Below are 72,089 nucleotides of genomic sequence, written 5' to 3'. Positions count from 1 at the left end.
ACTCCAGGTGGTTAAACCGAATCACACAGAACAAGGGAGCACCTCGCTCTGATACCAATTGAAAGTGCGTTATATCGACTAGAGGGGGGGTGAATAGGCGATTTTTATGAAAATCTTCAAAACGTGAGAGTTATGAAGACAAACAGTGAAGATTATGCCTATTACTGTGCAGCGGAAGTTAGATTACACTAGGCCAGCCATGGTCATGTATTCAATAGAGTGAAAGCGCAATGACAAACAGCTTCAGTGTAATAAGGATCAGGTAGGAAGAAGTTATGAAGCCAAACAGATCATACATTCATGTTGTGAAGACAAAAGATAAAGCAAGCATGCAATGGCTTCACAATGAATAACTGTAAGTAAAAGGAAGTGAAGATGAAACCAGTGACACGTTGAAGACAATGATTTGTTGGACCAGTTCCAGTTGCTGTGACAACTGTACGTCTGGTTGGAGCGGCTAGGTATTTAAACCAAAGGACACACAGTCCCGAGACACCCAGTCAAGGACACTTAGTCCAAGACACCCAATCCTCACCGTTTTGTCCTTGAGCTAAGGTCACACAGACCTCGCGCAATCACTCAGGTAAGTCTTCAAGGTAGACTCCCAAACCTTCACAGACTTCGTTCACTAGCAATCCACAATTTCTCTTGGATGCACAGAACGCGATGCCTAACCGTCTGGAGGATGCACAGTCCTCAAGTGTAATAAGTCTTCAAATCACACAGACACGAAGACTTAAGTGATGCCCAATTTACTCTGGCTCTGGGTGGTTAGGGCTTTTCTCCTCACTGGGAATTTTTCTTTCAAAGGCTTCGAGGTGGGTTTGCTCTCAAACGACAAAAGCCGTGCGCTGAAATCTGAGCAGCCCATAGTTTATGGTTGTGGGGGGTGGACTATTTATAGCCACTTGGCAACCCGACCTGATCTGTCCGAAATGACCCTGGGTCACTAAGGAACTGACACGTGTACCAACGGTCGAATTTTGAACTCACACGGCAACTTTACTTGGGCTACAAGTAAAGCTGACTTGTCTGGACTCTGGACAAGATTTTCTCTCAAAGTCTTCGCTTGAAGACATAGGATTTGAATTAGGCATCACTTTAGTCATTCTGACTGGTTCTCTTGGACCCCACTTAACAGTACGGTGATTCCTATGACACAACATAAATGAAATAAAACTACAAAGGATCTAAGTCTTCGAGTTCCATAAGCTTCATAGGGAGTCTTCTCATGTCATTGTCTTCAATATGAATATCTTCATAAACCACCATTGTCTTCAATGTCTTCATATATTTTTAGGGGTCATCTCTGGTAATAAAACCGAATCAATGAGGGACTTCTACCTGTGTTTTCCTGCAATTCTCACAAACACGTTAGTCCCTCAACTAGGTTTGTCGTCAATACTCCAAAACCAACTAGGGGTGGCACTAGATGCACTTACAGCAAGCATTTTACAGAAAGCACCATGGATAAAGTGTGAACCACCATTAGTCACTCAATATCTCGGGACTCCAAACCTTGGGAAAATAACTTCCTTAAGCATTTTAATAGAGGTGTTGTGATCAGCACCTACTACTGGGAATAGCTTCTACCCATTTAGTAACATAATCAACAACAACCAAAATATGTGTATACCCATTAGAGGAAGGAAAAGGTCCCATGTAATCAAATCCCCAAACATCAAATGGTTCAACAGCAATTGAATAATTCATAGGCATTTCTTGACGCTTATCGCCTATTCTTTGACATTCATCATAAGATAAGACGAACTTACGGGTATCCTTGAAGAGAGTAGGCCAATAAAATCCAGATTGTAATACCTTATGAGTAGTTGTATCTCTAGCATGATGCCCTCCATAAGCTTCGAAGTGACATTTCCGTAGGATTTGTCCCTGTTCCTGCTCAGGTACACAACGTCTAATAATACCATCTACTCCTTCTTTATAAAGATGTGGCTCATCCCAAAAGTAATGTCTTAAATCATAGAAGAATTTTTTTCTTTTGTTGGTATGTAAAGATAGGTGGTAAATATTTAGCAACAATGTAATTAGCATAATTAGCATACCAAGGAGTACTGTGAGAAACATTTATTGCATCTAACTGCTCATCGGGAAAACAATCGTCAATAGGTAGTGGGTCATCAAGCACATTTTCAAGCCTAGATAAATTATCAGCTACTAGGTTCTCAGCTCCTTTTCTATCAACGATATGTAAATCAAATTCTTGTAACAAGAGAACCCATCGAATAAGCCTAGGTTTAGCATATTTCTTTTCCATAAGATATTTAATAGCAGCATGGTCTGTGTGAACAGTTACTTTGGAATCAACAATATAAGGTCTAAATTTATCACAAGCAAACACCACTTCTAAGAATTCTTTTTCAGTAGTAGCATAATTTCTTTGAGCATTGTCTAGAGTTTTACTAGCATAATGAATAACATTAAGTTTCTTATCAACTCTTTGTCCTAGAACAGCACCAATAGCATAATCACTAGCATCGCACATAATTTCAAAAGGCAAGTTCCAATCAGGTGGTTGAATGATAGGTGCAGAAATTAAAGCTTTCTTAAGTGTTTCAAAGGCTTCTAGACAATCACCATCAAAAACAAAAGGAATATCCTTCTGCAAGAGACTGGTAAGAGGCCTAGAAATTTTTGAACAGTGTTTGATAAATCTCCTATAGAAATCAGCATGGCCTAAGAAGCTACGAATACCTTTTATATCTTTAGGACATGGCATTTTCTCAATTGCATCAACCTTAGCTTTGTGCACTTCAATACCTCTTTTAGAAATTTTATGACCCAAGACAATGCCTTTATTAACCATAAAGTGGCACTTCTCCCAATTCAAGACAAGATTTGTTTGTTCACATCTCTGCGAAACTCGATCAAGAGTGCTTAAACAATCATCAAAAGACTTCCCATAAACAGAAAACTCTGCCATGAAAACCTCAACAATCTTTTCACAAAAGTCAGAGAATATAGCAGTCATACATCTTTGAAAGGTAGCAGGTGCATTACATAAACCAAAAGGCATACGTCTATAAGCATAGGTTCCAAAGGGACAAGTAAAAGTGGTCTTTTCTTGATCAGGTTGAGAAACAGGTATTTGTGAAAACCCAGAATATCCATCAAGGAAGCAAAAGTGTGTGTGCTTAGATAATCTTTCAAGCATTTGATCAATAAGAGGCAAAGGGTAATGATATTTCTAGTTGCTTTGTATAATTTTCTAAAATCAATTACCATTCTATAGCTTGTAACAATTCTTTGTGGAATAAGTTTATTCTTGTCATTAGGAACAACAATTATACCTCCTTTCTCAGGAACACAATGAACAGGACTTACCCATCTACTATCAGCTATGGGATAGATTATACCTGCTTCCAGAAGTTTTAATATTTTCGTTCTTACCACTTCTTTCATCTTCGGATTTAACCGACGTTGGTGATCAACAACGGGTTTAGCATCAGGTTCCATATTAATTTTGTGCTGACATAGAGTGGGACTAATGCCCTTTAAATCATGAAGAGTATATCCAATAGCAGATTGGTGCTTCCTTAGAACTTTCAATAATCTTTCTTCTTCATGTTTTGAAAGGTTAGCACTAACAATAACAAGATATATCTTCTTTTCATCAAGATAAGCATATTTCATGGTGTCTGGCAATTGTTTTAATTCAAACACAGGATCACCTTTAGGTGGAGGAGGACCTCCTAGAGTTTCAATAGGCAAATTGTGTTTAAGCAGAGGACGTTGTTCAAAGAAAATTTTATCTATTTCATTTCTTTCATGCATATGAAAGTCATTCCCATGGTCTAGCAAATATTGTTCTAAGGGATCAGTAGGTGGTACAACAATAGAAGCAATACCAATTAATTCATCTTTACTAGGCAATTCTTTTTCATGAAGATTTCTACTAAACTTGGAAAAATTAAACTCATAAGACTCATTACCAAAACTAACACCGACAGTTTGTTTCTCACAATCTATCTTAGCATTAACAATGCTCAAGAAAGGTCTACCAAATATAATGGGACAAAAGTCATCTTGTTGGGAACCAAGAACAAGAAAATCAGTGGGGTATTTTATTTTCCCACACAAGACTTCAACATCTCTAACAATCCCAATTGGTGATATAGTGTCTCTATTAGCAAGTTTAATAGTAACATCTATGTCTTCTATCTCTGCGGGTGCTATGTCATTTATAATTTATTGATATAAGGTGTAAGGAATAGCACTCACACTAGAACCTATGTCACATAAACCATGATAACAGTCATCTCCTATTTTAACTGAGATGACAGGCATGCCAACAACAGATCTGTGTTTATCTTTCTTATCAGGTTTGGCAATTCCAGCAGCTTCTTCATAGAAGTAAATAACATGCCCATCCACATCTTCTTCCAAGAGATCTTTAACCATAAAAATACTAGGTTCTACTTTAATTCGTTCATCAGTTTTAGGTGTTCTAATGTAGCTTTTGTTAACCATAGATGAAACTTTAGCATGTTTCCTTATCCTAGGGAAAGGTGGTTTCTCAATATAAGCAGAAGGAACAACTGGATCAGCATTATAAAGTATAGTTTCTTCTTTAATTGGTACCGGTTCTTTAATTTCTTCTTTAATAGGTGGGTGATATTTAAACCACTTCTCCTTAGGGAGTTCAACATGAGTAGCAAATAATTCACAAAGGAGGCTACTATCTCAGAGTCAAGTCCATATTTAGTGCTAAACTTTTGAAAAGCATCGGTATCCATAAAATATTTAACACAATCATACTCAAGTTTAATACCTGACTCTTTACCTTTGTCGAGTTCCCAATCTTCAGAGTTGCATTTAATTCTTTCCCAAAGATCCCACCGGAATTCAATAGTCTTCTTCATAAAAGAACTAGCATAAGAAGTATCAAGCATGGTTTGATCATTACGACAAAGCCGAGCATAAAAGTTCTGAATAATAATTTCTCTTGAGAGCTCATGATTGGGGCATGAATATAACATTGACTTAAGCCTCCCCCAAGCGAGAGCGATACTTTCTCCTTCACGAGGCCAAAAATTATATATAATTCCGATCATGATGAATTAGATGCATAGGATAATTTTTTTGGTGGAACTCCAATTTCAAACGTTTCCAATTCCATGATCCAGTATCATCGCATAGCCTATACAATGCCAATGCTTTTCCCTTCAAAGATAAAGGGAAAACCTTCTTCATAACTTTATCTTCGGGTAAACCTGCAAGCTTAAACAATCCATAAATTTTTTCTACATATATCAAGTGCATACCAGGATGTTCGGTTCCATCTCCTGCATAAGGATTAGCTAGTAGTTGTTCTATCATACCCGAAGGAATTTCATATTCAATATTTTCAGTAGGTGCAGTAGGTTGAGGGGTAGCTAATTGTGGTTCCGGACGAGGTGAACATACCCCGAAAAAAACCCTCAAAGGATTGTTTTCCATAGTAACAAGTGACAATAAATTTCAGCATGCTATATAAATGTTTTCTTACCAAAGGTGCTTCACTCCCCAGCAATGGCACCAGAAAATAGCCTTGATGACCCACACGTACAGGGGATCAATTGTAGCTCTTTTCGATAAGTAAGAGTGTCAAAACCAACGAGGAGCAGAAGGAAATGACAAGTAGTTTTTAGTAAGGTAATGTCTGCAAGTGCTGAAATTGTAAGTAGTAGAGTAGTTTGATAGCAAGATAATTTGTAAGGGGCAAGTAACGATAGTAGTAGCAAAAGCGCAGCAAGGTAGCCCAATCCTTTTGAGGCAAAGGACAGGCCAAAACGGTCTCTTATAATAAGCAAAGCGTTCTTGAGGGTACACGGGAATTTCATCTAGTCACTTTCATCATGTTGGTTTAATTCATGTTCGCTACTTTGATAATTGGATATGTGGGTGGACCGGTGCTTAGGTGTTGTTCTTACTTCAACAAACCTCCTACTTATGATTAACCCTCCCGCAAGCATCCGCAACTACAAGAAAAGTATTAAGAATACGACAGTGCTATTTTCCTGCCGACTGGTGGTTTGCAACAGGCACATACAATCTGGCGACCGCTCGATCCGCTCCAATTTTTTTCCAGTCTCCCGCGCAACAATCGCTCGATCTGGTTCTTTTTCAGTCTCGCGCGTGGAAAAGAAAAAAAGGGCACTAGAAAGAATCGAACCTAGAACCTGTTGGTTGAGGCCATAGCACGCTACCAACTGAACTAACTCTCTCTTCTGGTTTTACACGCAGATTACTTCTTTTTTATACCTTATTAAATGAGTAGAAAGGAAAAACAACTCAATCTGTTTCTCTCAGGCGACAAAAACGGGAACTTGTGTGTAAATAGCATGGTATTTGACGCATGCGGACCTAGTAAATTATGATGCAAAGACCGTGATAACTTATGGGTAAATAGCACGATTATGCATCGTAGATCTGATAATTTACATACAAATACCATCGGTAATTTTGACCCGGAAAAAATATTGAAACATATCCCGATAACTTCTGTCTAAACAACAGGATAATATACAGACCAATTTTGTGTAAAAAACACAGTAATTTACGCACGAATGACAATATAACAAACAACCGTGGTCACACAATAGAGCCGGTAACTTTTGGCTGGGGAACAATTTAGTGGAAAAACAAACCCCGGTAACTTTTATGTAAATATGATAGTAATATACGCATAATAGAGCCGATAAATCACATACAAACACTATGGTAATTCTTTTAACCCCAGAATGAAAGTTGTTGAAAACAATACCCCCAGTAACTTTTGTGCAAATATCATGGTAATATAAGAAAAACAAAGATGATAACTCGCGTACAAGCACCATGGTAAACTTTCTACCCAAAAAATGTTAAATAATCTAGTCCGGTAACTTCTATGTAAATAACATGATAATATATACACAGCAAAGTTGATAACTCACATACAAACACTTTGGTAACCATTTGACCCGAGGAAAAATATTGAAAAACAACCCCTGATAAATTCTGTGTAAATAGGATGGTAGTATACACACAACAAAGCTGATAGCCCCACGTACGAACACCGTGGTAACTCCTTTGACCCTAGGATAAAAGTTGTTGGAAATCATACCCCGGTAATTTCTGTGCAAATAACATGATAATATACACACAACATAGCTGATAACTTTGACTTTGAAAATTTTATCTTTGGAAAACATTACTCTGATAACTGTTGTGTAAATGACATGATAATTTATGCACTGCAGCCCTGATAATTTAGATACAAACACGACAGTAATATTTCAACGCGAGGGGTGCTTGAAACGTACCCTGATAATTACTATGTAAATAGTATGATAATTTATGTATCGCTATCATGATAACTTATGTACAAACACCACGATAACGTTGACCTAGAAAAAAGTTTTTAAAAACATCTCTTGATAAGTTTTGTGTAAATATCATGATTTTTATAGACTGCAAAGTATAATAATTTTGTACAACACCCAGCCGTATCTCTGACCCAAGAAAAAATATTTAAAATATTCCCCGATAACTTATGTATAAAATCATGATAAGTTATGTACCAAATGGTTGATAACTTTTGTACCCTCACAAAAAAAACTTGTGTACCCTGGCATGCTTTTTACAACGAAGTAACCATGATATGTCAACAATTTTTACTACGTTAAAATTACCATGATGTTGTAAATATTAACAGAGCAGCCGGGCCATCTATATAGGATAAAAAATAAAGAAGGAAAGAAAGAAAAAATATTCATTTCCAGGTCACGCTAAGTAGCAGTATAAATACTATCTAACCTTAATGTAATCACTGGCTCAATCTAGACCGGGTGGTTGCGAACTACTATGGTCTACCAAGAGGTGGTGGGTTCGATTCCCACTTCTACCAATTCTTTTTATTGCGCTAGAAAAAAAAGATGCGGTGGATCAATTCCCACATCAAAGAAAAAAAGATGCGGTGGATCGATTCCCACATCGAGAGAAGCGGATCGTACGTGGGTGGAATCGTCCGGATCTGTCGCTAACGACCAGTCGACTGGTCATTAGCACAGTCCAAAAAGAATTGGTAGAAGTGGGAATCGAACCCACCACCTCTTGGCAGACCACAGTAGTTCGCAACCACCCAGTCTAGATTGAGCCAGTGATTACATTAAGGTTAGATAGTATTTATACTGCTACTTAGCGTGACCTGGAAATGAATATTTTTTCTTTCTTTCCTTCTTTATTTTTTATCCTATATAGATGGCCCGGCTGCTCTGTTAATATTTACAACATCATGGTAATTTTAACGTAGTAAAAATTGTTGACATATCATGGTTACTTCGTTGTAAAAAGCATGCCAGGGTACACAAGTTTTTTTTGCGAGGGTACAAAAGTTATCAACCATTTGGTACATAACTTATCATGCTTTTATACATAAGTTATTGGGGAATATTTTAAATATTTTTTCTTGGGTCAGAGATACGGCTGGGTGTTGTACAAAATTATTATACTTTGCAGTCTATAAAAATCATGATATTTACACAAAACTTATCAAGAGATGTTTTTAAAAACTTTTTTCTAGGTCAACGTTATCGTGGTGTTTGTACATAAGTTATCATGATAGCGATACATAAATTATCATACTATTTACATAGTAATTATCAGGGTACGTTTCAAGCACCCCTCGCGTTGAAATATTACTGTCGTGTTTGTATCTAAATTATCAGGGCTGCAGTGCATAAATTATCATGTCATTTACACAACAGTTATCAGAGTAATGTTTTCCAAAGATAAAATTTTCAAAGTCAAAGTTATCAGCTATGTTGTGTGTATATTATCATGTTATTTGCACAGAAATTACCGGGGTATGATTTCCAACAACTTTTATCCTAGGGTCAAAGGAGTTACCACGGTGTTCGTACGTGGGCTATCAGCTTTGTTGTGTGTATACTACCATCCTATTTACACAGAATTTATCAGGGGTTGTTTTTCAATATTTTTCCTCGGGTCAAATGGTTACCAAAGTGTTTGTATGTGAGTTATCAACTTTGCTGTGTATATATTATCATGTTATTTACATAGAAGTTACCGGACTAGATTATTTAACATTTTTTGGGTAGAAAGTTTACCATGGTGCTTGTACGCGAGTTATCATCTTTGTTTTTCTTATATTACCATGATATTTGCACAAAAGTTACTGGGGGTATTGTTTTCAACAACTTTCATTCTGGGGTTAAAAGAATTACCGTAGTGTTTGTATGTGATTTATCGGCTCTACTGTGCGTATATTACTATCATATTTACATAAAAGTTACCGGGGTTTGTTTTTCCACTAAAATTTTCCCCAGTCAAAAGTTACCGGCTCTATTGTGTGACCACGGTTGTTTGTTATATTGTCATTCGTGCATAAATTATTGTGTTTTTTACACAAAATTGGTCTGTATATTATCCTGTTGTTTAGACAGAAGTTATCGGGATATGTTTCAATATTTTTTCCGGGTCAAAATTACCGATGGTATTTGTATGTAAATTATCAGATCTACGATGCATAATCGTGCTATTTACCCATAAGTTATCACAGTCTTTGCATCATAATTTACTAGGTCCGCATGCGTCAAATACCATGCTATTTACAGACAAGTTCCCGGTTTTGTCGCCTGAGAGAAACGGGTCGAGTTGTTTTCCCTTTCCACTCATTTAATAAGGTATAAAAAAGAAGTAATCTGCGTGTAAAACCAGAAGAGAGAGTTAGTTCAGTTGTTGGTAGCGTGCTATGGCCTCAACCAACAGGTTCTAGGTTTGATTCTTGCTAGTGCCCTTTTTTTCTTTTCCACGCGCGAGACTGAAAAAGAACCAGATCGAGCATTTGTTGCGCGGGAGACTGGAAAAAAAATTGGAGCGGATCGAGCGGTCGCCAGATCATGCGTGCCTGTTGCAAACCACCAGTTGGCAGGAAAATAGCATTGTCGATTCTTTTTATTGCGCTAGAAGAAAAAAAAGATGTGGTGGATCGATTCCCACATCGAAGAAAAAAAAGATGCGGTGGATCGATTCCCACATCGAAGAAAAAAAAGATGCGGTGGATCGATTCCCACATCGAGAGAAGCGGATCGTATGTGGGTGGAATCATCCGGATCTGTCGCTAAGTGACCAGTCGACTGGTCGTTAGCACAGTCCTTAGGAATAAGTTCTAACCATAGCATTGAACTTTTGATCCAATTAGTCCCTTACGGAATAGCGCATAAACTGGGGTTTAAGTTTCTGTCACTCTCGCAACCCATCATCTAATTGCTACTCCACAATGCATTCCCTTAGGTCCAAATATGGTGAAGTGTCATGTAGTCGACATTAACATGACACCACTAAGGGAATCACAACATACATACTTTCAAAATATCGAACACATATCAAATTCACATGATTACTTGCAACATGTTTTCTCTCGTGACCTCAAGAACACAGGTAACTACTCACAAATCATAAACATGCTCTTGATCAGAGGGGTATTAAATAGCATATTGGATCTGAACATATAATCTTCCACCAAATAAACCATATAGTAATCAACTACAAGATGTAATCAACAGTACTAGTCACCCACAAGTACCAATCTATAGTTCCGGTAACAAGATTGAACACAAGAGATGAACTAGGTTTGAGAGGAGATGGTGCTGTTGAAGATGTTGATGGAGATTGCCCTCCCCAAGATGGGAGAGTTGTTGGTGATGATGATGACGATGATTTCCCCCTCTGGGAGGGAAATTCCCCTGGTGGTATCGCTCCACCAGAGGGCAAAAGTGCTCCTGCCCAAGTTCCACCTCGAGGCGGCGGCGCTTTGTCCTGAAAGTCCTCTCCTTCCTTTTCCTAGGTCAAAATGACTTATATACCAAAAGATGGGCACCGGAGGTGGGCCGAGGAGGGCACAACCCACCAGGGCGCGCCTGGGCTCCCTGGCGCGCCCAGGTGGGTTGTGCCCACCTGGTGGGCCCCCTCTGGTAGTTATTTGCTCCAATAATCCATAAAAAATCTCCATGAAGTTTCAGTTGTTTGGAGTTGTGTAGAATAGGTGGCCTGAGGTAGCTTTTTCAGGTCCAGATTTCCAGCTGCCGAAATTCTCCCTCTTTGTGTATACCTTGCATATTATGAGATAAAAGGCATTTGAGTTACTCCAAAAAGCATTATTATGGATAAAAACATTGTAAATAACAGTAAGAAAACATGATGCAAAATGGACATAGCAGTGCACAACCTCGTCGTAGCTAGGACGTTGCCTCCTCCTACGTACCCCCTATTCTTACTATCAGACTTGCTCCCACAACACGCTGCCTCTTAAGAATTGACAAATAGATCAGAAGAAACTAAAAGGAAATGTCCGGGCTTAGTTTAATGATAGCAGATCCAAACCATGTGGCCATGGTACACTAAGAAGCTGGCGGAACTAAAAATAAAATAGGAAGGAAACCAGAGACCAAAGAAACACGAAGCCCTAAGAACTATCGGAAGTCATGCAAGAATGCTAGGAGGACCACTGACTGGCACAATGCACTGGTGAGGTAAAGGCTAATAGAAATAATATAGTTATTTTAGATGAAAAGTGCAAAAATGAATGCTTGATATGAAGTTAAACATATGGCAGTATTCTATTTACTTTCAACCCTTCTTTATATTTTCTCTTCAAACCCAAGATAAAATTTAAGCATGATATCATAAAAAATAGCCCTGCAACATGAACTTACATATGAGAAAAAGTAGGATACCAGTGAGCAAGTCAATGAACAAATATAGCCTTGCTAGATACACTCTTCCACAACCAAGCATAATAGTGATGTTGCAACATCTACATATGTATCAAAGAGAAACATTTTCAGTCAGCAGCTCATGTCTACCATAAAAGCATAACTTATAACAGGTACAATGTAACAAATGAATACATTACAGGCAACTGCATGCAGTTCAGGGTTTTAAACACCCGGGACAAGAAAAACTTGAACCATCGAAAAAACAAACCAAAGAAACCCTACAAAGGTTTGTTGTCGGCTTCAAATTTTAACGCGGTTCAGGGTTCATTAAACCGGCGGATGCTGGACTGAAACCAAACCACATAATCATTATTTGGCTTTTTAGAGAGGATCTTGTTCACTCCCTAAGCACCCCTAAATGGCAATAGGTATATAACATCTTCTTTGATGTGTTAATTTTGAAACAACCAAAACTCAAAGCTTCCCTGAACTTGTTTTAGTCAAGTTAGCATGAACAGTGCATAAAAACAATGGACCATGGGAGGATATAGCTTCTAGGTAAATTTATATTCTATGAACTGAGATATATTGGACATGAACCTAAACCTGGACCAATACATCTTGGCTTCCATGGGTTTAATATAAATCAGTAAATGGTTATGTGTCGACGACTGTTATCCAAAAAAATGCATTTGCAATAATTTCTTGAACTCAACTCGCACATATGTACAAATGAAAATAAACACCTACCATGCAATTTCCAGAGAAAAATTTCTCTTGTTGTTTTTGTTGCCTTTTTCTAACTGATTAAGAACTTATGCCATTTAAGCTGCCCATGCATGGTTACATAGTAGTCAACAGAGAATGGTAATGAAATAAAGAAATGACTACAATGGCGGAGGTAGCTTGTAATTAAAAGAAAATTGCAAGAAAATTAGTACCTTAAGAAATAGGAACCACGACGTCTATATCTATCAATTACCTCCTCTTGAGTCTCTATCAATCATCTACTTCCGCAAAATCATAGCAAATCTGGCCCTGGAAGAACAGGGTACAAAACAAACATAGTCAACAGACAATGCTAACAATCTAAATGTACCACCAAACAGTTAAAACCATATAGAAACATGACCTTTGTTAGAAATAATGCCCTGGGTGACCTATGACTGAAACTAGAATCAGGATAAAGCACAAAACATAAACTATATAATAAATTAGGTGTTCACCGTATTGTTTCCGATAAAGAAATAGTGTAGGCTGATTTTCCAAATCTTTCAGCCATTGATTAGATGCAGTAGTACAGACTGATTTTCTAAATATTTACTCCCACCATTCCATATTAATTGTCGTTGATTTAGCACTAAATCAGCAACACTTAATATGGAACGGAGGGAGTAGCTTTTATAACATCTTCACCAATTTCATGGGACCATACTTATTCTATAGCACCCAGTCTGGCTTATCAAAACAGAGTATAATACTCCCTCCGTCCCAAAATATAAGAACGTTTTTTACACTAGTAATATAAGAACGTTTTTTACACTATACTAGTGTCAAAAACGTTCTTATATTTTGGGACAGAGGGAGTAATTTGGAAAGATCTACATAAAAGATAGTATTACACAATGTAACGGGCAGACCCCTCCTATAAATTAGACATACACAAACATGGGAATCCGAAAGAAACTGCAAGATTTGGGGTTCGTGTACAAACCCAAAAAAAGGAAACCTGAGACACACAACAAGATTTTAGTAAGGTAAATATCATCCCTATGACTATAGAAAATAGCAGGCACCAAAGTGAACACCTATGATGAGAACTGTACACGTACTAAATAAGGCACTACTTCCTAATAATGAAAAGAAACTGCCAATACAGAAACCAAAAAACTGATCTGTCCTCGATCTCTAATTACAACTGCGGTACACATGTAACAATATCTTTCTACCTAGAGCAATCTTTGTTTTGCATATATATAGTAATTATAAAATTGGAATGTATCAATACATCGTCGTCTATTTTTATGCATGTACATTGGTTCAGAATCTATTCGACAACAAACAATACATACAATGCATCAAACCTAAGCAAAAGAAATTGTCAATGTTGAATCACATGAAGCATCAAGAGTAAGCATTCGAGAAAACACACACTGCATGAGCCCAAACTGAACTATGGGTGTTCATCCAATACTATGGAAACAAATTAGAAGGGAGAACGATCTGTTATACCTGCAATGTGTAGAGGTGGGCGAGGCTGATGGCATCCATGCCTTCTTCTGGCCAAGCACGTCCAACTAAGATGTTAAGCAATGTCAGCTTGTGCTACAAATTAACAACAAATAATAGTGTAAGTGCTATTATTCGGATCGAAGAGTCTCTACATCCATCTTCCATGCATGAACAAAACCATTCCCTGACCACACATGCACCCACTGAAGCCATTCATTTTCCAGGGCTAATATGTAGGCACTCATACAGTTCAAAGCAGAGAATCAAACATGTATAATCCAATCTAATAAGCAGTCAGTCGTACAGTTCAAAGAAAATTATCAAACACGTACAGACAAATCATACATTTCAAAGGAAATAACACATCAAGACTCCTAAAAAGATTGTTGCTTTGGCCGCTACTTTGACAACATTGCCAATGCTTCTGCAGCATGCTCATTGATGTTGCCGCTGCTTTGACAACATGGCTGGTGCTTCCGCAGCATGCTCGTTGCTGCGGTCACTGCTTTGAGAACATGGCTCGTGCTTCGTCGGTGCTGCGGCAACATAATCGGTGCTTCCACAGCATGCTCGTTGCTACGGCTGTTGCTTCGACAACATGGCTGGTGCTGTGGCAACTTGGCCTGTGCTTCCGCAACATGCTCGTTGATGCGTCCGTTGCAGGATGCTTGGTTGTAACAGCGTTGGGGCCTGGCTAGGATGTTGAATGTGAGTTATGACAGTGCTGGGGTTGGTGGCCTGCATGTTCAGTCGAAAGGGACACTAGGTCGTGAGGTGAAGCCGTCGCTAGACACTTGATTGCGCTCGGTCCAAGAGAAATCTGTCAGATGACGCCTAGCGTCGCCCTTAATAGAAAGCCCGCCTCAAAGTGTTTGGGTAATTGGACATCCAAGAATCCTGAATTGCCATCGTACGGCTATTTCCAACACCGTTGACCTTACTGTATATTCTAAAACTACAAAGAAAGGAAAACTATAAATAGACCAGCCAAACATTATATATATACATATTGACCAACACAACATTATATATATATATATATATTGTCAGCAAAGAACCTTAATCACATCATGCAAGAATTCAAGTGAACCATATAGCCAAGACCATTTGACTATCCCTAGCATGGGAACAGAAGAAAAGTTTGTTGGCATATAGAATTCCTCAGAACAAACAAACTATATACTACACTTGACATACTACACGAAACAAAGCAGTCGCAACAGAAGGTTCTACCATGTATGAGACCTTATAAAAAACAATTAGTATTAGCACTATTATTACTGTGCCATCAAATGTTCTGAGGAATAAATGTAGTAGTACAAACATCATAGTGAATACAGTTCAAAAAACACCATAGGGAATAGTTTGAAGCTACAATAATCAGACATCAGTAAAAAAATAATGTTGTATATACCCATAAAAAGTGTCCTAGTGCAAAATCCTACCAATGAGAGTTCCCCATAACAAATAAACTCTCAGTCCATGGACCATACAAAGGTTTCCAATATGGAAATACTGCATCTAGAATTCAACAGTAGCATATGCATGGTAGTAAAGATAGTGATCAAGGTATCACCTGGCTTTGGCTTCCCAATTTAAGCTCCTACTGTTGTCACAATATCTGGCCAGCTTTTGTTCCATGTCAATGAACGGTAACACCTTCAGCTTCCTATAATCAGAAAATTCATCACATAAATAGAAAAAGAATAAATGGATCAGACCAACAGATCAGATAGGTTTCCATTACTAATGCACAATCTGGAATGGTGCTACTTGATACGTCCCCAATGTATCTATAATTTTTGATTGTTCCATGCTATTATATTATCTATTTTGGATGTTTTATATGCATTAGTATGCAATTTTGGGACTAACTTTTTAACCTAGAGCCCAGTGCCAGTTTCTGTTTTTTTCCTTGTTTTTGAGTTTCGTAGAAAAGGAATACCAAATGGGGTCCAAATGGAATGAAACTTCACGATGATTTTTCCTGGACCAGAAGACACCCAGAGAACTTGGAGTCCAAGCCATAAGAGTCACGAGGCGGCGGCAAGGGTAGAGGGTGCGCCCTAAGGGGGACACGCCCCCCTACCTTGTGGGCCCCTCGTGACCTTCCTAACCTAGCTCTTCGTCCTATATATTCACATATATTCCAAAACCCTTAGAGGAGTCCACGAAAATACTTTTCCACTGCCGCAACCTTCTATTCCCGTGAGATCCCATCTTGGGGCCTTTTCCGGCATCCTGTCGGAGGGGGATTCGGTCACAGAGGGCATCTAAATCAACCCTATTGCCCTTCCGATGAAGTGTGAGTAGTTTACCATAGACCTACAGGTCCATAGCTAGTAGCTAGATGGCTTCTTCTCTCTCTCTCTCTCTCTCTCTCTCTCTCTCTCTTTGATTCTCAATACCATGTTCTCCTCGATGTTCTTGGAGATCTATCCGATGTAATCTTCTTTTGCGGTGTGTTTGTCAAGATCCGATGAATTGTGGATTTATGATCAGCTTATCTATGAATATTATTTGAATCTTCTCTGAATTCTTATATGCATGATTTGATATCTTTGTATTTCTCTTCGAACTATCGGTTTAGTTTAGCCAACTAGATTGGTTTTTCTTGCAATGGGAGAGGTGCTTAGCTTTGGGTTCAATCTTGCGTGATTTCACCTAGTGAAAAAGTAGGGGTAGTGAGACAAGTATTGAATTGTTGCCATCGAGGATAAAAAGATGGGGTTTTCATCATATTGCTTGAGTATATTCCTCTCCATCATGTCATCTTCCTTAAGGCGTTACTCCGTTCTTTATGAACTTAATACTCTAGATGCATGCTGGATAGCGGTCGATGTGTGGAGTAATAGTAGTAGATGCAGGCAGGAGTCGGTCTACTTGACACGGACGTGATGCATATATGCATAATCATTGCCTTGGATATCATCATAACTTTGCGCTTTTCTATCAATTGCTCAACAGTAATTTGTTCAACCACCGTACCATTTGCCTTCATGAGAGAAGACTCTAGTGAAAGCTATGGACCCCGGTGATGGAGACCTGGATTCGGGGGTCCTTAGGTGTCCGGCCTATTCAAGCATGGGCCGGGCTGATGGGCCATGAAGATAGAACGAAAGATTATTCCCCGTGTTCGGATAGGACTCCTGGATGCGTGGATGGCAAGATTGGAGACCGGATGTATTGTTTCCTTCCCTTGTAAACCGCCTCTGTACCCCTCTGGTGTACATATAAACTAGAGGGTTTAGTCCATAGGGATCATCAGAATTCATATAGGCTAGACATCTAGAGTTTAGCCATTACGGTCTCGAGGTAGATAGACTCTTGTAACCCCTATACTCATCAAATACAATCAAGCAGGACATAGGGTTTTACCTCCATTAAGAGGACCCGAACCTGGGTAAACGTCGTGTTCCCTGTGTCCCTTGTTACCTTCGATCCTCAGACGCACAGTTCGGGACCCCCTACCCGAGATCGGCCGGTTTTGACACCGATATTTGTGATTTCATTGAGAGTTCCTCTGTGTTGTCGACAAAAGAATCGATGGCTCGCCTTGTCATTAACGATGATATTACTTCTGGAAGGGCCTTAGCTCCAGGATGGGTCGTCCAGCTCGGCGGTTTTACCGTGGGCACTTGCTCGGTCATCAAGCCAACGGGCGCCCTCACAATCGCCAAACATCATCCCCATGTCAGCCTCGAACACTCCGAAAAGATGGAACCAGCAAATGTCTCGTCCTTGAACGAACTCCTAGATCGCATCGCCTCCCTGGGGGTCTCAATAGACTATGATCGGATTGGGCTTAAACCCGATCAGAGGGAAATCAAGTCCCCACCGGTCACCCACCTGGTAGCAGTCATTAAGCAATGAGATGAGAACGCCTCTCCCCGTAAATTAATCACCAGCTATGTTCGGATTTCCGAGCCCTACGGGCGGATACCCATCTTCGAGAAGAGACCTCATGTCCTTTGAACACAGAATCGGGCATTAAGTCGGGAAGTCTTCAGGACCTTACTAATCCTGAACTGGTGACCTCGGAGATTCTTCAAACTCCGGATCCAATAGTGGGTCAGGGTTCGGATTTCAGCCCGCCCGCCCACCACAAGCAATATTCCCCAAGCAATTCAGGTCCTCCAGACATATGTGACCTCATGTATGTACGATAGAAACCTCTGGAAACGGTCCACCACTTCTGGGCCAGGTTCCTCCTTGTTAAAAACAAGATTAAAGATTTTTTTTGACTGAAAACAAGATTAAAGATTGTTGCGACGACGACACAGTTTTAGTTTTTTGCCGCAACTGCATGGACAAGGGACTCCTCAATGGCCTCAACCGCCACCGCATACTGCACCTTGCAGATTTGGCACACATAGTATAGAAGTATTGCGCAATGGAAAGCGCCTAGAAAGCCCAAACAGCCCAGTGGGAACCTCCTGCCTTTAAGCAGCCCACTGGACGGACAAAAAGGATGCACCCTTACGGGGCACCCGATCATCAGCCTATTGACAAGAAAATCAAGCCCTTCATGGGACATATAATTGTCCTCAACGAATTGCTCGACAAGCCATGTCAGATACAACGACGCCAAATATCGAACCAACACATAGCCTTCGGGCATGTTGGGTACTCCGGCAGGTGGCTAAGAGCGGCGAGGCCATCCTTACCAACACTACCCCAGAGAAGCACTCTTCGGAGGATGACGATTACAATGTGTTTATGGTCTTTGAGACCTTTCCTTCAAATAATCGATGCAAAAGGACGCTTTGCGACCTCGCCGAAGTTAACCAAGTAGCCATAATAAATCCTTGGAACGATACGGCAATAACTTTTACCGTCGACGATGAACCAAGGGCCCGACCAGTCCAAGCACCAGCTGCCTTGGTCTTAAACCCAATTGTGGATGGATTTCGACTCACCAAAGTGCTCATGGACGGTGGCAGCAGACTGAACCTCATCTATGAAGACATGCTAAATAAAATGCAAATGGACAAGAGTTGCATCAAGCAAAGCAGTATCACCTTTCGATGCATTATTCCTAGTCGAGAAGCACGATGTTCGGGGGAAATTAAACTTGATGTAGTATTCGGCACGCCGGAGAACTACAGGTCCGAAGATTTGCTCTTCCACGTGGCACCTTTCAATAGCTGATATCACGCCCTGTTGGGGCGAGACGCCTTCACACGCTTTCAAGCCATACCCCATACGGGTACATGCAGCTCAAAATGTCAGGGCCCAGTGGAGTTATCACTATCAACAGTGATCCGGATACAACACTCTGCGCCGAAAACAAAATTGCATCCTTGACCCTTGAGGCACTATCCAAGGCCCTTGCGGCCGAGGAGCTAACCACTCTGCGCTCCACAGTGGACAAAGATGATGTAATCCTCGACAAGAGGCCCAAGTCCACTTCATTCAAGCCAGCAGACGAAACAGTCAAATTTCAAGTGCACCCGACGGATCCTAACAAGACATCCTCCATTGGAGCACAGCTGGATCCGTCGATTGACGTCGCCTTACAAGCGTTCCTGCGTGAAAATTGGGACATCTTTGCCTGGCATCCTTCAGATATGCCAGGAATCCAACGCAGACTGGTCGAGCATAGCCTCAGCATAGTAAAGGGGTTCAAACCAGTCAAGCAAATACTGCAGCAATTTTTCGAACCCAAACGAGAAGCTATGGGAGGAGCTAGCCAAACTACTTGAAGCCGGGTTTATCAGAGAAATCAAACACCCGGACTGGCTAGCGAACTTGGTCATAGTGCCGAAGAAGGATAGATCATGGCGCATGTGTGTCGATTTCAAGGACCTCAATAAGGCTTGCCCTAAGGACCCCTTCCCGCTGCCCCGCATTGACCAAATCATTTATGCGACCGCAGGACACGACTCACTGTGTTTCCTCGACGCATACTCCGGATACCATCAAATTAAGATGAAGGAGTCCGACCAGGCCGCAACGGCATTCATTACCCCATATGGGCCTTTCTGCTTCAACACTATTCCTTTCGGACTCAAAAACACTGGCGCCACTTACCAATGCATGATTCAAACATGTCTAGAAAAGCAAATTGGCAAGACAGTGGAGGCATACGTAGATGATGTAGTCATCAAGACCAAACACGTCGAATCATTGGTGGACGATCTACACCTCACATTTGACAACCTCTGAACATATGACATACGGCTCAATCCGGAAAAATGTGTCTTCGGCGTTCCAGCCGGAAAACTACTTGGGTTCATTGTTTCCAATAGAGGAATCGAAGCGAACCCAGCCAAAATCCAAGCCCTATCACAGTTGGCAACGCCAAAAGACCTAAAGCAGGTCCAAAAACTAGTTGGGTGTGTGGCAGCCTTGAGCCGCTTTATCTCTAGATTGGGAGAAAAAGCGTTGCCACTTTATCGACTGCTCCGATGCACCGACCACTTTGAATGGACGGATGCGTCTTCAACTAGATTGGAAGAAATAAAAACCTTGTTAGCAAGCAACCCAATCCTTGCCGCACCAAGTGTTGGCGAACCTATGTTGCTCTACATATCTGCGACTCACCAGGTGGTGAGCGCGGTACTCGTCGTCGAACGAGAGGAAGAGAGACATAAATTCCCACTCCAGAAACTAGTGTACTATGTATCGGCAGTCCTTACACCATGCAAATCTCGATACCCACACTATCAAAAGATAGCGTGTGCGGTCTTCATGGAATCCCGGAAGCTGTGGCACTACTTTCAAGAGTGTTCGATCACGGTGGCGTCCAAAGTACCACTCAATGACATCATAAATAATCGGGATGCCACCGGCCGCATAGCCAAATGGGCCATCGAGCTCTTACCATTTGGAATAACATACAAGCCATGCCGAGCTATTAAATCTCAGGTGTTGGCCGACTTTGTCGCCGAATTGACGGAAGCCGAACTCCCTAAAGAGTACAGGACATACTCCAACTGGGTAATGTACTTCGACGACTCTAAAATGTTAGCCGGATTGGGGGCTAGCGTCATCTTAACATCCCCTACAGGGACACAGCCTGCTATGTATTACAAATCATGTATACGGACTCCAACAACGCGGCCGAATACGAGGCACTACTGCATGGTCTCCGAATGGCTGTTTCTATGGGCATACAATGCCTAGAGGTGCGTGGGGATTCGAACCTCACAATATCCCAAATAAATGGAGAATTCGATGCAAAAGATCCAAAGATGGCAGCATACTGAAACGCCGTACTCAAAATATCAGCTTTGTTTGAGGGGCTCGAGTTCCATCACCTTGCTCGAGACATTAATCAGGCAGCAGGCATCCTTGCTCGAATGGGCGCTAAACGCGACCCCATCCCGCCTAACACCTTTGTGTAAAGGCTCTTCAAGCCATCCGTGGTATGCCAGGACGAGAGCGGAAATACTAGTCCGGCGCTGATCATAACCCCAGATGCCGAACACAATTCTGATATCATCGAGGGCTCGGTCACCAAAATGACACCTTCCGCCCATGTAATCATGGTTGTCATTGCTCCATGGACCGAACCCTTCCTGGCTTACCTCAACAAACAGGAGCTCCCCGATGACCAGAATGAGGCATGTCGCATAGTTCGACGCTCTAAAGCCTACAAAGTTCATGAAGGCGAGCTCTACAAGAAAAGGACTATTGGAGTTCTTCAAAGATGTATCTCCAAAGAGGAGGGACGACATCTCTTGGCCGAAATACATGCTGGTCTCAGTGGCCATCACGCCACACCTCAAGCCCTCGTAAGCAAGGCCTTCCGTACAGGTTTGTTCTGGCCAACAACCCGAGCAGATGCACAGTCCCTTGTGTAGCGTTGTGTAGGATGTCAGCTTTTCACCAATCAAAGTCATATGTCGCCTACCACCCTAGGAACAATCCCCATTACTTGGCTTTTTTCGGTCTGGGGGCTAGATATGGTCGGACCTCTTAAAGGGGGCAACCACAAGAAGAAATATTTGCTGGTTATGGTGGATAAATTCACTAAGTGGATAGAGGCCAAACCAGTAAAAACGGCTGAAGCTGGGCCGGTGATCGACTTTATATCTGGCACTGTACACCATTATGGTGTCCCACACAACATCATTACTGACAATGGCTCTAACTTCACAGCTGATGAGGTGAAAAATTGGTTTCCTAACCTGGGCATCAGGCTCGATTACGCCTCCGTATATCACCCTCTAACAAACGGTCAAGTCGAATGGGCTAATGGCCTGATAATGAGCGGCATCAAACCCAAACCAGTGCGATCCCTACGGGAGTCAGATAAATACTGGGTCGAGGAACTCGATTCCGTGCCCCGGGGACTGCGGTCCACGCCCAATCGCACGACCGGATACACACCCTTTTTCATGATGTACGGCGCATAGGTTGTCTTGCCCCTGCGACATTATTCATGACTCACCTTGAGTGCACATGTATGAAGAGAGAGAAGCCGAGCTCGATCGGTAGGACGACCTAGACGACCTGGAGGAGGAGCGCGATATCGCAAAAGCCCGTTCCGCATTCTATCAACAACAAGCTCGTAGATACCAAAGCAGGGAAGTGCGGGCCAAGACTTATAATGTCGGTGAACTCGTTTTACGCCTCCCAGAGAAGAAGAAGGACAAGCTCAAACCAAAATGGGAGGGTCCCTTCATTATAGATGAAGTTCTCACAGGAGGAGCCTATCGCCTTCGTAATGCATCGGATAATCGCCTAGAGCCGAATCCATGGAACGCTGCTCGGCTCCGAAGATTCTACGCATAAGTTCGGCCATACTTCTTTCCATTCTTTTTTTATCCTCTTCATTTTTTTTTGTTTTCTTGCTTTTATACAATTTCCAGAATATGTTCGGATAAGCCAAACACTTGAGGGGTACACATCCTAAAATGTATACACACCACCATGACTGGGGGCTTCTTTAACCATAGATTACTATTATTCTGAGCCTGGATCTCACAATATATGTGTCGTTTGCTCTTATACACCCTTTTTACCATTATATGCACCTCTATGACTTAAGTTTTTGCCAAGCTGGGTTGCCTTGCTCCTATGTTTATGCCCTACGTTCCCGATTGTTTGGCTATGGCGTAAAGGGAGCACCTCTGCAATTGTTACAACCGGGTCATCCGGACATGTACCTCAGACGGGTGAAGCCGAAAGCTAGCGTTCTTAAGAGAATAATTGGTCGGCAATCAAACGACAAATTGTTACATTCTGGTATTTCTTCAAACATATAGGATAGTTTTTTCCGTATTGCAGACCAAAGCCACGGCGCGCATAATTTCAGCATGCCAACCCAAGGAAAGGAACCCTTGACGGAACTATTCTCTTTGGAAGATGTTTCTTACATATGTAATATAACATACATCCCGAACTAAATTTTTTGTCTGTTTGAGCACAATGACTGGGTTGCCTGGTTTCCGAACATAGCGAATGCCATTTTGGTTCGGAGGTTAAAGCCATTTTGGTTCAGAAACACTCCACCATTTTGGTTCGGAGGTTAAAGCCGAAAGCCTACGATGACAAGCTTCTCACATGTTCGGATAAAGGTACAGGTCGATTATAACGTACATTAAACACATTAAATCAAATAACTATTCCTTATCTATTCCATCTATAAGACTGTCTAACTTACAGTCTTCCTGCGAATACTTCGCAGGTATCATTACTTGGTCATACACCAAATTCACTGGAATTTCTTTCCCGTCTGGTCCCTGTGGTCCTACTCGTTCCATATGATTTGGATCGAGCTTGGTGAAGCATGTTTTCACCATGGCCCAGGCTTCTCGTGCTCCTTCACGGCAGGCGGATGTCTTCCATAGCTCAAACCGGTGCCGGGCACCTTTGAATAGGTTCGCCAAGCCCTCCATACTTTCTGGAGGGGTATCAGATGGCCATAACGCCTTCACCATACTCCTCGTGGCTTTTCGGGCCCGAGCATACACCACGAATAGTTCCTTCAGCACGTCGCCTTGAAATCTTGATACCTCTTCTTCCGATCACCGGTTAATAGGCCTGCAGCAACAGAGTCATGACGTTCCGCATTATGGACTAAACATGAGCCCCTAGGGTGGTTTTAAATAAGAAAGGAAGATATGTCGAACATGCCTCCCTTCAACTTATCATTTTCTTTGTGCGCGGCCGATAACTAAGCCTTTAAGGTCTTTATCTCTTCGGATTGTTTGTCTTTTTCCTCCTCATGTTTTTTCTTCCTGGACGCACTCATTGCGGCCTTTTTCATCTCCGCTAGTTCGGCGGTGACGACATTTAGCCGTGTCTGACTTACATTTAGCTCCTGGGATAGCGCAGTATTCTTCTCTCTGAGAACCTGCAGGTCACATTGATCCTTAAATCGGTTAGCCTCACCGCTTCAAGTCTCGGGGGCTACTGGTATATGACTATAAAAATTGCATAAACTTTTACCTGCATATCCTTTGAGAACAACTAAGTGACTCCGGCAAGCCCGTCTCGAGCAGTATATCCACCGAGCAGAGTGCGGTAAACTCTTGCTCGGAAAAGGCTGGAGCGCGCATGGCCTCTTTCAATCGGCGGTGATTCATCACACTCTCCACTTCAGAATTCATGATAGATACGTCGTCCGAATCCTCGTGAGGCGGCGGCGCTGGCATTGCATCAGCTCTCGTCCTAGTTGGCGAGTCCGGCACCGGATTGGCGGACATTTGGCTAACAGGGTGTTTTCCCACCGTCTGCCACATGTTTCTCCTGACATCAAGGATAAAAGGAGACTTTAAACTATCTGGACTCATGCCCAGGGATGCATTAAGCAGACATACCTTTTGGAAGACTCTGAGGTTTCTTCAGTGCTCCTGGTCCCCTTCCGTTTTAAACGATGACCTTGCATAGGGGCCCCCCTTGAGGAGGTACGGTCCGCCGAGCGCTGATCCTATTAAAGTCCGGATTACTATAATAGGATAAAGGTGCAAGTAGAGACTTCCTTTTAAGAGCCCTCCGAATACTTGCGATGGAGAAAGGATAGGGGCGGGTGTAATCGGCAGTGATAGCCACTTCCGAGCCATCAAGGCTCGGTTGATAAAATACCCCGTCATCAAGCTCTCTCTCTCTCTCTCTCTCTCTCTCTCTCTCTCTATATATATATATATATATATATATATATATATATATGGGGTTGTACATGGAATAGCCTTCCTAGCAGCTTAAACGGAGGAAATCTTCTTTTTCACCCTTATACAGACCAGCCAAGATCGTGGCTAGTTCGGTAGGGGTATCCGGACCCTTCCATCTGTAACGGGACACATCATCTTCTCCATTGTAACACCATAAGGGAGTTACTCTGGATTGGAGAGGCTGGACGCACCTCTTTATTGCAATAGCCATGACCTCGACTATCGAGAACTCAGTATGGGCTAGTAACCTGACCTTGCTAACCAACCTTTTTATTTCTGCATTGTTTTCCTCCTTGGGACTTCAGGGACGCCAGTTGAAATGCTTCTTTAAAGGAGCGCTGGAAAATTCAGGAAGGTCGCGCTGAACTGGGTCCAGCAGTGGGACGTCATCTATATAGAACCATTCTGAAGACCACGGTGGGTATACCTCTTTGGGAGTTCCTATGAGGTATCCGGATCCGACTATACGCCATACTTCGGCACCACCCACTTCAAATATGGAGCCTCCTCGATGGCGGGGAACGAGGCAAAAGAACTTCCTCCATATTTCAAAATGGGCCTCAATGCCTAAGAATAGTTCGCAGAGGGCAACGAAACCTGAGATGTGCAGAATCGAACCTGGGGTGAGGTTGTGCAGTAGGATGCCATAAAATTCCAATAGGCCCTTGAGAAAGGGATGTATTGGGAATCCTAGGCCCCACAACAATAATGGGACAAAGCACACCCTCTCCTCCTTATTGGGGGTGGGGAAGTTCTCAGCCATCACATCGTTGCCGATTGAGGCCAATCCTGCTCGAACGGGAACTAGATCTGCAAGGGGAAGATAGCCCTGCGTCTGGAGTCGACTCAGCTGAAGATGAGGCATTGGGCAACTCTACCAATCACCCTCTTGAGGGCCATGGGGGCGCGAAGAGGAGCCTGGGGCACTGGCCATGTTGGAAGGCTTTTCTCGTAGCTAGTCTTGACGGTTTTTCTTTTGCGCGATGTGAGATGGCATTTGGGGATCTAAATCTCCTTATATAGATGCCATCTGAGCATGATAAGGGGCTTATTTGCAAAAAAGTCATAGGACGTTCATATTCACCCGGCGCATGGAAATCGAAGCGACAACAGGAATGAGTCATAAAGACAGAACATAGTGTTAAGGCATATCTCTCTCGATGTAGTTTTGGTGATTGACGACAACATGTTTGCGGACTAACCGTGTGATTTGAGCCTTTCAGAGATTCATCCTTTGGCATGAGATGATTTCTTTCCCCTCGGAGTGTTTTTCAAGACGGTGTAGCTCCTTCGTTTCTTGTTTGGTGGACTAGTTTCGTAGGAGTCATCGTTCTATCAAGAGGGGGTCCACTTTGGTAAGGCTTAGGTGGAATCAACACGTACACATCCTTCACTCACCCTCTGAGCTTTTCGGCTTCAACTATAGAGCTCGTTCCCCTTGCAGTTGTGCTGATTTGTGTCCGAGCGGTAGTACCGTGGTACCCAGTGGTAGTACCGCTTGTGGTTCTCAGCCGCAGTACCGCTGCGGTACCGGGCTACTACCGCGTTGACTCGAGGGGGTTGCCTCTCGTGTCGGGTTGAGCGGCACTTTGCAGCAGTTGTAGAAGCGACAGTACCGCTCGAGGGTGGTAGTACCACCCTACCACCACGGTAGTACCGCGCTGGGCACGTTTCCTGCTCTCTCTTCTAGCCCTCCCAGGCTGGGCGGTAGTATCGCAAGGGGGAGCGGTAGTACCGCTGGGTCCAGCGGTAATACCGCTACCACCTGCGGTAGTACCGCCTGTGCGGGGCTGTTTTGGGGGGTAACAGTTGGATGGGATCCCCTTCTATAAAAGGGGGTCCTCTTCTTCTTCGTTGACTCACCTCTTCCCCCAAAAGCTCCATTAATGCTCTAAGCTCCATTTTCGCCCGATCTCTCTCCCTAGCCAATCAAACTTGTTGGTTTGCTCGGGATTGGTTGAGAAGGCCCCGATCTACACTTCCACCAAGAGAAATTTGATTCCCCCACCAATCCCTAGCAGATCTTGTTACTCTTGGGTGTTTGAGCACCCTGGACGGTTGAGGTCACCATGGAGCCATAGTCCATTGTGGTGAAGCTTCGTGGTGTTGTTGGGAGCCTCTGATTAAGTTGTGGAGATTGCCCCAACCTTGTTTGTAAAGGTCCGGTCGCCGCCTCCAAGGGCACCAATAGTGGAATCACGGCATCTCGCATTGTGTGAGGGTGTGAGGAGAATACGGTGGCCCTAGTGGCTTCTTGGGGAGCATTGTGCCTCCACACCGCTCCAACGGAGATGTACTTCCCCTCAAAAGGAAGGAACTTCGGTAACACATCCTCATCTTCACCGGCTCCACTCTTGGTTATCTCGTACCTTTACTTGTGCAAGCTTATTAGTGTTACTTCTCTTGCTTGCTTGTGTGCTCGTTGTTGTTGCATCATATAGCTTGCTCACCTAGTTGCACATCTAGACAACCTACTTTGATGCAAAGTTTAATTTGGTAAAGAAAAGCTAAAAATTGTTAGTTGCCTATTCACCCCCCCCTCTAGTCAACCATATCGATCCTTTCAATTGGTATCAGAGCCTCGTCTCTTTACTAAGGACTTTGCCGTCCGAAGAGTATGGTTGACACCGTAGACGGTGTGGAGGAGCACTCCGGTGTGAATCCGATCTCGTCTATGGGTGATGGGGGAACCTCGGTCTCCCATGAGGAACTCAATGTAGCCTTGGAGACATTGAAAACCTCAATGACGACCGAGGTTGAAAGCATGTTTACTAAAGTCATTGAAGGGCTTAAACTATCCACTGCATCATTGAAAGTGGGTGATCCCACTGACAAGGTGATGAATACTAACTCCGACAAGGGGGAAGCTAGTAGTGAAAAGGCTCCTTCTTCTAGTGGTAAAAATGACACCGCCATCTTTGCCCATGTGGAACCACCACTTGTTTATGGTGGACCAATTCCTTCCACTCATTTGAATCATGTCGGTCCTCCCCCTAAGATTGTGAAAAATGAGGACTTTGATTCTTGGGTTTATCGCTTTAAGCGTCATTTAAATCATGTGAATACTAATCTTTGGAGAATCATTGAAGAAGGTTTCTATCCGCATGACCTAAGCAACTTCACTCCTCGAGAAGCCGCGGATAATCAATTCAATGAGAATGCTCTCTTCATCATCCAAGATGCAATTCCACCCGAAGATCCACCTCATCTTCGGCCCTTTGCCTTGGCCAAAGATGCATGGCTTTGTGTTGTCTCTCTCTACCGGGGAAGCGCAAGAATTCAATGCTCCAACTATGAAGTAGTGCAAGATGAAGCCGATGAGTTTGCTATGAAAGAAGATGAAGAACCTCGTGAGCTTTATCGGAGAGTAACCAAACTCACGGTCTCACTCTGAGATCATGGGAGCAAGGACACGGATGACAATTGGATCAAGCGCAAATTCCTCAAGGCAATGATGCCTTACCACAAGGCCATGTCCTCCGTCATTCGTCAAAGGCCGGACTTCTACACCTTAACCTCAAGTGAAGTGTTGGATGAGTTTGTGGCTACGAACATCTTGGACAAGACCGCCGATAATGCGGTGCTTCGCTCTCAAAGGGCAAAGAAGCCCAACCTTGCATTGAAGGTGAAGGTTTGTGTTGAAGAAGAAGAAGAGGAAGAAGAGGAAAGCAACCCCGAAGATACAAAGTATGCCTATCATGAACACATGGCACTTGCTTCAAGGCAATTTTGGAGCAAGAAGAACTCAAGGCCAAACTTCAACAAGAACAACTCAGGTGGCACGAAGAGCAAGCAACATGTGAGGACTTGCTACAATTGTGGCAATGTGAGCCATTTTGTTGCGGAGTGTGCGTATGAGAAGAGGGAAGACAATGGTGGCAAGCTCATCCGAAAGAACAAAGCCAAGTCTTTCCCCAACAAGAGCAACTTCACCAAGAAGACCCCTCACAAGGCGTTGGTGGTTCAAGAAGAGTACCACGAGGATGATGATGAAGATGGAGATGGTGAGTCGGTTGCCATGGCCTCCATTGCCATTGCAAAAACTCCACGAGTGTCTCTCTTCGACTCACCCAATGAGAACATCACCGCCAAGTGCCTCATGGCTAAAGCCACCAACAAGGTAAGCCCCAACATCAAAACTACCATCATTAATAATCCTTCCTTGACGGATTGCATTGATGAATATGAGGGATCCAATGTGGAGGAAAATGAGTTTGAGTCCTTTATGAGTAAACTCAAGGGTAAATCCAAGAAGCATTTTGTTGCTCTCCTGGAACAACTTGGTGAAGCCAATGACATGATCGAGGCTCACGAAGATACTATCTCCAAGATGGAGGGGCATGGTCGTGACTATGCCGATGAGATTTAGGATATTTCCAATGCTCTTGAGGAAGAGCGTGGTCTTCGTTTGGCTCTTGAGGAGTCACACAGCGTTGATCACGCTAAGATAAAGAAAGATTTTGATCATGCTCTTGTTGTCTCTCGTGTGCTAAACTCCGAGAAGGCCAAGCTTGGGGTTGATCTTTCTAGACTCAAAGAGGAGTTTGATCTACTTGACAAGGCTCACAAGGTCTTGAAGGGTGCTCATGCTATCCTCAAAGAGTCTCATGATCAACTTCAAGTAAAGCTAACCAAGGAGAAAGCCACTTTTCCTCGTATGATGTTAATTGATAATGAAAATGCTACTAACCCATGTTGTGAGCATGTGCATCTTGTTGAGGAGAACGCTAAGCTAAAGGTGCAACTTGAGAAAGGTCTTGTGTCTTGCATACAAGTAGAGAAGAATCTCAACGACCTTTTGACCAACCAAAAGGGAGTTATGGCCAAGGAAGGGATTGGGTATGTGCCCAAGTCCAAGAACAAGAAGAAGAATGACAAGGTCAAACGACCTCCTCCTCTCAAGCAAACTTTTGTGAAGGAGGGAGAGGGTGCTACTAAGGAGAAGGAGAAGAACTCCGTGAGGGGTAGTGATGCCAAGAAGGGCAACACTTCCATTCCCAACAAAGCCGACAACTTTAACCCTTCTTATGTGTTGTGCCGTGCTAAAGATGGGCATGTTTATGCCAAATTTGTTGGTTCTCCTTATGAGTACATTGAATGGTCTATTTGGGTTCCTAAGACCCTTGTTACTAACATCAAAGGACCCATTAAAAATGGGTACCTAAAACCAAGCATTGATCTCTTGTAGGTGTTTGCTTCCGGTGGGGATCATGGTTGCTCGATAGTGGAGCTACTAATCATATGACCGGAAGCAAGGACTTGGTGGTGGACGTGCAAAAGATTCCATCCATGCCCACCAACATCGAGTGGGGTGACGCCTCATCCTCTAAGATATTGGGACTCGGAAAAGTTGTCATTTCTCATGATCTTACTATCGAGAAGGTCATGCTTGTTGAGTCCCTTGCATACAATTTACTTACCGTTCGTCAACTAGCACTTATGGGCTTTGCCACTTTCTTTGATATTGGTACCGTGGCCCTCTTGTGGAGCAAGACTCTTAATGTAGCCTTTTTTGGTGATACATCTATTTTGCATCATGCTTTTATATCGATATTTATTGCATTATGGGCTACTATTACACATTGTGTCACAATACTTATGCCTATTCTCTCTTATTTTACAAGGTTTACATAAAGAGGGAGAGCGTCGGCAGCTAGGATTCTAGGCTGGAAAAGGAGCAAATATTAGAGACCTATTCTGCACAGCTCCAAAAGTCCTGAAACTTCATGGAAGACGTTTTCAGAATATATAAAAAATACTGAGCGCAAGAAGTTCACTAGGGGGGCATATCCTGCCCACAAGGGTGGGGGCATGCCCCCCTACCTCGTGGGCCCCTTGGTGGCCCTCCGATGGCCATCTTCTACTATATGGAATCTTTCGATGAGGAAAAATCATAAACCATCTTTCTGGACGAGACTCCGCCGCCACGAGGCGGAACCTTGGCGGAACCAATCTAGGGCTCTGGCGGAGCTGTTCTGCCGGGGAAACTTCCCTTCGGGAGGGGGAAATCATCGCCATCGTCATCACCAACGCTCCTCCCATTGGGAGAGGGAAATCTCCATCAACATATTCACCAGCACCATCTCCTCTCAAAACCCTAGTTCATCTCTTGTATCCAATTCTTGTCTCTAATCCCGGGATTGGTACCTGTGGGTTGCTAGTAGTGTTAATTACTCCTTGTAGTTGATGCTAGTTGGTTTATTTGGTGGAAGATCATATGTTCAGATCCTATATGCATATTAATAGCCCTCTGATTATGAACATGAATATTCTTTGTGAGTAGTTACATTTGTTCCTGAGGACATGGGAGAAGTCTTGCTATTAGTAGTCATGTGAATTTGGTATTCATTCAATATTTTGATGAGATGTATGTTGTCTCTCCTCTAGTGGTGTTATGTGAACGTCGTCTACATGACACTTCACCATTATTTGGTCCTATAGGAAGGCATTGGGAAGTAATAAGTAGATGATGGGTTGCTAGAGTGACAGAAGCTTAAACCCTAGTTTATGCGTTGCTTCGTAAGGGGCTGATTTGGATCCATATGTTTCATGCTATGGTTAGGTTTACCTTAATACTTTTGTTGTAGTTGCGGATGCTTGCAATAGAGGTTAATCATAAGTGGGATGCTTGTCTAAGTAAGGGCAGTACCCAAGCACTGGTCCACCCACATACCAAATTATCAAAGTACCGAACGCGAATCATATGAACGTGATGAAAACTAGCTTGATGATATTCCCATGTGTCCTAGGGATCGCTTTACATCATATAAGAGTTTGTCCAGGCTTGTCCTTTGCTACAAAAAGGATTGGGCCACCTTGCTTCCCTTTATTTACTTTTGTTACTTGTTACTCGTTACAAATTATCCTATCACAAAACTATCTGTTACCTATTATTTCAGTGCTTGCAGAGAATACCTTGCTGAAAACCGCTTATCATTTCCTTCTGCTCCTCGTTGGGTTCGACACTCTTACTTATTGAAAGGACTACGATAGATCCCCTATACTTGTGGGTCATCAAGACTCTTTTATGGCACCATTGTCGGTGAGTGAAGCGCCTTTGGTAGGTGGAATTCGGTAAGGAAAATTTTATATAGTGTGCTGAAATTTACTGTCACTTGTTACTATGGAAAGTAATCCTCTAAGGGGCTTGTTCGGGGTATCTTCACCCCGAGCAGTAGAGCAAAGAGTTGCTCCTCAACCTACTGAACCTACTGAAAATGAAAATGTCTGCTTTGAAATTCCTTTGGGTAACTGCTAGCTAATCCTTTTGCAGGAGACGGAACAACGCATCCTGATGAGCACTTAATATATGTGGATGAAGTTTGTGGATTATTTAAGCTTGTCGGTGTACCCGGAGATGTTATTAAGAAGAAGGTCTTCCCTTTATCTTTGAAGGAAGATGCATTGACATGGTATAGGCTATGTGATGATACAGGGTCATGGAACTACAAACGATTGAAATTGGAATTTCATTAGAAGTTTTATCCTATGCATCTTGTTCATCGTGATCGCAATTATATATATATATAATTTTTGGCCTCGCGAAGGAGAAAGCATCGCTCAAGCTTGGGGGAGGCTTAAATCAATGTTATATTCATGCCCCAATCATGAGCTCTCAAGAGAAATGATTATTCAAAATTTGTATGCTCGGCTTTCTGATAACAATCGCACCATGCTCGATACTTCTTGTGCTGGATCTTTTATGACGAAGACTATTGAATTCAAATGGGATTTATTGGAAAGAATTAAACGCAACTCTGAAGATTGGGACCTCGACGAAGGTAAGGAGTCAGGTATGACACCTAAGTTTGATTGTGTTAAATCTTTTATGGATACCGATGTTTTCCGTAAAATTAGCAGTAAATATGGACTTGACTCTGAGATAGTAGCTTCTTTCTGTGAATCTTTTGCTACTCATGTTGATCTCCCTAGGGAGAAGTGGTTTAAATATCATCCTCCCATAGAAGTAAAAGTAGCTACACCTATTAAAGTTGAAGAAAATACTATCACTTATAATGATCCTATTGTTCCTACTACTTATGTTGAGAAACCACCTTTTCCTGTTAGGATAAAAGATCATGCTAAAGCTTCAACTGTGGTTCGTAAAAGCAATATTAGAACTTATACACCTGCTGAGCAAATTAAAGTTGAACCTAATATTGCTATTGTTAAAGATCTCTTGTCTGATAATATTGATGGGCATGTTATTCATTTCCGTGATGAGACCGCTAGAATTGCTAAACCTTGTGCTAAAGATAAACCTAGATCTTTGGTAGGCATGCCTGTTATTTCTGTTAAAATAGGAGATCATTATTATCATGGCTTATGTGATATGGGTGCCAGTGCTAGTGCTATACCTCATGACTTATACAAAGAAATTATGCATGATATTGCACCTGCTGAGATAGAAGATATTGATGTCACAATTAAACTTGCCAATAGAGATACTATTTCACCAATTGTAATTGTTAGAGATGTTGAAGTCTTGTGTGGGAAAACTAAATATCCTGCTGATTTTCTTGTTCTTGGTTCCCCACAAGATAGCTTTTGTCCCATTATATTTGGTAGACCCTTCTTGAACACTATTAATGCTAAGATAGATTGCAAAAAGGATGTTGTTACTATTGGTTTAGGTGATGAAAGTGCGTTATATCTACTAGAGGGGGGTGAATAGGCGATTTTTATGAATTCTTCACTGAGGAATTTGCAGATGAGGAAATTCCTTAGAGAAGAACTACTAGCAGCGGAATAAGTACTCAAAAGTAAACATAACAGAACACAAGCATAGTCATCATGATGAAATGAAGACAGGCACATAGTACAGGAAGCGTAAGCATAGGATAGCACAAGATGAAGACAAACATACTGAGGAAATTGAACTGAGGAAATTGAGAAAATCTTCAGTCAAAGTCTTCAAGAACAGATATGAACAATCACACAACACAGTTATGAGGAAATGAATGAGTTGAGGAAATAGAACCAGTAAGCTTGGTGAAGACAATGATTTGGTAGACCAGTTCCAACTGCTGGCTCAGTTGTACATCTGGTTGGAGTGGCTGAGTATTTAAACTCGAGGACACACAGTCCCGGACACCCAGTCCTGAACACACAGCTCATGACACCAAGTCCTCACTGTATTATCCTTGAACTAAGGTCACACAGACCTCGTCCAATCACTCGTGGTAAGTCTTCGGGTGACTTCCGAACCTTCACAAACTTGGTCACTCGGCGATCCACAATTCCTCTTGGATGCTCTAGACCATGACGCCTAACCGTCTGGAAGAAGCACAGTCTTCAAAGGTAACAAGCGTCAGATCCACGCAGGATCAATCTCTTCAGTGATGCTCAATCACTTGGGGTTTGTAGGTGTTTGGGTTTGGGTTTTTCCTCACTTGATGATTTTCGCTCAAAGTCCTCGGAGGATGGGTTGCTCTCAAATGACAAGTGTCAGTTTCTCTCGGAGCAGCCAACTAGCTAGTGGTTGTAGGGGCGGCTATTTATAGCCTAGGGAGCAGCCCGACATGATAAGACATAAATGCCCTTCAATGATATGACCGTTAGGTGGATAGATATTTTATGACAGCTGGCTCATAGCATAGCAACGGTCAGAATTTTGAGTAGCAAAATCCTCAGGGCTATCATGTTCCTCACTATGTAGGTAATCCGCACTGGCGAATTCCTAACTCCTCAGTCAGAACAAATTCCTCAGAGACCAGAAGAACTTCGTCTCTGTCACTAAAGAATATGACTGGACTGTATGAGAATCCCAATGGCTTCACTCGAAGGTATTGGTAGGTGTAGGATTTTGAGTTGAGCATCACATGGAAATTTTTCCTTAGTATTTCCTCGACCCCCTTTAACAGTACGGTGTTTCCTATGACTCAAGAAAGAGAAATGAAACTACGAAAACAAAAGTCTTCACGCTTCATGTTCCTCGAATGAATACCAAGTCTTCAAGGTCACACCAATTTCTTCACTTTCAAAGTCTTCAGAAAGTCTTCAGGAATCCAAAGTCTTTAGTCGAAGAACTTCATTTTTAGGGGTCGACTTTCTCTGTAAATATCAAACTCCTCATAGACTTATAGACCTGTGTACACTCACAAATGCATTAATCCCTTAACCTATAAGTCTTCAATACACCAAAATCACTAAGGGGCACTAGATGCACTTACAGGTGATATGTCTCATGAATTTAATTTCTCTAAATTTCGTAGACAACACCGTGAAGAGGAATTGCCTAGTAAAGATGAAATTATTGGTCTTGCTTCTATCGCCGTACCTCCTAGTGATCCTTTAGAACAATATTTTCTAGACCATGAAAATGATATGTTTATGAATGAAAGAAGGGAAATAGATGAAGTGTTCTTTTAACAGGAACCCATCCTGAAACACAATTTTCCTGTTGAAATCCTAGGGGATCCTCCTCCACCCTAGGGTGATCCCGTGTTTGAGCTTAAACTGTTACCTCATACTCTTAAATATGCTTATCTTGATGAGAAAAAGATATATCATGTTATTATTAGTGCTAACCTTTCAGAGCATGAAGAAGAGAGATTATTGAAAACTCTAAAGAAGCACCGTGCTGCTATTGGATATACTCTTGATGATCTTAAGGGCATTAGTCCCACTCTATGTCAACACAAAATAAATTTGGAGGAAGATGCCAAACCAGTTCGTGATCATCAACGACAACTGAATCCTAAGATGAAGGAAGTGGTAAGAAAGGAAATACTAAAGTTTCTTGAGGCAGGTATAATTTATCCCGTTGTTGATAGTCAGTCGGTAAGTCATGTCCATTGTGTCCCTAAGAAGGGAGGTATTACTGTCGTTCCTAATGATTAATATGAGTTGATTCCGCAAAGAATTATTACAGGTTATAGGATGGTAATTGATTTCTGCAAATTAAATAAAGCTACTAAAAATATCATTACCGCTTACCTTTTATCAATCAAATGCTAGAAAGATTATCCAAACATACACATTTTTGCTTTCTAGATGGTTATTCTGGTTTCTCTCAAATACCTGTGTCAGCCAATGATCAATCAAAGACTACTTTTAATTGCCCTTTTGGTACTTTTGCTTATAGACGTATGCCTTTTGGTTTATGTAATGCACCTGCCTTTCAAAGATGCATGATGGCTATATTCTCTGACTTTTGTGAAAAGATTTGTGAGGTTTTCATGGACGATTTCTCTGTCCATGGATCCTCTTTTGATGATTGCTTAAGCAACCTTGATCGAGTTTTGCAGAGATGTGAAGAAACTAACCTTGTCTTGAATTGGGAGAAGTGCCACTTCATGGTTAATGAAGGTATTGTCTTGGGGCATAAAGTTTCTGAAATAGGTATTGAAGTTGATAAAGCTAAAGTTGATGCTATTGAAAAGATGCCATGTCCCAAGGACATCAAAGGTATAAGAAGTTTCCTCGGTCACGCCGGTTTTTATAGGAGGTTCATTAAGGACTTCTCGAAAATTTCTCGGCCTCTGACGAATTTATTACAAAAAGATATACCATTTGTTTTTTATGATGATTGCGTAGAAGCATTTGAAATACTTAAGAAAGCATTAATCTCTGCACCTATTGTTCAGCCACCTGATTGGAATTTACCTTTTGAAATTATGTGTGATGCTAGTGATTATGCTGTAGGTGCTGTTCTAGGGCAAAGAGTTGATAAGAAATTAAATGTTATTCAATATGCTAGTAAAACTCTAGACAATGCTCAGAGAAATTATGCTGCTACTGAAAAGGAATTCCTAGCAATTGTATTTTCTTGTGATAAGTTTAGACCTTATATTGTTGATTCTAAAGTAACTATTCACACTGATCATGCTACTATTAAATATCTTATGGAAAAGAAAGATGCTAAACCTAGACTTATTAGATGGGTTCTCTTGCCACAAGAATTTGATTTGCATTACATTGATAGAAAGGGAGCTGAGAACCCCGTTGCAGACAACTTGTCTAGGTTAGAAAATGTTCTTGATGACCCACTACCTATTGATGATAGCTTTCCCGATGAACAATTAAATGTCATAAATGCTTCTCATACAGCTCCATGGTGCTGATTATGCTAATTACATTGTTGCTAAATTTATACCACCTAGTTTCACATACCAGCAAAAGAAAAAGTTCTTCTATGATTTGAGACATTACTTTTGGGATGACCCACATCTTTATAAAGAAGGAGTAGATGGTGTTATTAGACGTTGTGTACCTGAGCATGAACAGGAATAGATCCTACGCAAGTGTCACTCCGAAGCTTATGGAGGACACCACGCTGTAGATAGAACTGCACATAAGGTATTGCAATCCGGTTTTTATTGGCCTACTCTCTTCAAGGATGCCCATAAGTTTGTCTTATCTTGTGATGAATGCCAAAGAATTGGTAATATTAGTAGACGTCAAGAAATGCCTATGAATTATTCACTTGTTATTGAACCCTTTGATGTTTGGGGCTTTGATTATATGGGACCTTTTCCTGCCTCTAATGGTTATACACATATTTTAGTTGCTGTTGATTACGTTACTAAGTGGGTAGAAGCTATTCCAACTAGTAGTGTTGATCATAACACTTCTATTAAAATGCTTAAAGAAGTTATTTTTCCGAGGTTTAGAGTCCCTAGATATTTAATGACTGATGGTGGTTCACATTTTATTCATGGTGCTTTCCGTAAAATGCTTGCTAAATATGATGTTAATAATAGAATTGCATCTCCTTATCACCCACAGTCTAGTGGTCAAGTAGAATTGAGTAATAGAGAACTCAAATTAATTTTGCAAAAGACTGTTAATAGATCTAGAAAGAATTGGTCCAAGAAACTTGATGATGCATTATGGGCCTATAGAACTGCATATAAAAATCCTATGGGTATGTCTCCGTATAAAATGGTTTATGGAAAAGCATGTCACTTACCTCTAGAAGTAGAACATAAGGCATATTGGGCTATTAAAGAGCTCAAATTATGATTTCAAACTTGCCGGTGAGAAGAGGTTATTTGATATTAGCTCACTTAATGAATGGAGAACCCAAGCCTATGAGAATGCCAAATTATTTAAAGAAAAAGTTAAAAGATGGCATGACAAAAGGATACAAAAGCGTGAGTTTAATGTAGGTGACCATGTATTGCTATACAACTCTCGTTTAAGATTTTTTGCAGGAAAACTTCTATCTAAATGGGAAGGTCCTTACGTTATCGAGGAGGTCTATCGTTCCAGTGCCATAAAAATCAACGACTTTGAAGGCACAAATCCGAAGGTGGTGAACGGTCAAAGAATTAAACATTATATCTCAGGTAATCCTATAAATGTTGAAACCAATGTTATTGAAACCGTAACCCCGGAGGAATACATAAGGGACACTTTCCGGAATGTTTCAGACTCCGAAAAGGAATAGGTATGTGGTACGGTAAGTAAACCGACTCCAAAACAGTTCTAATGGCAATTTTCTTCCGTTTTGGAATATTTAGAAAAATAGAAAAATAAGAAGCAGTCGGGAAAGGACACGAGGCCTCCACGAGGGTGGAGGGTGCGCCCTACCCCCTGGGCGCGCCCCCTACCTCGTGGGCACCTCGTGTGCTCTCCGGACTCCGTTTTCTTACACATTACGTATTTTGGTCGGTAAGAATTCATTATATAATCTCCCGAAGGTTTTGACCACCGTATCATGCAAAAATCTCTTGTTCTTGTTTCGAGCTGTTTTCTGCCAGGGTTTTCAAAGCTAAGCATCATGTCATCTCCCTCCTCCTCCAACAATGAGGGCAACGACGCTTGGCTAATGAAGATAGAGCTGAAGAGAGAAGAACCCATGGATATCAACAAGGATGAAGGGATCAAGAAGGCCACGGAGGACCAAGTTCTGGCAACAGAAGACATCCTTCAACTTGATCACAATCTTCTTACCCCAACTGAGATCGAAGCTTTCAAGATGATTGAGCTAGCTCGTATACAAAGCAAGTATCTCACACATGAAAATATTTTGTTGAAGGAGCATATCATAGCACTCAAGGGCATTATCCGCAAGTTGGAAGACCTCCTACGCTCAATGTGCGACTACCCATCATCACCACCATCTTCTTCACCAACAAAGGAGACATAATCACATGGGTATGGGCACTCCCCTTGGCATCTGTCAAGCTTGGAGGAGTGCCCCGGTATCGTATCACCATCACTTTTATCTTTACCGTTTTCTTAGTTCGATTCTTTTGATAATATCTTGATCTAGTAGAATAAAGTTTTAGTATGATCTAGTTGTGAGTTTTGCTTTATGATCCTTCTACGTAATCGAGTCCGTGAGCTATATATAATAAAGATTAGTGTTGAGTCAAGGGCTTGATTATTTTGCCATGATCTTGAGTGAATAAAAGAAAAGAGAAAGAATAAAAAGAAAAAAAGAGATCATATGGATATTATGGAGAGTAATGAGCTCACATAGAAAACGCATGATGAATAAAAGTTGTTGAGAGTTGACAAACATAGTTTTGGTCATCGTTGCAATTAATAGGAAGTAATAAAGAAAGAGAGGTCTTCACATATAAATATACTATCTTGGACATCTTTTATGATTGCGAGCACTCATTAAAATATGACATGCTAAAGAGTTAACATCGGACAAGGAAGACAACGTAATGGGTTATGTTTTCTTACATCTGAGATAAATTATATTGTCATGGATCATCCAACATGATTGAGCTTGCCTTTCCCCCTCATGCTAGCCAAATTCTGTGCACCAAGTAGAGATACTACTTGTGCTTCCAAACACCCTTAAACCAGTTTTGCCATGAGAGTCCACCATATCTACCTATGGATTGAGTAAGATCCTTCAAGTAAGTTGTCATCGGTGCAATCAATAAAAATTGCTCTCTAAATATGTATGATTGATTGGTGTGGAGGAAATAAGCTTTATACGATCGTGTGATATGGAAGAAATAAAAGCGACAGACTGCATAATAAAGGTCCATATCACAAGTGGCAATATAAAGTGACGTTCTTTCGCATTAAGATTTTTTGCATCCAACCATAAAAGCGCATGACAACCTCTGCTTCCCTCTGCGAAGGGACTATCTGTTACTTTCATCTTCTACCTTACATAAGAGTCATGGTGATCTTCACCTTTCCTTTTTACATTTTATCTTTTGGCAAGCACAACATGTTGGAAAGATCCTGGTATATATGGCTAATTGGATGTGAGTTTTCATGAACTATTATTGTTGACATTACCCTTGAGGTAAAACGTTGGGAGGCAAAATTATGAGCCCCTATCTTTCTCTGTGTCCGATTAAAACTCCATACCCATAAGTATTGCATGTGTGTTAGCAATTGTGAAAGACTATATGATAGTTGAGTATGTGGACTTGCTGAAAAGCTCTTGTATTGACTCTTTACTATGTTATGATAAATTGCAATTGCTCCAATGACTGAGATTATAGTTTGTTGGTTTTCAATGAAGTTTATGATTCATACTTGAAATTGTGATTGAATTGTTATTCTAGCATAAGAGATCATATGACAAGAATTATATAAGTTGTTGTTCTAAGAATGATCATAATGCCCTCATGTTCATATTTTATTTTTATCAACACCTCTATCTCTAAACATGTGGACATATTTTTCGATTTCGGCTCTCGCTTGAGGACAAGCAAGGTCTAAGCTTGCGGGAGTTCATACGTCCATTTTGCATCATGCTTTTATATCGATATTTATTGCATTATGGGCTGCTATTACACATTATGTCACAATACTTATGCCTATTCTCTCTTATTTTACAAGGTTTACATAAAGAGGGAGAGTGCCGACAGCTGGGATTCTGGGCTGGAAAAGGAGCAAATATTAGAGACCTATTCTACACAGCTCCAAAAGTCCTGAAACTTCACGGAAGACGTTTTCAGAATATATAAAAAATACTGAACGCAAGAAGTTCACCAGGGGGGCCACACCCTGCCCACGAGGGTGGGGGGGCGCGCCCTACCCCCCTGGGAGCGCCCCCTACCTCGTGGGCCCCCTGGTGGCCCTCCGATGGCCATCTTCTTCTATATGGAGTCTTTCGATGAGGAAAAAATCATAAGCCATCTTTCCGGACGAGACTCCGCCGCCACGAGGCGGAACCTTGGCGGAACCAATCTAGGGCTCTGGCGGAGCTGTTCTGCTGGGGAAACTTCCCTCCGGGAGGGGGAAATTGTAACGCCCTCGATGCGGCTATATCTCCTACGTGTCGAAGCACGACTTAGAGGCATAACCGCATTGAAAGCAATGTTGCAAGTGAGGTAATCTTCACAACAACCCATGTAAATAAATAAAGGGGAAAGGTACATAGTTGGCTTACACTCGCCACGTCAAACAAATACATAAATAAGTCATTACAATCATCCAATACACTCAGGGTCCAACTACGGTACCAAAATAAAGATCAACCCCCAAATGCGACAAAGTCCCCGATCGCCCCAACTGGGCACCACTACTGAACATCTGGGAAAGACACATAGTAACGGCGAGAGTCTTCATCGAACTCCCACTTGAGCTTGGTCATATCATCTGGAGCGGTATCATCGGTCCCTGCATCTGGTTTAGGAAGGAATCTGTGAGTCACGGGGACTCAGCAATCTCACACCCTCGTGATCAAGACTATTTAAGCTTATAGGTAAGGTAAAGGTATGATGTGGAGCTGCAGCAAGCGACTAGCATATATGGTGGCTAACCTATTCGCAAAAGAGAGCGAGAAGAGAAGGCAAAAGCACAGTCGAACAACTATGATCAAGAAGTGATCCTAGAACAACCTACGTCAAGCATTACTCCAACACCATGTTCACTTCCCGGACTCCGCCGAGAAGAGACCATCACGGTTACACACGCGGTTGGTGTATTTTAATTAAGTTAAGTTTCATGTTATCTACAACCGGACATTAACAAATTCCCATCTGCCCATAACCGCGGGCAGGGCTTTCAAAAGTTCAAATCCTTGCAGGGGAGTCCCAACTTAGCCCATCACAAGCTCTCACGGTCAATGAAGGATATTCCTTCTCCCAAGACAATCCGATCAGACTCGGCATCCCGGTTACAAGACATCCTCGACAATGGTAAAACAAGTCCAGCAACACTGCCCGAATGTGCCAACAAATCCCGATAGGAGCTGCACATATCTCGTTCTCAGGGCACACTCAGATGAACACTACGTACAACTAAAACCAACCCTCAAGTTTCCCCGAGGTGGCGCTGCAAGTGGCTCTGTTTGGACCAACACTCAGAGGAGCACTGGCCCGGGGGTTTAAATAAAGATGACTCTTGGGCTCCGGAAACCCAAGGGAAAAATAGGCTAGGTGGCAAATGGTAAAACCAAGGTTGGGCATTGCTGGAGGAGTTTTATTCAAGGCGAACTGTCAAGGGGTTCCCATTATAACCCAACCGTGTAAGGAACGCAAAATCCGGGAACATAACACCGATATGACGGAAACTAGGGCAGCAAGAGTGGAACAAAACACCAGGCATAAGGCCGAGCCTTCCACCCTTTACCAAGTATATAGGGGCATTAAGATAAAAAAGATAATATTGTGATATCCCAACAATAAGCAAGTTCCAACAAGGAACTATCTCCAATCTTCACCTGCAACTAGCAACGCTGTAAGAGGGGCTGAGCAAAGCGGTAACGTAGCCAAACAACAGTTTGCTAGGACATGGTGAGTTAGAGGTTTGACATGGCAATATGGGAGGCGTGATAAGCAAGTGGTAGGTATCGTAGCATAGGCATAGCAAAAGAGCGAGCATCTAGCAAGCAAAGATAGAAGTGATTTCGAGGGTATGGTCATCTTGCCTGCAAAGTACTCAGAGTTGTCTTGATCCTCGTAAGCAAACTCAACGGGCTCCTCGTTCACGAACTTGTCTCCCAGCTCTACCCAAACAATAACAACAAGCAAAAGGAGCACAATCAACCACGTGCAATGCTCAAGCAACATGATGCAAACATGGTATGATATGCGGGATACGATATGTGATGCATATGCAAGATTTGGAAAGGAATGATTGAACCTGGCCTCAAATTGGAAATCCAAGAGTGCCACTAGAAAGGTGAGGTGATTTCGGTCGAAATCGATATAAAGATCACCGGAATCGGATGCACGGTTTGGAAATGGCAAGCAAAACAAATATGGCACTGGTCTGCGATAATCAGCAAGTAGCCATCTAAATGCATCAAGATAAATATGCTACAGCACTCAAACATGACAACAAAATACATGGAAGGGATCCACTCATGATGCTTGACAAAAGATGAACACTGAGCTACGGCTAATTCATCCATTAACAGGTTCAAACAAGCATGGCAAAAGTGCAAATGATAACATGTTTCAGACTTAGTGAAATTAACACAAGTCTGGAATTTATCAGCAGGAAGCAATCTTTAGAGCATGAAAACTACATGATACAAAAACATATCATGGCAAAACAAGGCATGGCATGAAGCTACTCTAAGCACATAACAAAAGTCCCTTAGTGACCTTGAGCCAAAAGGGATCAGAAAATACAATTGCAAGCATGTGAACATAGCAAAAACACAAACAGATTCAGACTTAGTGAAAAACTGGAGCATGCAAAACAGTTAACGAGTAGGCATGTTTACGAGCTCGATGCACTCACTACAGAGCATGGCATGACAAAATAAGCATACACCCATCAAGAAGACATGGCATAGAAGCTAGACATGGCAAGAACAACAACATAGCATGCACGGATCAATAGCAACAAGCTCGGCAAAATCGCTAAACATGTTAACAATCTGCCGGGAACAATTTATAGCAAAAGTAGAGATCGATTGACTCAAGCTAGGGTGCTCCATAAATGCAAACAAAGACATGGATGGATAGAGCACCACAATTTAACAAAACATCCTTACTGATCATTCTCAAAAGAGGCACGGATCACTAGGAAACAACATGAACATATGGCATAAAAACAATATCAAGACAAGGACTTAGTGAAATTCTAAGTCCCTGAAATCAGCATCATCGAGTAAGCTACTTTGCATGCTTGTGCTAGTCACCACGAAGATCAAAAAAATACATGGCATACACCCCTGTAAAGATGGCATGACATTCTACAAAACACATGTAGAGCTCAGGATCATATCATGCACACATTAATCATGGCAAAAATGACAAAAGGCCATTTGCTGAAACAGATCTGACATATTCCTCACATAGCCCTCTTCCAACAGCATCTCGGGCATCAAGATGAGTTCAAATGAAAATGATGCAATGATATCAAATGATGTACTCGTCGAGACGAACATTTTGATATGCTACACGCACGAATCGGAGCTACGATGACAGAGTTATGGCATGCGGAAAAATGCAAAAAAAATACTGAGAGAGGGGCAAAAAGTCAACCGATCCGGATCTAGGGTTTGCGTGCAGATCGAGGTTCGTCGCCAGCGAGCACTGTAGACGGCCGGAGAGTCGCCGGAGAGCGTGGGGAAGATCGGGGAAGATGCCCCCGGGCCGGACCTCACCGGATCCGGCCGGAGGTGGGCGCGCGGCGGCGGAGGATGACCGGCGCCGAGCTTGGCGGCGCTCCCTGGCGCGGTCGCCGGCGAGCTCAAGCCGCGGCGGCGCGGCGAAGGACTGGGCGGCGGGGACGAGGGAGCCGGGCGCTAGGAAGCTCCAAATGGAGTGCGGTTTTCGGCCACGCGATCGTGATCGAACGCTCTAGACGATGGGAGAGGTTTAGGTGGATTTTGGGCCAGATTGGAAGGGTGTTGGGCTGCAACACACACGAGGCCTTTTCGGTCCCTCGGTTAACCGTTGGAGTATCAAACGAAGTCCAAATGACACGAAACTTGACAGGTGGTCTACCGGTAGTAAACCAAGGCCGCATGACAAGTCTCGATCCAATCCGAAAATGTTTAACACACACACACGAAAAAGAGGTAGAAAGGACCACCGGAGGACATAGGAGCGCCGGAATGCAAAATGGACAACGGGGAAAATGCTCGGATGCATGAGATGAACACGTATGCAAATGCAATGCACATGATGACATGATATGAGATGCATGACAAAGACAAAACACACGGAGATAAAAACCCGACAACGAGGAAATAAAATAACTTAGGGTTCCCGAAACGGCAAGAGTTGGAGTACAGATAAGGTAAATTACATCCGGGGTGTTACAGAAATCATCGCCATGGTCATCACCAATGCTCCTCTCATCGGGAGAGGGCAATATCCATCAACATCTTCACCAGCACCATCTCCTCTCAAAACCCTAGTTCATCTCTTGTATCCAATTCTTGTCTCTAAGCCCGGTATTGGTACATGTGGGTTGCTAGTAGTGTTAATTACTCCTTGTAGTTGATGCTAGTTGGTTTATTTGGTAGAAGATCATATGTTCAGATCCTATATGCATATTAATAGCCCTCTGATTATGAACATGAATATGCTTTGTGAGAGTTACGTTTGTTCCTGAGGACATGGGAGAAGTCTTGCTATTAGTAGTCATGTGAATTTGGTATTCGTTCGATATTTTGATGAGATGTATGTTGTCTCTCCTCTAGTGGTGTTATGTGAACGTCGACTACATGACACTTCACCATTATTTGGACCTATAGGAAGGCATTGGGAAGTAATAAGTAGATGATGGGTTGCTAGAGTGACAGAAGCTTAAACCCTAGTTTATCTGTTGCTTCGTAAGGGGCTGATTTGGATCCATATGTTTCATGCTATGGTTAGGTTTACCTTAATACTTTTGTTGTAGTTGCGGATGCTTGCAATAGAGGTTAATCATAAGTGGGATGCTTGTCCAAGTAGGGGAAGTACCCAAGCACCGGTCCACCCACATACCAAATTATCAAAGTACCGAACACGAATCATATGAACGTGATGAAAACTAGCTTGATGATATTCCCATGTGTCCTCGGGAGCGCTTTACATCATATAAGAGTTTGCCCAGGCTTGTCCTTTGCTAAAAAAAGGATTGGGCCACCTTGCTGCACTTTATTTACTTTTGTTACTTGTTACTCGTTACAAATTATCCTATCACAAAACTATCTGTTACCTATTATTTCAGTGCTTGCAGAGAATACCTTGCTGAAAACCGCTTATCATTTCCTTCTGCTCCTTGTTGGGTTCAACACTCTTAGTTATCGAAAGGACTACGATAGATCCCATATACTTGTGGGTCATCAGTTGGGCATGTCGAGAACGGTCTCTATGTGATTAACTTTTTGGAGCGACCCACTAAGACCGCGACATGCCTAATAGCTAAGGTTCTCAGCCGTAGTACCGCTGCGGTACCGGGCTACTACCGCGTCGACTCGAGGGGGTCGCCTCTCGTGTCGGGTTGAGCGGCACTTTGTAGCGCTTGTAGAAGCGGCGGTACCGCTCGAGGGCGGTAGTACCGCCCTACCACCGCGGCAGTACCACGCTGGGCACGTTTCCTGCTCTCTCTTCGAGCCCTCCCAGGCTGGGCGGTAGTACCGCAAGGGGGAGCAGTAGTACCGCTGGGTCCAGCGGTAGTACCACTGCCACCTGCGATAGTACCGCCCTGTGCGGGGCTGTTTTGGGGGTAATGGTTGGATGGGATCCCCTTCTATAAAGGGGGTCCTCTTCTTCTTCGTTGACTCACCTCTTCCCCCCAAAGCTCCATTAATGCTCTAAGCTCCATTTTCGCCCGATCTCTCTCCCTAGCCAATCAAACTTGTTGGTTTGCTCGGGATTGGTTGAGAAGGCCCCGATCTACACTTCCACCAAGAGAAATTTGATTCCCCCACCAATCCCTAGCGGATCTTGTTACTCTTGGGTGTTTGAGCACCCTAGACGGTTAAGGTCACCACGGAGCCATAGTCCATTGTGGTGAAGCTTCGTGATGTTGTTGGGAGCCTCCGATTAAGTTGTGGAGATTGCCCCAACCTTGTTTGTAAAGGTCCGGTCGTCGCCTCCAAGGGCACCAATAGTGGAATCATGGCATCTCGCATTGTGTGAGGGCGTGAGGAGAATGCGGTGGCCCTAGTGGCTTCTTGGGGAGCATTGTGCCTCCACACCGCTCCAACGGAGACGTACTTCCCCTCAAAAGGAAGGAACTTTGGTAACACATCCTCGTCTTCACCGGCTCCACTCTTGGTTATCTCGTACCTTTACTTGTGCAAGCTTATTAGTGTCACTTCTGTTGCTTGCTTGTGTGCTCGTTGTTGTTGCATCATATAGGTTGCTCACCTAGTTGCACATCTAGACAACCTACTTTGATGCAAAGTTTAATTTGGTAAAAGAAAAGCTAAAAATTGTTAGTTGCCTATTCACCCCCCTCTAGTCAACCATATCGATCCTTTCACATAGAGGTCAGAACCAGGTTGTCGTTGGTTCGAAGTATAATGAAGAACCCGCCTTGCAAAGCCGAAGACATAAGCCGGATACTACGTCGTCATTGAAGGCAAGTTCGGGGGCTACTGAGGGAGACCTTGATTCGGGGGTCCTTAGGTGCCCGGCCTATTCAAGCATGTGCTGGGCTTATAGACCGTGAAGATAGAACAGAAGATTATTCCTCGTGTTCGGATAGGACTCCTAGATGCGTGGAAGGCAAGATTGGAGACCGGATGTATTGTTCCTTCCCTTGTAAACCGCCTCTGTACCCCTCTGGTGTATATATAAACTAGAGGGTTTAGTCCATAGGGATCATCAGAATTCATATATGCTAGACATCTAGGGTTTAGCCATTACGATCTCAAGGTAGATCGACTCTTGTAACCCCTATACTCATCAAATACAATCAAGCAGGGCATAGGGTTTTACCTCCATTAAGAGGGCCCGAACCTGGGTAAACATCGTGTTCCCTGTGTCCCTTGTTACCTTTGATCCTCAGACGCATAGTTCGGGACCCCTTACCCGAGATCGGCCAGTTTTGACACCGACACCCGGGTCTATTTTCCATCATATTTGTTTCCGATCTACTATTTTGCAATCTTTTTTTTTCAGATCTATAAACCAAAAACCCAAAAATATTTTATATTTTATATAGTTTTATCTATCTCTATCAGATCTCACCTTTGCAAGTGACCGTGAAGGGATTGGCAACCCCTTTATCACGTTGGGTGCAAGTGTTTGATTGTTTGTGTAGGTGCATCTATTTGGGACTTGCATGTTTCTCCTACTGGATTGATACCTTGGTTCTTAACTGAGGAAAATACTTATCTCTACTATGCTGCATCACCCTCAAGGGAAAAACCAACACAAGCTTAAGAAGTAGCACTACTGTGACAGGAAGAAAGGGGTAGTTATAATAAAATAGCATCTATGTTAGTAACATGACATGATATTTTTAATTGAACCAAACCTCCAAGATCATGTCAGCGATTAAAACTGGCATTAACCAAACCATCCATACACAATGACTAAGAAGCTAAAAGGACAATCCACCATGCATCACAAAAAGTATACCCTGTTCTCACCCGGAGTGAGTTTCATTTAAGCATTCAGCTCAATGATGAACTATACCATCATATGAAAATACATGAGACAACAAAAGAAATAAAATGCGGGATCCATGTGTGTTTAGGAGCTAGGTGCAAGCAAACATTACAATACCTGCAAATAGAACCTTTTGGAGTAGCAGAATAATTTGAAACCACATTGATAAGGAGCAGCCATATAAAATCCAAATTACATCATGGTCAAGATATCAAAAGGAGGAGCTCACACGTGTTGTGACCTTGCCGAAGACCAGCCCTCCGGATTCCTACACAGCCTTGCAAGAAGCCCCCACCCCCAGTTTTGTGGGTAAGATTTCTACTCCAGTGTCTTTGTTTGAGTAACATTTTTCTGCAAAATTCGGTCCAATGCCCAAATCCAGAAGTGAGGAATAGGGAACACAAACCAAGTTATGTCTCTCAATTAGATAGTTTTCAACAGAGCTCAACACAAACAATTGAATTTTTAGTCAGTCAGTACAACGCAAAGAACTCCAAAACTATAGACAAGAGTCACCAACCAAACATTGTTCACATTTCAGAACGAACTTAGACGACTTAAGTTTGCTTGGAAGCCCCATCAAACCTTGTGAGTTGTGAGTATCTTGGCAATAAGTAACAAGTGAAACCTTGTGGTTATATACCTATTTAGAGAAGCTTATGATCTGGAAATGGAGCGTGACGTCGTGCATGTCCTCATTGAAACAAGTGACCTGCGCCCCCCTTGAGAAGATAGATGGACTGAAGAGGTGATTTGGATGGTCACCGGAGCCTGCGAAGCCACCACCAGATCTAAGAACCTTGTTGTGAGAAGACATGATGTCGAGGTGGATCTAGATGCACACAGAACAATTGTTGATGTAAATTAATTTGCGATTAAGGCCCCGCTTGGCTTCCAGGAGCGAGGGGAGCATGTGTGTGTGTGGGTGCCCGCACCTGTACAACAACAAGGGGAGCAGCTCCCATGGCCACGCCGGCCATGACCGGGAGCTCGGCTCCGACCAAAAAGTGCCCGCACTTGTACAGGAGAAAGGGGAGCAGCAACGAAAGGGGCAGAGAGAGATGAGAGGGATGGAAGAGGGATGCGAGTTCAACCTGTGCCACACGGAGAGGATGCATGCCGGCGACCATCGCGCGAGCCTTCTCCAGGCGGTGGTGACGGCGCGCGAGAGGCAGTCCGCTTGCTCCTCCCGACGACGCTTCAAGGCCCAGGACGGGGGCGGTGAGCTCGACGAGACAGAAGCATCGCAACCGAAGGCAAGGACGAGGAGGGCCAGTGGTGGTGAGTAACGGGAGGAGAGAAGGCATGGTGGCGGCGCTAGGGGCGGGAGGACGGGTGGTGGCGGCGGCATAGAGAAAAGCTAGGGTTAGGGGAACAAGGAGAGAATGGGGGAAGTGAGGAGACGAAGAGAGAGGGTGATGCGGTCAGTGCCCTATCGACACCCCTCTCCTAGGTCGACAAAAGTCAAAATTACCCTCGGTAGCCACCAGATTTTACTAGTGGTGGCATGACCCTCGCACTCATATGGACCAGCACCGATCGTGCAGAGTCACTGACAGTAGTGGACCGCCCACCTCTCGGCCCACCAGTCAGCGAGCCAAAGAAAAAAAATCAAAAGTAAAAACGAAACAACACTATTCATTGATTGTCACATCAAAGTCGATCCAACGGCCCAGATCAAGCCATCTGAAGATCCGATGGTCCGGATTAGTTTGGACACTCAATCCGATGGTTGAGAATGTTTGTGCCATGAGATGGCTCCATTTTAGCATTTTTTTTAGACAAGGCTCCATTTTAGCTCACAATATAACAATGGGATGGGATGGCGAGGGCCCATTTTCTGCACCGGGCCTCCATTTTCCCCGGTACTGCCCTGACCCACACTCCGGTGAGAAACCGCAACAGCCACACGCGAACGTTTTCGGGGAAGTGGGGTCCGGTTGTAGATGCTCTCCCCTCCCCTCCCCTCGTTTTAAAACCGCAGCCGCTCCTCCTCCCCACTTCCCCTCCTGCACCCACCCACTCCGCCGAGAAACAGCAACAGCCACAGCCACACGCCCACGCGCACACACCAGATCGTCGACAGCGATGGCAAAGGCAGCGGCAACGAGGGAGGAGATGGTCTACTTGGCGAAGCTGGCGGAGCAGGCCGAGCGGTACGAGGAGATGGTCGAGTTCATGGAGAAGGTCGTGGCGGCGGCGGGGACCGTCGAGCTCACCATCGAGGAGAGGAACCTGCTCTCAGTCGCGTACAAGAACGTCATCGGGGCGCGTCGTGCTTCCTGGCGCATCGTGTCCTCCATCGAGCAGAAGGAGGAAGGGCGTGGAGCGGCGGGGCACGCCGCCGCGGCGCGCGGGTACCGCGCACTTGTCGAGGCCGAGCTCTCCAACATCTGCGCGGGGATCCTCCGTCTCCTCGACGAACGCCTAGTCCCCGCCGCCGCCGCCGTCGACGCCAAGGTATTCTACCTGAAGATGAAGGGAGACTACCATCGCTACCTCGCGGAGTTCAAGTCGGCCGCCGAGCGCAAGGATGCCGCTGACTCCACCCTCGGTGCCTACCAGGCCGCTCAGGTATCCCCCTATCTTTAACTAGCTTTTCTCCCTTCCTCTGATGAGCGGTTTGACTTTTTTTTTTTGGATCTTGGGTGGTTCCTTGCTCTAGGACATAGCCATGAAGGAGCTGCCACCGACTCACCCCATCAGGCTGGGCCTCGCGCTCAACTTCTCCGTGTTCTACTATGAGATCCTCAACTCGCCTGATCGTGCGTGCTCGCTCGCCAAACAGGTACTTTGCTGTTACTTTCTCACCTTTTGAGCAAGTTTGCTAATTCATGAACTTTGGGCAGTTCTATAACTTGGCACAGATGAGAGTCGCAGAAGATGCTAGAACACGATTTGTTTTTCCTCTTCTCCAATGCACTCAGCCTCTTTTTTCCTATTCCCTCCGACCCATAATGGAAGACATTGTTGAGTCAAAAATCGTCTTACATTATGGGACTGAGGGAGTAGTTCTTTGCATCCGCATATACAATATTTTTCATTTTCATATGAAGTAGATTCTTGTGCAGCTTAGGGAGTGGACATATTCTAATTGTTTGCATCCGCATATATATTATTAAGTTTCATGTGAAATAGTTGTAGATTTTTGCGCTGCTTAGGCAGTAGAATGTTCTTCAGTTACAATCACTTTTGGCAATATTCAGCTGCTTTGCATATTTGGTCATTAGTTGTAGACATGCTCAGTTTTTTTTTTGCGTGGAGATACTTGTATTACTCAAACAGTAGGGTTACAATCAGATTCACAAAGTTTTTTGACCTCATCAGGTCCTGAACCTAACCAAACAACCGTGCGGCTCTAAACTCTACAATAACTTGCCATAGAATGGCTTACATTGTTTTGAGTGCGACGTATATGAGTAATACCAGTATCTGTTCAAGTAGTTTCCTTTGGATCTCCCGGATCAAGAAAGTTAGAGGAAAGCCCTGTTTGATAGCAAAGTACTATAAAAACCAAAGTATCAAAAACTACAATAATTTAGCCTGTAGGTACAAAATACCATGGTTTTAATATAACAACATTTTTTGAAGTATTCACGATACAGACTACTTGTTTGGCTACGTCACAAAACGCTGTAAAATTTCCTGGCTAGCCGTTAGCTATGCATGCATTTGAAGCTAGCTAGCCATCGTGGATCGCCTGGCTAGCCGTCACAAAACGCTGTAATATATGGATCGATTAGACTAATGATGATTAGCAGCAGCGACGGCGGCGGAGTAATTAGCAGATGACCTTTGAGCAATCTTAGGTACTTAAAAACCTTCATACCAGACATTTGCAAGGAGAGGGCACATGAATCGAACGTATAGATTTTGGCTCAAACATTCTTCTGTGTAACATAAGCACCACACACAGCTGGTCTATGAAAATCAAACAAAACATTTACCACCTAGTAAAATGTGATGAAAACATCCTTTGAATCATCATATAGACATCAAGGAAGAGAGAAAAATTCCCATGTCAGTTTTTTGCCAGTGCTGATGAAAGAAAGCAGAGTGTTCAAGTACTGCAGCCGCAGGTAATGAACAACTAACAGACCTCAGCTGAGACAATTTGTACTTGCACCCTACCTATTGCCTAAGCTCCATCCGACCCTTCTTTTTGGCTGCTCAGTTGTTTAGAAAGAGGTATGGGGTTCTTTTTTATATACAGAGAAAATACTGTGGTTTGGCAAAAGCTGCAGTATTAAAATCACAGTTTTTTAGAGGCAGCCAAACAACCCTTTGTAAATAAAACTACAGTAATAAAAACTGTAGTATTTTGAGAATACTTAGGAAATACTTTGTTATCAAACGGGGCCGAAGTCTCAAAAGGTGAAGGCCAACCCGCCCCTTCCTTTTTCTTTGCTGCTATTGCGAATCCGAGGTGCAGATCGGAATTTCGGAAGCTAGGAGGAATAGAAAAACTAGATTGCTCGGGGTTAATCTGTCAACCCTGCCTCATGTTACCTCCCAAGCCTGCGGCATTCTGGCTGGCATATCTCGGGATTGAGTTTCAGTTTCTTTGACCTACCAATTTAATTGCTTCTCAACAAGTTGACAGTCTCAAGAGTCAAGTCAGCCCGATTCTACATTGATAAGCAGATTACTCCATTGTAGAGCTAAAGATACACCTTGAGAGATTGCTGACAGTTCTAACTCAAGGGCATTATCACATTTGATTAGGTTGCGGTATGCTGTAAATATGATCGCTCCACTTGAGTCTCTGAGCACCCTATGGGTTGCCGCTGAACCCTCCGAGGGCAGATACGGTCCATTTGTATTTAACTTGATCCAACCAACATCCGGAGGTTCCCATTTTGAGTTCTATGAGCGAAGCAGCAGGATGTGCCACAGCGAGCCCAGGTGCTTCGCATTCGTCCAGAACGCCCTTCCCTTTCACTAGATCATATTCATGGTTTTGAGAGATGTTGAGGATCAAGGAAACAAAGCTGCAAAGAAACCTTCTGGATACATCAACAAGTGGTACAACCTTCCCATGCGTCTCATTTTGTACATACCCATATTCTCCAAAACAACATTAGAACCTTGAGTCTCATGGTTTTTGTCAAGTTACATAGCAGGTGGAAAATCCATTCAGGTCCTGTATTCGACTAGCGTGATACATCCGGTAAAGACCAGGAGGTCGACATGTCCTTCCACAGGGCTCTAGCCAAAGTACAGCGGCACATGGCATGAAAGGAGTCCTCGCGATCAGCTGAACATAACGGACAACCATCATTAACTTCCAAGTTCCTAGAGAGCTTAATGTCCCAAGTTGGTAGCGAATTTGAAGCAAGTTTCCTGGCAAAAACTTTGACCTTTGGTGGTGCTAATCTTGCCCAAACCCGCTTCCACATAGACCTGTCGCCGTTGGGCGAGGAGCTCAAAGAACTCTGAGCAGCGTGACTTTTCTCTTCCAATGCCATCCGGTGTGCACTCTGGACCATAAAGTTGCCAGATTTTTCGCCTACCCAAGCAATGACATCTTTAGCGTGTCGGGAGCAAGTTTTTATTTTCAAAATCTCCTCAGTGTCAAGCGGGCGAACAATATTTGTGTCCCAAGCACCATTGATGTCCATTAGCTCGAAAACCCAATGAAGTCTGCATCTTCCTTTTGGTGAAATCACTTTATGAATACTTTCATGGAATCCATCTGTCCCACCAAATTCTAACTTGTGTGCCATTTCCAATGCCCGAAACCAAGCCCTTATTCAATAATTGAAGCCCATGAGCTATGCCTTGCCATGAAGATGAATGGTTCCCTGAGAGTACGGTGTCCTCTAGTTTGCCATGGGGGTAGTATTTTACTCTCAACATACATAGGCTGTCCGGGAATGCAAGTAGCCGCCATGTCTGTCTAGCAACGAAGTAGCGAGGATAGTTCGGTTGGACTTTGCGGATGCTGGAGTGAGTTTTTTACTTAACGGGAGGAGTCCGTAAAGAGAGATCTGAAGGATTGTAGTATCACCAAAGAACTAGCCGTGCATAGGGGTGTGTGGAAGCTTGCTATCCATGTGCCAGAACCATGAGTTGGTTGCGAGATCTTATGGGTTTCAGCTCTAGCCTACCCCAACTTGTTTGGGACTAAAGGCTTTGTTGTTGTTGGAGCGAGTTTTTGAGAAAGAGCTTGATTAAATAGATAGAAATCTCGGAAAGAGCCTTTCTTTTCCCCTTCTCAGAGCCCCACCAATAGTTCCTAGCCATCTGGTTTAGATCATCACATATGCCTAGCGGGAGCTTAAAGACACTCATGATGAATGTGCATATGGACTGAGCTAAATATCACCAAAGAACTATCCATGGACAGGGCCGCGTGGAAGCTTGTTATCCATGTGCCAGAACCATGAGTTGGTTGCGAGACCTTATGGGTTTCAGCTCAAGCCTACCCCAACTTGTTTGGACTGAAGGCTTTGTTGTTGTCGTTGTCTCAGAAATAGCCTTTCTTTTCCCCTTCTCAGAGCCCCACCAATAGTTCCTAACCATCTGGTTTGCATCATCACATAGGCCTGGCGGGAGCTTAAAGACACTCATGATGAATGCGCATATGGGCTGCGCTATAGATTTTATAAAAACCTCCTTACCACCTTGTGACAGGCAGCCCCATAATAGTATCTCTTGGTCAACTTTTCTTTAAAGTTTTGAAACTTGCCTCTCACCATACGTCCATTAGTAGTGGGTAAGCCAAGGTATCGTTCTTCAAAATCAATTGTCTCTGTCCCTAGGGTATCATGGATATCAATAAGCATAATTGAGCACTTAATGTTATTCATTAGCTTACTTGTGGCCAAAGCATACTTGTTCAAAATATTTTTAACTGGGACTGCTTGCTCATGTTTAGCCTCAAAGAATAGTAAGGTGTCGTCTGCAAATAATAGGTGCGATATGCCTGATGCTCATCGACACACCTTCACCGGGGTTACATTTGATATTCCTTCCTCAACTAGAGAAGAAAGACCATCAAGAGAAACAAATAGGGGACACGTTCTTCAGTGATAGTTTACTAGTTGTAGTTGTGACCCATGGCATGCCGGCTCAAATTGCCTCATGTGTCAAAAGGTGACTATTAGCATTATTTTACCTCGGTGGCCCCTTTTGAAACTTAAAACACTTTAGTCAGGCCATTCGTTTTGGCGTTTTTAAGAGGATGTCACGTCATATGTGGTTGGCGCATCTGGTGGATGTTGTCATCTTTTTTGTTTGTCGGAGTAGAGTTGGCACTACAATATGGTATAATAAACTACCCTGTCCACTTATTTCGCAACCATATATTAGCTTAGATTGTAAGGTGTTTGATACGGGCAAACCCTATGGTGGCCCAATCTTCACAAATTGGAGGTGGATTTAAGGAAGAACACAAAGAACACAGAGGGAATCAAGAGGAAACAAATCAACTCTCATAGATGCAATAAAAGATATACAGAGATAGATCCTTGACCCAAATCATCTACAAGAGAGAGATGGAACAAGATAGGGTTCTTCCCCATGTCCTACGACAAGGAGGGCTTGAATTCCACATGGGAAAGTTTCTCCATGGATGGAGGTCTAATGCTCAAAGGGCCTACACCCTTAGGTGGCCTTGAACTCCTTGGAGTCTTCACCCTTAGGTGGCCTTGTACTCTAATGGAGTCTTCTCCCTCAAGAGGAATCCCGTAAGGTGAGATACATGAGCTAAGCTCTATGATTTCAGTTCTATCTTAGCTAACCCTGAAATGGAGGAGTGCGAGGGGTATATATAGGTCCAAGGCATGAACGAGTAAGTGAGGGGCAAAAAGGGGAGATACAAGGGCCATGCACAAACTCTGCTCGCATGCAGCACTATCGGGCTGTCTGGTTAGGGGGTCGGACAGTCCGGTGGCAACAAAAGGTTTCAACCTTCGCGCAGACGGTTACCTGATTGTCTGGTTGTTCGGCTTGCACCCCTTCTTCCATTGCCCCATCTTCCCTTGCTGCTTCCAGGGTTCCCTCACGGGTAGGGGTACTCTTGTGCTTGCACTCGTCTCGTGTGATGCTCCGCTCAAACCTATGCATGCACGAGGGAGGAGGGTCAAGTAGTGTACCATCCATGAGATTGTCAAGTAAACACACATATAGGAGACTCGTGTGATGCTCCGCTCAAACCTATGCATGCACAAGGGAGGAGGGTCAAGTAGTGTACCATCCATGAGATTGTCAAGTAAACACGCATATAGGTGAAGATTCACCTTTACATGTATGAATTAGATGTTGCGTGTCTCTTGACGATGGGACACTTGACATGGTGATGTCCATGGGATCTCTGCATCACCCCCTTGGAAGATCCGCCATCGGATCAAGGTCATCATCACCATGGGAAAGACATCGCATCGTCATGTGGTATTGGACGCTCACCATGTACTTGAGACCTACACATGCACCAAAAAATCGAAGAATTTGTGTGCATGGTACACAAATGCATCATCCATTGTGATGCATCTCTTCTCTTGCACACCACTGTTAACACAAAATATGGACAACGATAAATGGTGTACGCATGGTATAGGTCATAGCAAGTGGCAACAATCATAAGTGAGAACGCTGGATACTGACCCCTTTCCCCTCGCCGCTCGTCACTCCCGTGGGCAGCGGCTGGGCGAAACACTAGCTCCAGCCACCTCCCCCCCTCTCTACATCGTCGGAGGGTGCTACCCTTGTCGATGAGTTCGATGGTGGCCCTTGTCTTTGCACCTTCTTGATGCAGAGGTACTTGACTTATTGTGCTTGTTGGCTGAGTCGCCATGGCCACCAACATCCTTATTGCTTGTGTGGCACTCTCCGCTAGAGTGGTGGCGATGAAGTTTTTGAGGCTTTGCCGCATGTCCATCGATGTTTGCTCCACACTCCCTATACATCATGGCACTAGGGCAAATAGTAAGTGGCTAAAGGAATGGACAATATCAAGCTACCTTCTCTACTCTACATTCTCTACTCCTTGGATGAAAAGGATCAAAGATTGTCCAATGTGAACCAATAGAACAAAATTGTGTTGATACGTGTTCCCAATGCACACCTACCAGCTCCCAACAAGGCCTCGATAAGGTTAGCGGACCAAATGAATGATTGGGCAAGATCCAAACGAACTCAGAGTATGCAAGTTGATCTCAAATGTAGAGGAAGGAAACAATAGAACACACACACACAAAGATAATGGGGCTTGTGCAACCAAAGGAATGAGAATACAAGATTTTGCCTAACGAAGACTAATCTCGTGTTGCACAAACACAAGGAGAGACGTTAGCTTGATTGCACGTAAAGGGCAAATGTTTTGTCACTTGGCACCATTTTATTGATTCACATATTTGACGACTATATGATGTATACTTGCACATGTATCTCTTAGCTCTTTCTCTTTTGCTTATAAGCTTTTGATCTTTCTTCTTTTCCCCTTTTTTGGACCTTTTTCTCCCTTTGCCTTCCGCTTGTGCCAAATCAAAGATACAAGACTATCGGTGACGAGATTTAACTAACATGTGCACAAGATACCAAAGTGATGTGCAAAGTAGATATGAAATCTCACTAAGCGATGCTTGATGTCACTATGGTGATCAAGTGTATGATGCCCGACAATACTCAAAGAGCTAGTCTCAATAGGACAAGGTATTCACAAAGAACGGTAGGGCTCACACGGGTAATGTCAAGGGAAGGCAAAGTGTTTGATAGAATGGAGATACCTTCGTCAACACAACAACTTCATTGAAATCGAAGGGGACCGGCCTTGCTTCTGGTTGTGGGTTCAAAGGATGAAGTTGTACCTTCGTCGAAGTTGATGGGACCGACTTTGCTTCCAGTTGTGGTTTTGAAGGATGAAGTTGTTGTCGTCGATGATGAAGTTCTTGGCGACGATCTTGGTGGTTGTCAATGTAGACGGTACCCAATGGTCACTCGAATGTTACTTGGGTGATGAAGCAAAGACTCGAGTGTGATGGTTCGTGGAGGTGTTCCGGTTTTGATGTAGTTCCTCCAAATTTGTCTTGGCCAAATGATGTGGAAACCTAGGTGATGGCCTTGGAAACACTGATAACTTCAAAATGAGCCAAAAAAGTCAAATTGGAGTTCCGGTGTGGAAGTTATGGCAACAACGGTAAAACAGTCCGGTCCTTGACCTATTTTTTTATGCGACCGGACAAGTGGTCTGACCAGACTGTGGTTCTAATCTACCAGACAATCTGGTGGTGCCTTAGAAGGCATAATTTTGACTTTCGAAGGTGGGAAATTGTGATTTCATGGTAAAAAAATGAAGGGGGGAAAGAACACAAAAAGGCCAGGGAACGCAAAGGAAGGCAGATCAACTAATTTTGCATGAGATCCATGGCAATCTCAAGAAATCCAACAAATCACAAATTTTTTGGGTATGGCTCTTTTGTTTGGATTTTCGAAATTGGACAAGAACAAAACAAAATAAGAGGGGCGAGGGCTCCAAATCATAGCAACATTGCTCATACCAAACGATACGAGGCAAACCCTATGGTGGCCCAATCTTAACGAATTGGAGGTGGATTTGAGGAAAAACACGAAGAACACGGAGGGGATCAAGAGGAAACACAATGGAAAAACTCAAATCCCTTCCCTCTTGCCCGACCGTGGGCAAAAAGGCCCCCGGCCGGCCCTCTCGCGCCCTCCTTCTAGCAGCGCCATAACACATAGATGCAATAAAAGATACACACAACTATATTCTTGATCCAAATCATCCACAAGAGAGATGGAACAAGACAGAGTTCTTCCCCATGTCCTAAGACAAGGAGGGCTTGAATTCCACATGGGGAATCTTCTCCACGGATAGAGGCTTTGTGCTCAAAGAGCCTACACCCTTAGGTGGCCTTGAACTCCTTGGAGTCTTGACCCTTCCTCCCTCAAGAGGAATCCCACAAGGGGAGATACATGAGCTAAGCTCTATGATTCGAGTTCTATCTTAGCTAACCCTAGAATTCTATCTTAGCTAACCCTAGAATGGAGGAGGGGAAGAGGTATATATGGGTCCAAGGCATGAAGAGGTAAGTTGGGCAAAAAGGAAAAGATACAAGGGCCATGCCCAAACTTTGCTCGCAGGCAACAGAAGGTTTCGGTCTTCGCGTAGACGCCGGCTGAACTGTCCGGTCGTGATGTCAACTATCCGGTAGTGCAAATTTTCACCCATTCTTCCGTTGCTCCGTCGCCGCTTCCACGCTTCACTCATGGGCAGGAGTACTCTTGTGCTTGCACTCTTCGTCATGTGTGGTGCTTGGCTCAAACCTATGCATGCACGAAGGCAGAGTCAAGTAGTATTGAATGGTTCACTCAGGATGGCAATCTGAGCCAGCACATCCGGGATGGCAATTTTCACCTTATCTGTTGATTTGCGATTCCCTTCCGTCAGCATGGCAATTTCACCATTTTCTTTTTTGTAGACTGACAATTCTTCATGCTTCGATCATGGCAAATACCTGAAAACGCACTGCAACTACTCTGCTGCGGCATGGCATTTTTTGGACTATCTTTTTGTACAACACGACATTTTTTACTCTAGAACATGGCAAATATTTACACAACAACATGACAAATTTATGTGCTTTCGCATGAATTCTGTAGCATTCGTTTGGAGTGTTTTTCTTAGCGAACAAAAATTCGTTCTTACCTACCTGGCTGGAGAAAGGATAGTTCGCTCGGTTGGCCTACATGAGGGAATGTCAGTGTTATTCACGTCCTTAAAAATAAATATACGAAAATCCAAAAGTTAAAGGAAAAATGCAAAAAAGGTGACTACCACGCAATCTAGTTCACTTTTTATACTATAAGCAGTCCAAAATTTCTTTCCTTTCTTTAATATTTCTTTATTTTATATTGGATTGTCTTTAAAGAGTTGATGTGTGCACACAAAAAAAAAACTAGTAAAGGGGTTGAAGGAGAAGATCGTAGGTAAAAAAGCAAAACAATGATGTGCTTTTATTTCATGACATATGAGATATTGTTTACTTTTTATAATATAGGGTACAATGTAAGAGAAGAGAAAATGAAAACGAAGTGGAGAGAAGAGAAAAGGAAAACTGTAAGAGAAGAGTACTTTTATTGCATGAGATATAGTTTACATTTTATACTATACGTAGTCTGCAAGAGAGAAAAGAAAATGCAGTGGGGAGAAGAGGAAAAAGAAAAACTCTTAAGAGAAGAGAAAACGAAAACGTGGAGACAAGAGAAAAGGAAAAACTGTAAGAGGAGAGAAACAGAAAAAGGTAGTGTTGGGGATTCAAACCTGTCGTGCCACTATATATTAAGTTACTAACCCAACCCACTACTGAGGTACCAACTGCTCTTGTTACCGCCGTGCTATTCTTCTGCACACACCCCAGCGAGTTGACGACATCTGCAAGCGCGAGTTGACGGGGCGTGGCTTTAAAAACATAAATGCGGATGGCGTCACATCCTCTTAAAAGGCGAGGGACCACCAAAGTACTGTTCCAAAAGGTGCCATTTTGGGGAAAACGATATCCACATGCTTGATTGCTGTCATGACATGAACTGCTTGATTCAGATAAATAAGTAGTGCAGTAGCATAATGCTCATCTGTCTGGACTGGCCACTTGTTAAGCCTGTAGACAATAAATCTGTAGTTTTTTTCATGCATCTTATTCTCTCAAGTCAACTCCACAAGGCACATTTTACTAAGGTGATGAATCTAATGATGCACGTATTTTTCTTCCAAGTCTGTTATGTCATAAATTGATACCCTTCAGGTTCGGTTTGCTTAGTCCTGTAAAAGCTTTTCTGCAAATTTTTAACACATGTTTTCTTTTTGGCATGTGATCACACTCTCTAATATTTATAGGCCTTCGATGAAGCCATCGCTGAGCTGGATTCCCTCGGAGAAGATTCCTACAAGGACAGCACCCTGATCATGCAACTTCTCCGTGACAATCTCACTTTGTGGACCTCTGATATGCAGGTAGTGTACTCACCAGTAACAAGGAAAAATGTTTACATAGCAGTAGACATTTTTTTAAATAATGCTCAATAATTTATGTCAGCAGGATGACGCTGGCGATGAAATGAGGGATTCAAGCAAGCCTGAGGATGAGCAGTAGTGAAGGGTCCTAGCTACTGCCCTCTTTCTCTCTTAACCTTCGGGTAGTTATGATGCTTGTACAAGGACCATTTTCGTGTGTCCTTTGTTGCTGGGTCTTTTATCTACCCTTTCTTTCGTTATATTGTTATACATCGCCGTCCTCGTGCATTATTTTACTTTACAACTTGAATCCTGCTCGTGTATGCACGGCTTCCTTAAGATTTGAACCAGAGGGTTGTCAACTCTTGCTCCCTAAAATCAAACAGCTATGCATGTTCGGTGTTTAACAAAATTTCTTTCGCGCTAGGTTGTAGTTTGAATTGGCTGTGCAAATTAAATCATCATAAAAAAAGAGGCCACCCAGGACTAGCCCATGGCGGCATTTAAAAAAAATTATACTAGGAAATTTGCCTGTGTTGCAACGGGAACATTTCTTTAAAAAAGAGGAAAGACCGTGGCCTCTGCATGTGTGTTGCAACGGGAACATTTTTTTTAAAAGAGGAAAGACCTTAACCTCTGCATCAGAACAATGCATGTGGCCATTTTATTAAAAGTCTAGCAAACCAAGGTCCATAGCAGTACAGCTTGTAGAAAGAGCACAAAAAGCCACAATCGGCAATGAACAGGATAAGACGATAAAACATATATCCTATTAGTGGACCGTCGTCCAAATCGGTTGTATATAGCCCGTGCTACCGTCTTCCATCGGTTGCACCCAGTAACCAAAAGCTCACTGGAGTCTGTATGAGTGAGTAACGACCATGTACTGATCCAAGTGGATGCTCTGCAGATAACCTACAAGAAATTTAAAAGATTATGTCTATGAAAGACCATATCATTCATGCAATTCCATATAGCCCAAAGAAATGCACATATTCCTATTCAAATATGTCCCGCAGTAGCTGGTTTCACTCCAGTAAGTCATGTCCCAAATAACATGTCGATGCTAACTGGAGGCTTATATTGAAAGGCTATATGAATCGTACGCCAAAGAAGCTCAGCGAGAGGGCAATCGATGAAAAGATGTTGTATCATTTCATCATTATCATAGAAACAACAACATGAACTGCCTACCCAACTGTGCTTAAGCAGATTATCTTTGGTAAGTATCACTTGCTTGTGAAGGAACCACATGAATATCTTGATTCTCAACAGAACTTTAATTTTTCAAATATGAATTGATCTCGAGATTGGGCCAGAATCAATCAGATCCAAGTACATAGATTTTACCGTGAAAACCCCGATCCTAGTTAATTTCCGGTGAAACAAGTGAGGATGATTAGAAAGATGAACATCCATCAGTCTTCGCACAAGATGCAACCAGGAGTTCCACCGCCCCCCACTAGGGATCTTCTGAACTGGATGTTCAAGGGGGATGATTGTAATACTGTAGTAATGTAAACCTCCTTACATTGTACAATATTATACTGAGTGGTATATTGCAAGGCCAAAGGCGCCTCCCCTAACCATGTATCTTCCCAAAATCTGGTTGTAGTACCATTTCCAACCAAAAATTCCGTTCTGTGAGAAAGGCATCCTTTGTTCGTATTAGCCCCTTCCAGAATGACGAGTCATTAGGTCTCATGGTAACCTGGGCCAGAGACTTTGATAGTAGATATTTGTTACGTAGGATTCGTGCCCACATACCGTCGGTCTCAACCGATAACCTAAATAGCCATTTACTTAATAAGCACTTGTTTTTGATCTCCGAGTTCTCAATCCCAAGCCCCCCTTGGTCTTTGGGTCTGTAGATAATATCCCATCTAGTAAGTTTGTATTTCGTCTTTACTTCATCGCTTTTCCAGAAGAAACGGGATGTGTAAAAATCTAACCTTTTTCGCACCTCTATAGGTACTTCAAAGAAAGATAATAGGAACATCACATACTAGTTAGTACTGAGTTTATTAACACCAGCCGACCTCCATAAGTCATAAGCTTGCCCTTCCAGCAGTTTAGCTTCTTTTCAAATCGATCCTTAATACATTTTCATTCTTTATATGTCAGATTCTAAGGTAGCTTCACAACCGAACAATTGTCTATGCACATCTTGTTCCTCTTTGACTCTTCTAAAACAGAACAATTCGCTCTTATTAAAATTTATTTTTAACCCCGACAATTGTTCAAAAATACAAAGTACTAACTTCATATTTCTAGCCTTTGCGATATCATGTTCCATGAATATTATAGTGTCATCTACGCATTGTAGTATGGAGACCCCCCCCCCCCATCAACAAGACGAGGGACTAGTCCTCCTACTTGGCCATTCTCCTTGGCCCTATCAATAAGTACTGCTAACATATCTGCCACTATGTTGAACAGTATAGGGACATCGTGTCCCCTTGTCTTAAGCCCTTATGAGTCTGAAAATAATGACCCGTGTCACCATTCACTTTAATCCCCACGCTACCCTTTTGAATAAAGGAATCCACCTGTTTCCTCCAGGTTTCATTGAATCCCTTCATGCGCATTACCTGTTGGAGGAAGGGCCATTTGACCTTATCGTACGCTTTCTCAAAATCCACCTTGAAGATCACCCAACTAGTTTCTTCGAATGGATTTCATGTAGAGTTTTGTGTAAGACAACAACCTCTTCAAGGATATGTCTGCCTGGCATGAATGATGTCTGACTCGGTTGTACCACCGAATGGGAAATTTGTGTTAATCTATTCGTGCCTAATTTTGTAAAGATTTTGAAACTCACATTTACAAGACATATAGGCCTAAACTGCTCAATACGCACTGCCTCCACCTTCTTTGGTAACAACCTTATTGTTCCAAAGTTAAGGTGGAAAAGCTGTAGGTGGCCATTAAAGAATTCATGGAACATCAGAATGACGTCACCCTTTATGATGTGCCAGCATTTCTTGTAGAATTCTGTCGGGAATCCATCTGGTCGAGGTGCCTTATTATGTTTCATCTGTGATACTGCTTCAAACACTCTTTTTCTATAAATGGCGCAAACGAAATCTCATTTTCGTCTTTCCTGAGTTGGGGAATATCCCCGACCGTGAGCTCGTCAAGGGACACGAAACTGTCCTCAAGTGGCCCGAAAAGTTGTTGTAGTAATTTGAGATGTACATCTTGAGATTATTGTGTCCCACCACTATACCTTCATCCTGTTTGAGTTGGATGATTTTCTTTTTTCTATGTTTGCCATTCGCAATCGTATGGAAGAACTGAGTATTGTCATCCCCTTGGACGACTCTTAGAACCTTAGCCCGTAGTGCCCATTTCATTTCTTCTTCTCTAAGAAGTTTCTGCTCAGCCTCAGTTTTAGTGGCTTGTTCAGTCGTGCATAACACATTAGATTCCGCTTTCAGATCTAACGCTTCGATTATACAAATAAGTCTTTCTTTTTCTTGTTTATATATTCCGCTTTCATTTGTGGTCCAACCCCTCAGAAATTGTCTCAAATGCCTAAAGTTATTTTGCCACCTTTCGATACTCGAGCGCCCACTGCAATCCTTAGCCCATTCCGTAGCAACAATATCTAGGAATCCCTCTTTCTCAAACAAACTTAGTTCAAAAGAGGAGGTGTACTTGTTACCCCTATGAGTCACTTCTCCTGAGTAGACCAGTAAAGGGGTGTGATTAGAGATAGCTCTTTGTAATGCCTGCACCGTTACAAGGGGGAATTTTTGTTCCCAATCAACACTGGTGAGCACCCTGTCTAACTTTTCATATGTGGAATTCGGTAAAGCTTCACCCAAGTGAACTATTGATGCCCACTACACAACTTATTCTTGTAGACTCATGTTGGGTCTCCAAGCATAGTGATTTGTAGGACAATAGCAATTTTCCCTCAAGTGGATGACCTAAGATTTATCAATCCGTGGGAGGCGTAGGATGAAGATGGTCTCTCTCAAACAACCTTGCAACCAAATAACAAAGAGTCTTTCGTGTCCCCAACACACTAAATACCATGGTAAATTGTATAGGTGCACTAATTCGGCGAAGAGATGGTGATACAAGTGTAGCAATGATAGTAGATATTGATTTTTGTAACAGGAACAATAGAAAACAGCAAGGTAGCAAGTAACAAAAGTGAGCACAAACGGTATTGCAATGCTTGAAAATGAGGCATAGGGTCCGTAATTTCGCTAGTGCAATCTCTCAACAATGCTAATATAATTGGATCATATAACCATCCCTCAACGTGCGATGAAGAATTACTCCAAAGTTCTTATCTAGCGGAGAACATAAGAAGAAATTGTTTGTAGGGTACGAAACCACCTCAAAGCTATCCTTTCTAATCGATCTATCTAAGAGTTCGTACTAAAATAACACCATATGATACATATCAACCAACTCTAATGTCACCTAGATACTCCAATGTCACCACGAGTATCCGTGAGTTGATTATACGATATGCATCAAATAATTTCAGATTCATAATACTCAATCCAACACAAAGAACCTCAAAGAGTGCCCCAAGATTTCTACCGGAGAAACAAGGACAAAAACGTGCATCAACCCCTATGCATATATTACCCTAATGTCACCTCCGGAATCCGCGAGTTGAGTGCCAAAACATATATCAAGTGAATCAATATGATACCCCATTGTTACCACGGGTATTCATAGCAAGACACACATCAAGTGCTCTCAAATCCATAAAAGTATTCAATCCAATAAAACAAAATCTCAAAGGGAAAACTCAATTCATCACAACAAGATAGAGAGGGAGAAACACCATATGATCCAACTATATTAACAAAGCTCGTGATACATCAAGATCGTGCCAAATCAAGAACACGAGAGAGAGAGAGAGATTAAACAATAGCTACTGGTACAAACCCTCAACCCCGAGGATGGACTACCCCTCCTCATCATGTTGGCCGCAGAGATGATGAAGATGGCCACCGGTGATGATTTGCCCCTCTGACAGGGTGCCGAAACAGGGTCTAGATTGGTTTTTCATGGCTACAGAGGCTTGCGGCGGCGGAACTTCTGATCTAGGGTTATTTCTGTGGGTTCTGTATTTAAAGGATTTTTTCATCACGTCCAGATGGGCTTCGAGGGGCCCACTACCCACCAACACACGACCAAGGCCTCTGGTGCGCCCTGGTGGGTAGTGGCTACCTCATTCACCTTTTGGTCCTTCCATGAAGCTTCTAGTGCCTGTTTTGTTCCAAAAAAAATCATCAAAAAGTTTCGTTGCATTTGGAGAACTTTTATTTCTGCACAAAAAACAACACCACAGTAGTTCTGCTGAAAACAGCGTCAGTCGAGGTTAGTTCCATTCAAATCATACCAAAACCATATAGAATTGTTGTAAACATGACATGAGTACTTCATAAATTATAGATACATTATAGATGTATCGGCATCCCCAAGCTTAATTCCTACTCGTCCTCGAGTAGGTAAATGATAAAAGAAATAATTTATGAAGTGTGAATGCTAGCATAATGCATAAGTTTGATCAATGATAATTTCAGTCACTTTTCCTAGCATCATAACATCAAATCTTTCTCATAAAACTTATCATGGTAAAGTAGCAATCAATTCACATGTTACAGATCAAACAATGCCTTCTCTTGAAACTTAACAACCTATGTTCTCAGTCACCAAGCAATTGCAATTCAACTTATTCAACAAAGTCTAAGTAAGAGCTCCACATTCTCAATTATCATATAGTCTTCTATGATTGCTAGTACTCAAAGCATATTTTTAGAAAAAAATGCATCCATCGAACACAGAGAAAGATAGGGGCTTAATGTTTCGCCTCCCAACTCATTTATCATAGAGATAATTGTCAACAATAATAACTCATGATCAAATATATTTGACTGGCCATATGTGCCTAGATCTTCCCCCACCACATGATGCTTGCCAACTAGAGAATAATTGAGGTTGAAATGAGAATGCATACTATTGACTCTTGCATAAAATTAAATACTGAAAAGTAAAAGATAGGCCCTTCGTAGAGGGAAGCAGAGGTTGTCATGCGCGTTTTATTTTTGGATGCGCAAGCTCTTAATGCAAAGGAACATCACGTTATATTGCCCCTTATGATAGAAAACTTTATTATGCAGTCTGTCGCTTTTATTACTTTGCTCTCACAAGTTTGTACAACGCTTATTTTCCCTTACAATAAAATATCAAACATATTTAGGAGTAATTTTTATTGCTTTATGCACCGATGACAACTTACTTGAAGGATCTTATTCAATACATAGGTAGGTATGGTGGACACTCATGGCAAGAAACTAGGTTAAGGGTTTTTGGATGCACAAGTAGTATCTCTACTTAGTACGAATTTTTGGCTAGCAAAAGATCCTTAGCAAGGACCACATGTTGGAGGATCCACAACAATATAACTTCTATGCAAATATACACAATCATAACTCATTATGTTATCTTCCTTGTCCAACTTCAACTAATTTGCTCAAGTTTGAAAATAATTAATGGGTATTCAAAATCATAGAAGATGTCTAAGATAATATATTTGTATGTGAAAGTTTTCTTCCTTATACCAATCATTCATGAATTGCTTGTATGACCAATATTGTGATTGTCAAGCTTCAAAAGATTTCACTTTCTAAACCCAATGTGCAGCTACTACTAGGCATGAGATGAACATATAATTTCAACTTCATGATATTCAATTCATTCAACAATTTAATCATAGGATATAAGTGAAAGCACAAGAGTAAATGACAAACTACTCCAAAAATATATAAGTGAAGATCAAGCGAGTAGTTAAGTAAATGGGTAGCTATTTTGAGGACTCTCTCTTATATCTAAGTATTTTATTAAAACAACAAGCAAAACAAAATAAAATATCATTCCTGAAGGAAATATGCCCTAGAGGAAATAATAAAGTTGTTATTTTATATTTCCTTATATCATGATAAATGTTTATTATTCATGCTAGAATTGTATTAACTAGAAACTTGATACATGTGTGGATACATAGACAAAACACCGTGTCCCTAGTAAGCCTCTACCAGACTAGCTCGTTAATCAAGGATGGTTAAGTTTCGTAACCATAGACATGTGTTGTCATTTGATTAACGAGATCACATCAGTAGGAGAATGATGTGATGGACAAGACCCATCCGTTAGCTTAGCATATTGATTGTTAAGTTTTATTGCTATTGCTTTCTTCATGCCAAATACATATTCCTTCGACTATGAGATTATGCAACTCCCGAATACCGGAGGAATGCCTTGTGTGCTATCAAACATCACAACGTAACTGGGTGATTATAAAGATGCTCTACAGGTATATCCGAAGTTGTTTGTTGGGTTGGCATAGATCGAGATTAGGATTTGTCACTCCGAGTATCAGAGAGGTATCTCTGGGCCCTCTTGGTAATGCACATCATAAGAAGCCTTGCAAGCAAAGTGACTAATGAGTTAGTTACAGGATGATGTATTACGGAACAAGTAAAGAGACTTGCCAGTAACGAGATTGAACTAGGTATGAAGATACCGACGATCGAATCTCGGGCAAGTAACATACTGACAGACAAAGGGAATTGTGTATGTTGTCATAATGGTTCGACCGATAAAGGTCTTCCTAGAATATGTAGGAGCCAATATGAGCATCCAGGTTCCGCTATTGGTTATTGACCGGAGAGGTGTCTCGATCATGTCTACATAGTTGCCGAACCCGTAGGGTCCGCACGCTTAACGTTCGATGACGATATAGTAGCATATGAGTTATGTTATTTGGTGACCGAATGTTTTTCGGAGTCCTGGATGAGATCACGGACATGACAAGGAGTCTTGAAATGGTCGAGAGGTAAAGATTAATATATAGGACGATGGTATTCGGACACCGTAAGTGTTCCGGAGGGTACCAGGTACATATCGTGTCACCGAAAGGGGTTCCGGACACTCCCTGGAAAAGATATGGGCCTTATGGGCCAAGAGGGGAAACGCACCAGCCACAAGGGGCTGGTGCGCCCCCATATGGGCCGGCTAAGAAGGAGAAGGAAAGAGGGGAAGGGAAAGGAAAAAAGAGGGAATAGGATTCCCCCTTCCTTCCCTCTCCGGAAATAAGAAGGGGGGGGTGGCCGAATTGGGGGAGGTCCCCAAGTAGGATTCCTCCTACTTGGGGCACCCCAAGGCTGCTCCCCTCCCCTCCCACCTATATATACGTGGGGAGGGGCGCCTAGAAGACACACCAACAATTGTTAGCAGTGTGCGGTGCCTCCTCCATAGTTTACGCCCCCGGTCATATCTTTGTAGTGCTTAGGCGAAGCCCTGCGCGGATCACTTCACCATCACCGCCACCATGCCGTCGTGTTGACGGAACTCATCTTCCTCCTCGACCCCTTTGCTGGATCAATAGGATGAGGGACGTCATCGAGCTGAACGTGTCCAGAACTCGGAGGTGCCGTACGTTCGGTGCTTGATAGGTCCGATCTAGAAGAAGTTCGACTACATTAACGGCGTTGTGAAACGCTTCCGCTTTCGGTCTACGAGGGTACGTGGACACACTCTTCCCCTCTCGTTGCTATGCATCTCCTAGATAGATCTTGCATGAGCGTAGGAAATTTTTGAAGTTGCATGCTACGTTCCCCAACAATTCCAACAATGGCACACATCATGTGAAGAAGCAAAAACTTAGGCTCAACCGAGGCTAACCGATAATTGTTGATGAAGAAAGGTAGGATGCCTACTCGGGAATCCCCAAGCTTAGACGCTTGAGTCTTCTTGGAATATTAACTTGGGATACCTTGGGCATACCCAATCTTGAGCTTTTGTGTCTCCTTAATTCCTTTTATATCATGGTTTCCCTAAATCTTAAAAACTTCATCCACACAAAACTCAACAAGAACTCGTGAGATAAGTTAGTATAAATCAATGCAATAACCTTATCATTCTCTACTGTAGCAAATCACTAAAATTATTATTTAACATTGCATACTAAATGACTCTGCATATTTAATACTCTATCCTCAAATAGAATCATTAAACAAGCAAACATATGCAAACAATGCAATCATAGCAGCAATCTATCTAAACAGGACAATCTGTAAAGGATGAAGAAGGACCCATACTTATTTAACTCAAAAAATATGAAAATTTACCACATTGTAGAACATTTATCATATCTTACTGTGGATTTTTTTCAACATTTATCACATTCTAATTTTCTCAAGAATTCACGCACTAGCGTGCAACTTTCTGTTTTCAAACAGCCACATATAGACTTGCAAAATAAGCATGATAAAGGCTATACTTGACACTTTTATTGAATTAAGAGATGAAAAACATTATTATAAATAACATCAAGCAAATACAAACAAAATAAAATGACGCTCTAAGTAAAACACATATCATGTGGCGAAAAAATAGCCCCAAGTAAGGTTACCGATAATGTTGGAGACGAAAGAGGGGATGCCTTCCGGGGAATCCCCAAGCTTAGTTGCTTGAATCTTCCTTGAATATTACCTTGGGGTGCCTTGGGCATCCCCAAGCTTAGGGTCTTGTCACTCCTTATTCTCCTCATATCGATATCTCATCCAAAACTTGAAAACTTCAATCACACGATGTGATAGCCTGACTTATTAGGGATGATAGACTACTCATATCAATAAGGAATTCCTTCTTTTCCGGGAGCCCATTCAGACAGAACTCCAAAGTTAAGCGTGCTCAGCTTGGATTAGTTTTAGGATGGGTGACGGACTGGGAAGTTGCTCCCGGGTGCACATGAGTGAGGACAAAGTGTGCAGAAAAGACTAGTATTGATCTATGGGGCCAGTCTAGATCCCGCCAGGAGTAACGACCACCGGTGGGTGTGCCCGGGGCATTACAAGTTGGTATCAGAGCCGACCCTTGCGGTTACACGGATGTTTGTAGATAGGTGCGCGGTCATGTTGTTCATGACGTTTGTGACCCGTCGTGGCACACGGTATGACACATGTACCGGACTGGATGCACAGACGTATGTACCAAGAGGGAACGTTCCTGCGGCCCAATGAGGACGTCGATTCCTCTAAGTGGGGGTGTATGTGATAGCCTGACTTATTAGGGATGATAGACTACTCATATCAATAAGGAATTCCTTCTTTTCCGGGAGCCCATTCGGACAGAACTCTAAAGTTAAGCGTGCTCAGCTTGGATTAGTTTTAGGATGGGTGACTGACTGGGAAGTTGCTCCCGGGTGCGCACAAGTGAGGACAAAGTGTGCAGAAAAGACTAGTATTGATCTGTGGGGCCAGTCTAGATCCCGCCAGGAGTAACGACCACCAGCGGGTGTGTCCGGGGCGTTACAGAAGGGGCTCGGGTGGGGACGGTGGTTGTGTGGGGCGGTTGTCTGGTGGTGGTGGGGCCTCGCCGAACGAAGAAAACTCGATGCGGGTGGGGCGGTGGTGGGGGTGGCGGAGGAACACAGGCGGTTTGGCGGTTCAGGGTAGGGCGCGCGGGGGGGGGGGGGGGGGGGGGGGGGGGGGGGGGGGGGGGGGGGGGGGGGGGTGGGGGGGGGGGGGGGGGGGGGGGGGGGGGGGGGGGGGATGGATCGTGG

The 72,089-nt window shown here is 42.8% G+C and overlaps 1 protein-coding gene and 1 long non-coding RNA gene across 3 annotated transcripts; one reads left to right on the top strand and one right to left on the bottom strand.

Annotated features, from left to right (window-relative positions):
* Positions 1–48,364: 48,364 nt before the first annotated feature.
* LOC125524086 lies at positions 48,365–49,925 on the bottom strand. The gene is made up of 3 exons (XR_007290540.1): positions 49,452–49,925; positions 49,160–49,348; positions 48,365–48,867 (listed from the first exon to the last, which is right to left on the bottom strand). It is a non-coding gene; the product is annotated as an uncharacterized LOC125524086 (long non-coding RNA).
* A 576-nt stretch (positions 49,926–50,501) lies between these two features.
* On the top strand, positions 50,502–61,851 carry LOC125520486 (14-3-3-like protein GF14-A). 2 transcript variants are annotated; one of them, XM_048685432.1, is made up of 4 exons: positions 50,502–51,090; positions 51,182–51,304; positions 61,373–61,489; positions 61,572–61,851. In XM_048685432.1, exons 1-4 carry the CDS (start codon positions 50,605–50,607, stop codon positions 61,626–61,628), a joined length of 783 nt encoding a protein of 260 aa, XP_048541389.1. In that variant the 5' UTR covers positions 50,502–50,604; the 3' UTR covers positions 61,629–61,851. The 2 variants fall into 2 exon arrangements, with proteins under 2 accessions (XP_048541389.1, XP_048541390.1); XM_048685433.1 differs by having other exon boundaries at positions 50,503–51,090; positions 61,575–61,851.
* The last annotated feature ends 10,238 nt before the right edge of the window (positions 61,852–72,089 follow it).

Source organism: Triticum urartu, chromosome 7, assembly GCF_003073215.2.
Source record: "Triticum urartu cultivar G1812 chromosome 7, Tu2.1, whole genome shotgun sequence".
Taxonomy (NCBI): domain Eukaryota; kingdom Viridiplantae; phylum Streptophyta; class Magnoliopsida; order Poales; family Poaceae; genus Triticum; species Triticum urartu.
Note: the sequence above shows the minus strand (reverse complement) of the source record. Positions and strands in the feature narration are given on the sequence as shown.

What these genes read in the sequence shown, in the direction of transcription:
- LOC125520486 (XM_048685432.1), top strand. Translation starts at nt 50,605, where the DNA reads ATGGCAAAGGCAGCGGCAACGAGGGAGGAGATGGTCTACTTGGCGAAG. An exon ending in GTGCCTACCAGGCCGCTCAG is followed by an intron (nt 51,091 to 51,181) that starts GTATCCCCCTAT and finishes TCCTTGCTCTAG; the next exon opens with GACATAGCCATGAAGGAGCT. An exon ending in TGTGGACCTCTGATATGCAG is followed by an intron (nt 61,490 to 61,571) that starts GTAGTGTACTCA and finishes AATTTATGTCAG; the next exon opens with CAGGATGACGCTGGCGATGA.